This window comes from Poecilia reticulata, linkage group LG4, assembly GCF_000633615.1.
Source record: "Poecilia reticulata strain Guanapo linkage group LG4, Guppy_female_1.0+MT, whole genome shotgun sequence".
NCBI classification, from domain to species: Eukaryota; Metazoa; Chordata; class Actinopteri; order Cyprinodontiformes; family Poeciliidae; genus Poecilia; species Poecilia reticulata.
Window position 1 is genome coordinate 25,751,405 of NC_024334.1, and position 62,394 is coordinate 25,813,798.

The following is a 62,394-nucleotide window of genomic DNA, read 5'->3' on the forward strand; positions in this document are numbered from 1 at the left end:
CGACCCACACACAGTCACACACAAACCAGACTCTCAAACACTCGGGGAGAACCGTCTCTGCTCCTTCGCTGGGTTCTCTCGTCCTTGTTGCTCTCTGTCCTTATCTTCTAACGCAAATTCCCACTGACACTCAGCAGAAGAACCCTCGCTCCGTTGGCTCGTTCATCCAACAGGGTCATAATAAAACGGAGCACCAGATTTTGCCTCCTTCTTCCTCCTCCTTAGCCTTTCCCTAGTGAAACCCAAGTCACAGTTTCTCCTCCTCTTTTTCTCCTCCTCGTCTGCCTTACAGTGTCTGTCCCCCTTTTTTTTCCTCAGCTTGTGATCAGTCCAGGTCCACACGTACTGACATGAGAGAGAGAATTCAGTCCATGCAAGCTCCTCTCTTATACTTCTCCTCCTCCTCTTCCCACTCTTCTTGTGGCTTGTCCTTGTGCCCTTTCACCCAGCAGTCCAATGGCAAAACACACAAACATAAACACTCAGCTGAAGCAAATAGTCCCCTTCTCTTATTTTTCCTCCTCTTCACCCTGTCTCTCTGACACACTAAAGCCTTGACTGCTGCAGCAGAAATAAGGAGAGGAAGAAGGAGGAGGTGGTGGTTTTGGGTAGGGAGGAGAGAGTGAGAGCTTTGTTTTTAATCTAAATGTGGAAAAAAAAAAACGCAAGAGGAAAGCAGGAAAGAACAGCAGGTCAGTGGAGGATCCAGCGGGCTTTTCAGCAGCAAGCCCTAGACTGTAATATATTGTGCCTGTTGGCTTCAACACAAACAGGACAGGCTGCTAAAGCTTCTCTTAAGGTGGAACCGAGTAGATAGAGACACACAGTCACACACACAGAGAGAGAGAGAGGACGGAGAGAGAGAGGAGGCGAGAGATGGATTCATTTTCAATTGTGGTCAGATACACAAAGCAATCAGTCAAGCACAAAGACTCGGGCTCAAACAGATATGGATCGAGATACAAACACACAAATGCTCAGACGTGCATATGCAAATTCATGACAGCTAAGGAAACACACGCATACACACACACACACACACACACACACGTATACATAACAGTCAGGCAGAGTGATAAGTTTATTAGTCAGTTCACACCTTGCAAGAACATTTGTGCGAGATGATCGGACAGTAGTCCAGTCATGCTTAATTGCACAGTAATCCAGCCAAAACCCATTCACGTTGCACCAAAGACTGCTGGTGAAATGATCTCTCAAATCTGATCTCCATCGGATTACACAGATCTTTCAAACTTTTTCACATTCGGTCATCACATCAGAACCACAAACTTCAGTGTACTGGGATTTTATGAAGCAAACCAACAAAGGCGGCCACACAACTGACCAGTTTTAGAAAAAAAAAAAATGGCTTTTAGTGTTTTGTTCATGAATAAGAAAATGTAAAAGCCGAGGTCTGTACTTGTGTCCACCCCCCAAATTACCTATTTATTAAACACTAAAATATTAAGCTTACAAGCCAGACAAGGAGAGCATAACAAACAAAAGAAGAAGCCAATGTGAACACCGGAGGAGCAGCAGATATTCAGAGGTCAGATAATCTGCTGACACAACAACCAGTGATCCACCTGTACAATCAATCATGCTTGAGACACAGCAATCATCCAATCATCATTTAGAGTCAAATAATTTTTTTCTGGCTTGTGGTCAAAACTACATATGTGGCAGAAAAATAGCTCCTCGAAAAACCAACCCTACAAGGAAACAGAGGCAGCATCGTGATGGGGATTATTTTCTTCAGGATTAACATGCAGGTAATCAGAGTTATTTAATTTATTTCTTCTGGCTTCCACCCTGTATTAATAGAAACAGAGAAGATGAAGGCACCAGTATTCATACCAGCAGAAGTGGGAAAAGGTAATATTGTTCACCAACCAAAGACTTGTCCAGGCCTCAAACTGACAGCAACAACTCAAACAAACTGAATTGCCAGTTTTATCCGTTTTTATGACAGCTGGCATTTAATCCTTGAAAAATTATCCAACACAACCAGATCCAACATGGTGTAAGACAATGCCTTTATAATTTTGTTAATTTTTATCACTCTTATGCTAAACCTGGTGCTACTGCCACCCAGAAACAACTCAATTTTATTGTTTCAGCATGAATACCATCATTTCCTCCTATAATTTTTATGATAGTAAGCTCACCTCATAATTAAGTATGCATCATGTGCACAGCTTGGTTCAACATGCAGTATCCAAATCGAAACATACTTCAATAAAATCCATGTTCCAAATATCAATGGTTTCAGATCTAATTTGTAAATACGTCCAGTAGATATGTTTTTTTCTTGTCAAGTGGGGAAAAAAAAAAAAAAAAAAAAGTTTTTCGGTTAAACAAAACCTTTCAAACTGGAATGAATTCACTGGAAAAAAAATGGAAAAAAAACCTTTTCAAGCCGTTTTTTTTATTTTTAAAACTAGAAGCTGTCAAACTAATTTTAACATCTATCAGGGGAATGTGCCACCAACAGACACTTTAACAAAGGAATGCTATAAAAAATGTGGACGGAGATATGACTTTTAGGTCCAGCATTGTGAGGGGATATTTGTCATCACTGTAAGTGCTGCAATGGAGGAATGCCTGTTTACTGCCAGGGATGTAATCAGAATCAGTAGGTCGAGTATCTCAAGGATTACTGCTGTAACACTCCAGAAATATCTCCGCCACAGCAGGATAAAAATGTCTGCCTGCCTGCTTCTGAGTGCTGGATCTGAAGCAAATGTTATTTACAGGAGCTCCCAGAATGGACCTGTACCTACTAAGACCTGATATTTAAAGACTTTCCTCGTACACAATACCGGGCTGTCCCAGACATCTTTTGGCACTGCTTATAATCAGTTTATCCAGGGCAGCTCTGCCTTTGAACTTGATCAGACAGCCATTAATCCGACACCGTAGACTCGGGCGCAGTCGGTCCTGGCATCCGTGGAGGATTTCCAGTAAGACAGAAACTGCATTTGATAACTAGAGGGTGAGGCAAAGGACAGGTCCAAAGCCTCAATTAGGGACACATACAGACATCCTATTATACCCAACACAGCAGTTCCTTTTGGGAGAGCCTAATGCCTTTTTTATCCAAATCCCCCCTGAAAGTCACTGTCAAGTTTGCTCTGTTGTTTCTGATATTAGGCTTATGTGTGTAAAAGTGTTTGTGTTCTGCACATATTTTAAGTAAGATGGTAATTATTGAAATACATTGCTTTGATATTCAAAATCAAACTTTAAAAGCAGCTTGTTGGTGGGGTGTTACTATTACTTTATCTTAAAAAAGAAATGCTTTTTTGATGATCTAAAAAGAAATGCTTTTTTGTTTTACTGAAATTGGATCCCATGCCATTTCTTTATGCAGGTTTGAAATAATTAGAAATCTAACTTTCAGAAAGAAAACTCTTTTAAAACAAGTATTTGGAAATGGAAACAAACCTAACAAAGAAGACTATGATGTGTAGAAAATATTGGGAAGGTATTCAGAGAAATGTTTTAAACGGCTGACATCAATAATTTCTCTTGACCATGTTCTGTGTGGCAAAAGGTATTTTCTCACCTTCTTAACAAACCAGAATTTAGATGAACTCTAGTTTCATTTAACTTCTTTTGGACAATTGTAACAAATTGCTTCCAGTCTCAATGTAGCGAAAAACTCTGTTCATGGATATACAACACATGCCAAGGATTATAATGGAAGTACTTTGCTGCTCTCTAGTGGTCAAAGTGTGAATGACACTTGTCTTTGCTTTTTCAGAAATAAACTGTTTCTAAACTGTATCCAAAATATTGTGGTGATATACGTGAAGGGTTTATTGAGAAACATCAGCATCAATAAAAGAATCCACTCCTGACTGGACAATATGTTCAATTTTGCCCAAATGTCATTCATTTACAATCACACTTACATTGATTATAAACCTACTGTATGAGCTTCATTTATATTAAAATATTCTACCTTATCCAGCATCTGCTCACCAGTCAAAACAAAATAAACTCATGCATTAAGGGGTCAATCAGCAGTGAAGCAAATGAATAGTGAATTTGGGATCCAACATGTACAAAGCAAACTGTAACCCTTGAATAAGCAAGTCTGCTTTGCATATGCCATCATCAACCATCAACACACCTAAAATCCATTTGAAGCTGTTATTATGGGACTCTAAAGGCATAACAGCTTATTACAGATTCAGCAGGAAGCTCACCGGTTGAAACTAGCAACACAGATCGTGCTCTCAAGAATCCACTTCCCAAAGCTGCTCAGGTTTGAAAAAGAAACCCTCTGACTCTAAACGTCACTTTGTTGTGACAAATCATGGTTGTGTATCTTAACATTTGTTTTCTGCTGCATGATGGGAGAAGATTACCAGTCGATAAAAATGTTCTGTTCTTACTACCATTTTACAACGAAACTTTATGCCTGGCTATTTAATTAGAATGCCAAGAAACAAAAACACCCACACATTCGACTCTGTAAGCAACCAAGAGCAAACGCCTCCACCCTCATTCATCACAGGCTAGGGGATACACTGCTGACCAAGGAGTCCCTTCTGATCGCTATAGGCATCTCCTCTTGTGTTTACTAGTCAGAAGATGCAGCAGTAGTTGCTCCCCTCCAAAACCAATTTGGAGCATTTGAACAAAGTTACCGAGTCGCTAATTGTCAGAAACAGTGAAACATAATTTTGCTTTAATGATAATTGTACCTTGACATCAACATACCAAGATATTTCAAATCAAAATAAACTTCTATCCCCGTCTAGAATATTGTAAGCTTTACACCATGTCACATTTTGAAGTAAGCAAGAAGTAGTTTTGAAGTAGGTGTTTGGTTTTATGATAAACTGGACTAATGAAAAGTGCTGATAAGACCGGCTGACAACATTTAGTCAGACAAGCATCGAAGAACCAATTCAAAGCAATTGTGTGGTTGCATTTTGTGTAAGTTAACTTCTCGTTTTAACCAAATCTAAATTTTGAATCATTAGAATCAGATTTATGACATATGTTGTATATTTTCTGTGCAAGAACAACAACAAAAAATATTGTGTTCCAAAATGCAGTAACAAGTTTTCACTGCAAATTAAACACAGAATGAAAAAGCAGCCAAGGTGAAAATCTTACACAGCAAACAACAACCCTCTCTCCAAAATCTACATGCATAGATACCCTTCCATCCCAATTACTCACACACAAAACAAGCATTCTCTTTTATAGTTCCTGCATTGCTGGAGGTCAGACATTGAAAAGACTCAAAAGATTGAACTTCAAAAAGAAAGACACAATCCGGCCAGCGTTCAAACCAAGAGACGTCGTGCTGGGAGGCAACAGTGAAAACATTAGAAACCACTTGGCAGATTGCCACTAAACGTAGTGAGGAAATTTCTACCTCCCCGATGATGAATGACAGCCATCCTTTCTTTATACTTTCTCCTTTGTCTTCCCTTTGAGTGTGTCTAACATATTTAAAATAAAGACAGCCGTTCAATGACGCTCCAAAAAAAACAGACACCACAACCGTTCCCCATGTAGCTCTTTGCACTAATCAGTATTATCCAATTGTCTAGAATGGATTATGCAGGTAATTATTCCCCCGACTCTTTACACCGGGTTTCAGAGAGGCAGATGGGCAGGCATACAAACTCAGACCGATCCATCAGCACAGTTGTGATAAGACGCAGGTTCAAAGCCAGGATTTAGATTTCCTGAAAATCACCAACAATGCTGCAACACTCTTTAACATGATTCCATGGCAACGTAGATTGGATCATTGAGCTGTGGTTGATAATATGAACACGCAAGCAGGAACAAGGTGGAAGGTAACACTGCCAGACCTACTGAACTAAAACAAAAAAAGAAAAAAACCATAAATTTATAATTCCCTATCATCTACAATAAAGCTACAATTAACTTTAATAAAAATATGTTACAAACCCGTGACAGCATAGCATGAGAAAGATCTGTGAAAACAATCGCGCTCTGCGATGGTCCTACTGACTTCTACATACACCGCTCTTAAACAACCAATCAGAGCCAGAAGAAAGGCCTTAGCGCTGTCAAGCTCACTCATCTACACTCTGGGTAAGCAATGCACAAATTCAAGATGTCTGCCGCAGCTGTGCTAATGGCAAAGAAACAAAATACTGTTACAGGAAAAACTTATTATCCATTATCGTCAGTGGACGTGGTAACTAGCCAGAGCCTTCACACTGGGCTCCCCTAGCAGAGAGCAAAGGGAAAGGTATGAGCAGCGTGTACGCCAGTGTGATTGACAGGGCTGAGACCTTCCACCTGGCTCTGATTGGTTGATTCTGACTGGGAGCGATGGCAGTAAGGTAGAAGGCAGAGGAGCTTGATTTTTCAAGATTATATGTCTGGTATGGCAACATGGTGGCAGTTTGAACAAATATCTAGAATCATTTTTATAAAACCTGCATAGTTCAGCGTTTCAAATAATTCAGTATATAATGGAAATACAGCAAAAGTAAAGCTGGCCCAGAAGTAGAAGTACATTACGCTAAAGTTTGTCATTAACTAACCATTAGACTCACCTGTGGCATGTTGAAGCGTTGAGGTTCATATGGGACCAGTAAGACTGCATCTGAAAAGAGTAAGAGCCGTCAAGATTACTTACTGTATCACAACTACAGAGAACTATTATACAAGACTGTGGTTGAAACACAAATATTTGGTCAAAATAAAGAATTAGAAGAAAGAAACATAACCAACAGCAGATGTTTTTATTTGCTGTTACACCATGAAAGGTTGCCAAAACAGAAAAACTTTCTTCCTAATCTGTTAGTTAGCTAACAACACGCGTGCTGCGCTTTCTAACAATATCCACAACAGGCAATAAAAGTGAGAGAAAATCAAACCGAACACTTACACGTCTCAATTTAGACTGCACGGAAACACGTCAACAACTCTTCGGTTCCACCTTAAACGCTCCCGTCTAACTGAGAGGCTCGCTGCGCGTCCTGATTGGAGGAAGCCGTTCCTGCTGCTGGCCAATCGCCTTGAGGAAACCCCACGTTGGGTCCTGACGTCACTTGAAACGAAGGCCAATCGGGAACCGAGCTGATTTGTTAAATGGGTGTGTGCGGGGAGCGGCGGAGGAGAGCTGAGGAGTCTGTGGGGGATTGTGGGGATTGAAGTTCCAATTATTCAGTCCGCGCACGCACGCACGCGCGCGCTCGTACACCGTCAGTCACGCTACATAAATGCTCAGTAAATTCTGCCGTTAATTTCAGTCCTGCTATTTCTACTACACACACACACACGCACACACACGCATACACACACACACACACACACAGAGAAAGAGAGAGAGAGAGTGACACACACAGTGGGTAAACAGTTTTCTTCTGAGAAAAGGGAGGATTTCCCCCCCAACCCCCCCAACTAATTTTCTTTATTTCACTTCAAACAGGGACAAATCAAAAGAAGTAAATGGGTAGCTTGTACATGCCAAAATGAAAATAGCACACCTGGAACAGCAAATGGCAGAACCTACATGGAGGTCAGCTTACACACAATCTTTTTGTTTCAATATAAGATATGTCATTAATCTGATAATATCTTAAACCAAACTGATCTAATTCAGAATACATAAGCAGCAGCAGACATGCTTCCTCTGTCATATAACCTACATATATATAAACTCACGCTTCTCCTCTGAGCCCTTTGCTTGTTGTATGCTCCTCATTTAAGGGCTGATGCTGTCAAATGTGGCATGTCTCAAAAAGAAAAAGTCTTCACAGCCTGAATCCACTTACAGACCACGTTTTATACCTCTGCTGCCGCAGAGTAAAAATAAAAAAAGCTGCTGACTCCCATTTTACTCACCGTGTCTGTCTTTACTCGTGTGGAAGGCTGACATAAAACTTTAAGAAGAGGGTACATGCGTTTTCCCTCTCAAAGAAGTGCTGTCATATTTCTAAATGTATGGCGATGGAATGCAGTATGCATGAATAGTTAAAAAAAAAAAGACTTACTGAAGTAAACATGCCTGCTGTCAAACAGCCAGATCACCTATTGTTAGTTGTAGATATGCTTTTCTGATACACAGCAACAAAAAGGGCTTATGGGGCTGCAACAATTGCATGGTAGACAGAAAATAAAGAAACCAGCCCCATTTTCTCTACCGAATCAAGTTAAGTTCTTTGGAAATCGGCTGGATGACTACATTTGACATTTATTATTGTTGTTCTGGCTTACTGGGACTGAGGTGCATACTGTATCAACTTCTTTGTAGCTGCATGACATCAAAGTCTCTGTGCTGCGTTATTTGAAATGTTCATTTTGATATGTTTTTGGCTGTCAATGAAAAATTTCCCTTTGTTAGATCATCAGACTGAGGCACCATGTTAATAAGCCAGATAATTATAACTTCTGGAAATCAAAGATGAAGTAAAATTTTATTTATTTATTTTTTCCACTGTTGTGATTGGAACACATTTGTTGCTTTAGTTTTTTTGTGATTGTATTAAACAGAAGTCTGATTAAAGGATTGAGTTTATTCTGCAATTTTTAGCCTTTAGTCTCGCCGTCTCATTTTACCTGTACTCCCAAAAATATTTGTAATGTTGAGGAGGGACCTTAGACATTATGTCAAGGTTGCTGAAAGTGTAAAATGGCCAGAGTGCTACAGCATTAGGCAAAAGCAAGTTTTTGTTGTAGCATCACCTTTTCCTTTTCCTGTGGTTACCTGAGCCTGTTGGGTTGATGGATGGACGGAAAGGCGGACGGACAGATTTTGATCTTCCTCTTTACTTAAAGTTTTTGTTGTTGTTGTTGTTGTTTCTAGCTTGAAGCTTAATTTATTGGCGTTGCTTTTCTGACCCTTTATCTTAAGTTTGGGGTTCCAGTGCTTCATCCAGTGCAGAGAAGAAGCGTTTTGCCAGAAGTGAGTGGATTTCATGATGAAGACGCTGAGGAGTAGCTTGAAAGCAGCAATCTCAGCATGTACAGACTTAAAGTTCACCACAGATACTCTTATATGATCTCCTCCTCTCTGTTTGTTTTTTGGTTTTTTTTTCTACGATATGACTTTAAAGAACTGGACAGATATCTATCTCCAAGTGATCTCTCTCTTTCTCTCCCTGACATACTGTCTCTCTCTCTCTCTCTCTCTCTCTCTCTCTCTCTCTCTGTCTCTCTCTCTCTCTCTCTGTCGAAGAGCACACACAATCCCACACACGCACGCACACACACAAACTGAGGTGTCAGTCAGTGAGATGATCTACAGATCCATACTGACAAATCCACCTAGTAGCGGGATGCCACGCTGGGAGAAACACGACGCCTGTGATGTTGGAGTCTGGATAAACTCCAGCCTGGTTGGCGCTAGATAAACGAATGCCTATTCACGCTCCAACACACGGCGAAGACAGCATCAAACACACACACACACACAAACACACACACACCCACACATGGAATGTATAAAGCTGCCATGGGTGTACCTGTGGTGTGTTGAAGGTTCCTAAGTGCCTGCAAACACATGTGGTCTCCTGAACTTGTAGCATAAACATTTGGCTATTCTTTGTGTGGAGGCTCGAGCACCTTATGTTCATGACTGGGCGTGATTGTTTATATTTTTGCGAGATCACTTTGACTTCCTGGCTGGTTGTGTGCAGCAACGCTTGGTGCCATAATTAGCTCCATCTAGCGTACTTCCTGCTGCTGGCTGCAGGAAAGAACATGTGTGAGCATGTGGTCAGTGACATACTATTAGCTCAACATTCAGGCACATTAGATCTTAAGTAAAACCACAACAGATAAGCATTTAAGAGCTGCTTTATGGTTTTGCAGGTTTACAACTGGGTAACTCCCTCATATAAATTCAGCAGTCCAAACAGACCTTTCAGATGTGTTCGAGTTACCGCCCATTGTTTTGATTAATTTGGGCACCTCAAAAGGCTTCAAGTTCTCTCCTGCGTGCCTGAAGAAACCACATTCACAGTCGAGTAAAGAAAAATACAGGTAAAAAGCTGCGACACCTGAAGATCCAATTGTTGGGAAGCAAGAATCCAACAGAGCACAATTATTCCTTCATCCGTCAGCCGTCACAAAAAGACGAGAAAGTCTACGACACGCAGGTTATTTTTTTCTGTTCCTTAAGTTTACTTGACATTGGAATTTCTTCGTAAGACACAAACGTTTCTGCATATGAAGTCACAGCCTCCATTCGTTCAAGCACGGCTCAGGTGAAAAGGTAAACAGATTAATTCACAGATTGCACCGTGTGAGGTCGTGCGGTGAAAAAGAGGATTTGTGTTATCCTTTCATGTTTGTCTGTGCAGAGTGAAGTTTTGAGTGGACCAGTGGAAGGAAGTAGAGAGAGGTCAGTCACAGCATCTGACATTAATAAGTAAATTATCAAATAAACACAAAATAACCAAGCTCATTTTCTACAGGAAAGGAGCTAATGAACTGTACTTTTATTGTTTTGAATCCCCAGGAAGAAAAAGTAAGTTTTTTTTTTGTTTGTTTTTTGTCTTTTTTTTAACCAGAGATCAAGACAGTCATGTTACGACTGATTTAGGCTAAGAATAAGAGGCCAGTCAGCAAACAGAGATATGCATGCATTACATTAACTACTGCTGGATAGAGATGGTGAGAAAACACAACAACGCATTATATAATTCATGACTTTTAAAACAAATATTACCTGGAGGGACAGCTGTTATCAACGCTTGCAGGGATAAAAAGTATTCACGCTCCTTAAAGCAGGGAGGGGGTTACTATGTGGTTCTGATTACAGTAATAAAACTGTCAGATCCCTGTTATATGATTTCAGCTACTTTGTGGTGGGAACACCAACAGGAAAATAGTCTTGAGCTCTTTATGAGCACCTCAGACCCCAGCTGCCCTGAGGGAACTCCCTGTGCTGTCAGATTTTAAAGCCACATACAGTATTAACCTCTTACTGTACCTGTTAAGCATTACGATTGTTATTAGTTGCTTTAGCATGCCGATTTTCTGTCCAAATCAGTTTTGGGATTTAATACAGCTTCACAAAGTAGCTTTCACGATAATCATAACAACAACAAAAGAAACTAACATGAATTCCCTTGAATAACTCTGATTCTCATTTTAATTAAGTGAAAACGTTTTTTTTTTTGTGTGTGAATTGTGTCGAAAGGTCTCCCCAGTGAGTGGAGTCATCAAGTAGAACAAGCAGTGGTATGTGCTTTTTAAACAAAGCATAACTTTGAGGCATGAGACGCACGAGTCTCACTGGCGTTTTGCATATTTCTATTCTTGATTACTTCCACTGACACCATAAAAAAACAGAATCAGAGTGAATCATTCATCCAATAGTTGTAGAGCAACACAACAGCCTATGATTTTCATTTTCCATGTTGCTTGATACGCTTGTTGATCTTTCTTTAAATTGCCTATCTCACAATTCTTGTGCAACTCTCAGCTCTGTTTGAAATTCAGCATGCTTCATCAGAGCAGGAAAAAAAAAAGTTTGTTGCTTTACCAGTAACTACATAAATATGAGCGCATTCTAGCCTGCTCTTCTTCTCTTTTCCCATATATCCCTCCGGTCCATGCCAGCTCTCTCCCATCCTAAACACTTTGACAGTAGAATGCATTATGTAAGTGTAAAATCCTCTGGCATGGGTCCCTCCTGCCCCCCGGCCCGCCAGATGCAGGGAGTGCACAAACACACAAGGAGGTGAGCTGGTCTGAGACAGAGCAGATGCATGTGAGTGTGTAAGGAGTGTTTGTGTGTTGGCCAAGGTGCAGATGCTGGATGTCAGATCTGAAAAATTCATGATGCCATGTTTGGAGAATCCTTGGGGGTATCTTGTTGTTCAGCTGGGGTTACAGAGTCTGCGTGCCTTGAATAAACACCCACACACACACACGCACGCACACACACACACACACACACACAATGCACACAGGGCCCATTTGTCCTGTGAGTGTGTATCTGCTAAAAAAAAACACAAGATCAAGGTAGTTAGAAGTTGGAAAACTAGTTTTGAAATCTTACTAACGCACACGGACAAGCTAAAAAAAGTTTCACCAACTTCAGCTGGGATTGACTAAAATTAGCGTTCATTGTATTCAATAATTAGGCAAATGTTGTTAATGGCTGCTATGTAGAAATGTGTGACCAATCATTTTTCAAAATCATTACTTCAATCAGGTTGCTGTGGTAACAGTGGGACACTCAGAGACACTCTATCCTCCCCATCCACATCAACTTTCCATAGATCGTCTTACCAGATTACCAGATAAGGAAAGCTACATTTTCATTCTTGAGTTGTAAGAAAATATTGTATTAAAACCTACAAATAAATTTATCACAAACTTTGCACAGCATAGGACAATACTGACATGAGGAAAAAATAGACTATACATCTCAGCAGATAGTCACACAGTGAGGTGTTTCTACTTATAGATTTTTTTCATGAAAGTTCAAAATTTTGCAGTCAATTTAAAGCTGATGTCACACTGTTTCTTATTTTGCCACGCATAGTGGCAGCATCCCATAAAAGGCTTTCTACTTACAGCAAGTCCAAACATGGAAAAAAAAGAGCATATGGTGAAATATTTAGTGTTGTTACAAATTTTAACTGTGTAGTCTCTGATGTTGCCCCTTCATAACTCAAAATAGCTTAACAGAGGGTTTTAGTAGTTAGTATTTTACCTGCTGCACTGTGTGACAGTGATCTTGATCTGGAGAATCAAGGGAGGAAAAAATCTTGCCACAGTATCCAAACAGCTTGTTGCAGGAATAAATATAAAGACTCTGAAACAGTGAAGTTGTTGCAACTTAATCTATGCAATTATGTGGCTATTAATAAATATCCACAATGAAGTTTTACAAAGCATACTGGAGTCAATACACCATTTTTATGGCCCTTTTGTATAGTAAAAAAAATAAAATAAAAGACAGCATTGCTCAAATAAGATATCTGAAGTGGTTAAGATATAAAGACACCACACAACCAGCCTTTAAAAAGAAAACCTTTGTGTATCCTGCATTTTAGGAGCTTCTTTCAAGGATCCGAACTTTTGCTTTTAATGTGTCGGTTCTGACCTACAAGTCATGAGTCTAAAACATATCAGCCTCTGGCAACAGAGGCGCATAGTTCTCTGTTGAGTATGTAACTAAACAGCAACAAGCAAAGCAAAAATTATTACACAAAAACACCACTTATCTAATCTCAAAATAAATAAATAAATAAATAAAAACTTGGAGTAGTTTTTTCGTGACATTTTGTTGTTTTCCATCAAGTGCATGTGAGATAAAGAAACAGAACCAGCGAGCCAGGGAACAAACAAAGTGATCCTAAATCTCATTACAGCCGTTACTCTGCCGCTGCTCCCCTGACACAGTGTTTGTTGAGTGAGGCGTTCTAGACATTAGCGTGCCAAGATCATTTGAGCAAGCAGCACACTCCAAGCCCAAGTGGAGCGGGTTTGGACTCTGCACTAGGTAATGGAAACTGGCAGCGACCGGCGTGACAAACCCACAGCCTCACAGAGAGCTGAATATGAGCCAAAGCTCTCATTACTGCCCCATTTTCTACTTTATTTCCACTTTTTTTGGTCAGCCACCACTGCTTTGTGCGCTTAGGAAGAGGTGCTCCACACAAGATAGCTCAATTATACGTCAGACGAATCACTACAAAGCTTGTTTTTTTTCTGGACATCGCTGTCTGTGCAAACAAGTCATTTCCTAGTCACGATTCATGAAGGAACAAAAAATCCTATCTATCTATCTATTTAAAAATCTAGTTGTGTTAAACTCTAATTTTTCTCACTTCCTGCAGCAACTAACTGTACCATAGCTCTTATAAAATAGTCTGCATCCAGAATTAAAAAACAGAATTTTAAATAGGTGAAGGCCTTCTTCTTTCTTTGTATGCATCTTTATGAATGTTCTTCACTTGTGATTTGCAAAAAGATTCTCCTCAACATAAATCAACACATTGAAATGATTGAATTGCATTTCTCTGCACACACAAGCAATATGTCTTTCTATTTTCTCAGGGACTTTGCAATGAATTCTGTTCATTCTCCATTTATTTCTATAGCCTAAACCTGACACTTTACTCTAAACCTAACCATTACCAGTTCATGCCTAACCCTAAACTTAACCTAAACTCAATTCAAGTCTTAGTCCTAAACCCAAAAACAGCACTGCTCCTTATGGGGACAGGCTTTGGGCCCCATAAAGAGCAGTCGGTCCCCACAATTTAGTATTTGTTAGGAAAATGGTCCTCGCACTGTACCAAATACAAAGCCACACACACACACACACACGCGCACACACACACACGCACACACACACACACACATGCACGAGCATAAATTCTTTCCTTGTTTCACTGCAGGCAAATGTGCAGACATAATAAAACATCTACACACAAACAGACACATGCACACCCTCAAACAGAGCTTGGCACACAGCCTGGGCCTTGTCATGCCAATTAAGTTCAGCCTCTAAAAGCGTCCCACAAGGGATTTCCACCCCAATCCACAAAGTTAACCCTATCCTTGACTGAGACCCAAACGCCCACTCTCACATGCCCTCACACACAGTTTGACCTGCTACAGTCGCCTCAGTCATGGCAGCCTGCTTAGACAAGAGCTGCAGTAAACCTCTCAGTGCCCACCTTGCCATCTTCTTACGTAAATCCGCTCTTCCCTTAGTAGCCCTGCCTGTGATGACTTGCAGCAAACCTAGGAAGAGGCATCATCAGAAGGTTGGCAGATATGACCTGATGTGATCGAAGATGGAAGAAGAGTGTTATTTGAGGTGAGGGGAAGGGAAAGGATGCCGCAAGGGAACAAGGGAGGGACAAATTAAGGAGATCAAGTGTTTAAGAGAGCAGAGAGGAAACAATGGGTTTTACATTGAGCCGTCAGGTCTTAATAAACCAAATTTACATTTTCCAGCTGGAGGCTGAGAGTGAGAGTTTGTTGGAAATGTGCAATTAGTTCAGTTTTGAAGTGTAGGTTTTCCGAGATTTGTGGGAATCTTGAAAAAGATGTACATTGATGCCTGTCGTCTTTGCTGAAGAGACGGAAATCAAAAAGTATTTTCCACGCACAATTTTTGGCTTCATGTTTTTTTTCTTCACATTTTTAAATATAAAACAAATACAACTTGAATCAACATAAACACCTCTCCCAACTGTTGCTGATTTTGTTGACCAAACCAACTGGAATTGTTTTAATTCAGACACAATGGATGGTTTTCCAGCATGAACAGTTGTTTAGAATCTGATCTAAGTCCTTACCTTGACTAGGCCACTCCAAAAACCTTCACCTTTTGCTTTTCAGCCATTCAAATGTGAATACGCAGAAGAGAGTTTGAGCTCCAGCTCATCTACTGACAACTGGACCTTCTTCTTAAGAGGTTCTTGCCTTTGTGGTTGTAAGTTGATCAAGTTCTGAAGAAGCAAAGAAGTTCCAGACCGTCTCAACAGGGCCGCCATGTTTGATTGTCTATATAATATTCTCGTTAATGCTGTGTTAAGTTTATCAAGTTGGGGTTTTTATTTGTTTGTCTTGTTGAAACTGTGAAACAGTATTTGTGTGCTTTTCAGTCAACAGTGGTTTTAGACTTGCAGCACATTTTCCAGTTAATTTCTTATTTATAAATCATGAACTCCGACCTTCACTGAGGCATGAGAGGCCTGCAGTGCTTTAGGTGTTCTTTGTTTTTATGTGACCTCCTTTGTGAGCCTTGGATGCACTCTTGGAGTAATTTTGGTTGACTGTTCATTCCCAGGAAAGCTCACCACTGTTCTGCGGTTTCTCTATGTGTGCATACTTTCTCTCACTGTGGGTCGCTGGTGTCCCAAAGCCCAAGAAACGGCTTTTCAGACAATGTCACTCTGTTTTTAAATTTTGTTGTGTGTTGACATTTGAGATTAATCAAAAAATAAGTCCTGATTAATACCAGAAATACAAAACCTCTCCCGGTATCGCATTCATGCATTACTGTAAGTGAACGCTCCGGAGAAGCGCTATGAAATATTTGCCGTCTTTTTATGACACATCTTCCTCTGTGACAGCAGCGTTTGCTGGGAGAGAAAATGTCAAAGTGACATTGAGCGAGCATCCAGCCAGTCTGTCCTGTGACTGAGTGAACGTCCCCCCTGGGACTGGAGCTGGCTGGCCCACTGTTCCCTAGCTGTCAACAGACATTGAGTCAGAACGCTAGACACTCACCGTGGACACGCCGACTCCATCACTCCATCAGTTCAAAACCACAAAGAAAAGCCTGGAATACTGCGCAGAGATCATTAAAGTTGAATGTTGAAGCGGAGAGTGCTACTGATTACTTGTGTTCATAAATGGTTTTGCAAAAATAAATATTTTTCTGCTGAACTTCAGTAATTTCACAGTGAACGCTGAAAATGAAAAGCATAAGTATGTTACTTGGGTCCAAGCGAGACTGATTTTAGCGATGTGACATTTAACCCAATGAGAGATGTTTGGATGTGTTTCTATCAAGAGACAGATTCAGTGTCTTAATGGAAGCACCACTGTTTAAGTGCATTTTGGCTTCTTTTAAAGGTTTATTGGGCTTAAACTTTGATGGCTTTGTTCATTAACCTCTAAAAGGAAAATTTGTCTAAACCTTATCTTCAGACATGCAATGGAGCCTCTTCCTGGCTACATCAAGCTCACTTCCTGACCACTCCAGATATCATGAAGGCAGAGATAATGGACAGCTATTTTCGAAGCCTTTTTGCTTAAAACTGGCAGCTTGAGAAACTGTCACAAGCAGTTTAGTTGATGGGAAGGGTCAGAGACGGTGAAAAAAATAAAATACTTCAAACACAGAGCTTGTCAGATAATCTATAGGCAGGCGATGTACATCCATTGTGCTGCAGACGGTTGTGAAGGTTTTATGTTGGTTATGATATCAGTGGATGCAAATCGACAGTTTGGCTGACACATGAGACTTATTCCTTCGCCACAAAGGCTGTGCAGCTCTCCTGCTGAAACTCCTGCTTATTTTATTATTGTATGTTGTTGACGAGCCAAATAACTGAATCTCATATTTCTGTGTTAATGTAGCTGCTTCAGGGCACTCGAATCGAAATCAAGATATTTTTGTGAACTGTATAAACTACTTTTTTTTTTAACTCTTAAAAAAGTTTGGCATTAAATCAGACCAAACTTTTCATGTGTTAGGTCAGTTGGGATTTCCAAAATTGTAAACTGCAGAGTTTTGATTAAAATGAAAAGCATTGTGTTTCCAGAGCGAAATGCTCTTTGAAAGGAATTGTGCTGTCAAGTTGCACCTCAATCCAATAGATATTATATTTTTGAAGACAAACATTTGCTTTTGTCTTGATTTTGCCATAAACACTTTAATGATACGTGTAGAAACACATGAACATGTTTTTATTTACGTTACTCTGTGTGCTAAAGTCAGTCTGCCATTGCTATGCCAAACCGTGTTGAGCATTGAGCTCCAGACCAAACAAAGGATTTAAGGATTAATTTAGTATTAGCAGCAATAAATAAACCATATAAACAACAAACTCGGATTATCTCTCACTAAACTTGGCATGTTCTTAGTAAAAGTGTGTTTTGCAGCCTAATCCCAGGCCTCTTGTTCTCCACAGAGCTCCTGTTGAAACTCGACAGACAGCACTGCACAAATATAGCTGAGTAACCAGGCCCAACGCAAACAGAACAGAGCTGAATTTAATCAAATCAGCGCAGCTTGCTCCCTTGTTCCTGCATTCACCCTCAGGAAACTCCCCTCTTAAACTCCTTCCTCCTCCTCTTCGTCGTCGGGGTCTCAATTTCTCATCCGCTGACACCTCAAACACAGGAAGGCCTTTCTATGAAATGTTCCTTATTTGTTCAAACTTCCCATTTGTTACCCAACACCTGTTCACTTTCTTTGTTTTTTATTTCTGTTGATCAGTGGCCAACTGGGGGCTTTAGGATCATTCCCTGTGTGACGCTAAACAGCTGGAACAATGTTTAATTGAAGGAGAGAAAAAAATCGATTCCCCCCTTTTCTCATCTCACCATCTGTTTTCATCTACATAATGGAGCCAGAAGTCATGTGATATGCCATCATAAAGGCTATTAAGTTTTACTTTTGCCAACTGTGAGAAAGCCAGTGAAAAAAGAAACTGTGAATTTTCATTGTTGTACTCTAAAAGCAGCAGGTTATGTCCGTCACCGCAAAGTTGGGTTTTTTATTATTTGGACAGAAGTGTTGGTAGTTTTAGGGAAGCATTAGGTCAGAAATTGGGATTCAGTTTGCCGATTTGGACAAGGACACTAGACCAGACATGTCAAGTTCAAGGCCCGCAGCTGGATATAGTTTTATCCAAAGTTTAATCTGGGCCAGACGACCCATCATGCACTTACACATCCCTGGCAACCTGCAACAAGGGCCCGTCTGACTATAGCATGGGTTGGATGAGGGCAGGCATGCAAGGAGCTTATTTTATGAAAACAAAATACCGTGAACACTGATGACGTGTTGCCACATCTTGGAGTAACTGAAGTCTAAAAACTCCCTGTTGCCACAGCAACTTTCTGCTCAGCAGTGATAAGTGGGTGCTCACAAGCTGGTGAAATTACGGCATCATAGTGAGCCTCTTAATCACTGTCTGCACTCCTGATCAAAATCTCTGAAATGTGGAAAAAGTCACAAGAATTCACATTTCACCGTACAAGGTCAGAACCAGGTTCTGTATTGACCTTCACAATAGGGGGGGGAACAAATAAAGGTGAAACATAGGTGAAATGATTTAAGTCTGCAATGGGACTATTTGTCCACAACTCTCAGGATCTTTCAGGAGTTATTTGTTTCACTAAACATCTCTCCCACCTAAATACCTTCTTGCATTTGACATCAAGCACTATGAACTTTTGAAAGGACTATTTTGTTGATCAGTACGGTGACATGAGCCAAGTAGGTTGACGGCATCGCGAGTTTTCAAAGCAACATTAGAATGTAGCTCGTTTATGGATCTTCGGCTTGGAAAACAGTAAATCAGTTCTTTGCTCGAGCCGACTAAAACCTGGCCTCAGTGCCAACCATGAAATCATAGGAAATGAAGGAATAATCTCAAGAGCTTTTCATCAAATTCTGCCAAAACCGGCTGATTCCACTTAGTTTAAATCAGGTGTGCGGAAGGACGGAAACGTTTAAACCTTGGCTAGAGCTACGCCTGATGGTAACCACGGATCTAAACATGTAGATACCGGAACATAACATGGCATAAAGTCAGAATACGAACTGGTTGACGTTTACACTGTACATTTCTAAATGGTCTATGGCACCATTTAGTTGGATTGCTGGACAAAAGGGAGCATTAAGCTCAATGCAGGAAAGATTTGGTGTCAGCGTGGGACAGATTACTGACTTCTGTCTCCGGGGAGAGACTAATAATTTATGTTTAGCTTGTGGCTTGGTGAGTTTGTTCAAGTGCCCCAATTTTGCAGCAGTCAGTCATCAAACCATCTGACGGACCATTGAGGCAGCCAGCCGGGTCCAGACGGGGTTAAGTAGCAGGCTGGTAAGCAGAGAGAACCACTGTGGCAGTGCAAACAGACCGCAGTCCCACCACATCACAATCAAACAGCGCGCTGCCATTTACAGAGCTGCATATGGCTGTCTGCAAGGAGGGAGAACAGATGAGGAGAAGAAGAAAAGCAGAAGAAATTAATAAATAATAAATAAATAAAGGAGGGAGAGCAAGCAAGGCAGGTAGGGTTACAGAGAGACGTAAAGTGCGGGCGAAAAGGCAGAAACAGTAAAAAGAGACATTTATAAAGAGCCAAATTTAGGCAATTCATTAACGTTTTAGTTCTTCCATCTGAGCACACATCTGTGCAAAACCTGCATATTTGCAACAGACAGCTGACAGAAGTTTTACTGGGGGAGGGGAAAATGTCTTCTTTAACAGCCACATGCATCCGCAGCCAAGGAGCTCCAGTTTATCAGCAGCATTAAGGTCTGGTAAAGAATAAAAGTTCTTCCACATTTAAAAATAGTGCTGTGTGGCGCAGCAGCTACATTTTTAGCAACGCTGTCTCCTGTGCATTTGTGACTATATAAAGGCTGTGGTACAGACGAGGAAATTTAAATCAAAATGATGTCAAATTTAATAATGCAACTTACAAAAAAGAAACGCTCAGTCGCAAGTTTTACTTTCAGTGTTTAGACAGAAGATTTTCAAAAAACAACAACATCAGCATTCTTTTTTAAACCAACAACATAGCTGGACCCAAAGATCTGTCTGAGGTGTTCAGAAAAAGCATACTGTCAAGCATAAGTCTGGTAAGAGACCGAACAAGTTTGACTTCCACTTAAGGTGCGTTGGAATGAGAGAAAAAGGCGACAGAGAGACAGAAATTTGAAAGAGACAACAAACAAAAACAATGATTACTGGAAAAATTAATCCTTAACTTTTTAGGATGAGTTTTGGTAAGAAGCATTAAGGTTTCTCTAACCTTTTTTTAAAGCTCCAGAGTGTGTAAATAAACACTCTGTCTTGATGAAATGTTTGTTACCTTGTGGGTGTGTCTTTTGTGGCAGCCATCTTGGGTCCCTGCTAAGGAGGAGGCCCCGCCTCAAACCCAGGTCTTTTATAGGAGGTGTGGCAATACACACTGGAGTTTGATTGGTTGAAACTTAAACTAATTAAAAGAATAAAATAACTTGTAAATTGTGCATTCGCATACTTAAGATGTTTTTCTGACACTTTGTTACTGATAAATAATTGTTAGTTTTTACATTACGTTTGTGAACGTTAACCTTGTTTCTTGTCTCTGGGAGGCTGAGGTGATTGGCCGATTTAAACTGAGAAGGTGGGGTTTGATCTGTAGAGGTGGCAGGAAGACTGATGGGAGGGCTGCCATTTTGAAATCTGCAGAGTTGCCTGAGAATCAATAAACCAGCTTTGTTTGCTGTACAGCCAAGACTGACTGATGACTTCTCTTTCCACACCACATCTCTCTGTGTAACAAAGTTGAACTGACTAATCAAAGAAATCTAATTATTGATGCTAATTATAAAGTCTTTTTTTCCCCCAATGGACCACCTTTTTACAAACATCTTTTATTGTCATTTAAAAAAAACGAAACGTGGATTGACAAAAACAGATTGATGTTGGATTGAAAAGAAAAACACAAAATTTAATTATGTCAAAAAGGAAAGAATTTCTTCCACAGGATGAGCAGCAATTGCTTACAACCTTGATCTCAGTTCAGCATCCAGGCAGAAGGCTCATATAAATTTATGCAAACAAATAAAAAACAGAAAACCATCAGAATTTGAATTTGGCAGTAAGTGTTGGCAGGAATATATTTGTGAGGCAACAGGAACCAGCTGGGGGGATCTAACATTAGCATCACTGTGTTTAAAAGGAGAACCACACAGAGGCCATTATCTTGTCACTTGCACTCCTTGTAATGCTTGCTTTTAGAGACTATCTTGGATAGATGTAGGTAAAACAGAAAAACACAGAGGAAAGAAGAAATATGCAAAAACCAGCAAAAGACAGAAAGCAAACAAAGGAATTTAAGTGTTGGTTTTTTTTTCCAGGTATATGAATAAAAAACTAACAGAAGCCAAGAAGGTGTCATGGGGAGAAAAGGAAACCAGACCAGCGTTGCAGAGAGTTAGCCTGAGGTGTTTTCATACTTGATCTAGCGCTGATGGATGGAGGTTGTAAGCGGATGAATTAGTGATGAGGATCAGGATGAAAGTGCTTTCCAGAAACAACAGAGGCGAGCAGACAGAGCAGGGCCACGCGGGACAGGTGAGACGGGTCTGCGAGGCTGGAGTGATGGACGAGACGGGACGGGCTGGTCGTGAACCCACGAACCGTCAACGCTCAATCACATCAGCGGCACCTCGGTGAAATCATCCTCAACCCAGAGATAATCCTGCTGTAGAGCATTGCGTGTTTTCAGGGTTTCTCTTCTCTAATTGGGAAGTGTTTGGGTTTTTTTTTTTGGCTCCGTTTCACTGGATTGTTGTTGTCATTCATTTTATTTATTACATTTTTTCTATTCAACTTTGCTGTACACAAATATTACAGAAAGATCAAAGAGAATTTTATTTATTTGATTATTTGTTTTGTAAGTTTTTCTTTTTCATTTAGTTTTAAATGTACCCCACGGTGACATTTACTTACTGCAACAAAGAGCGAAACTTCAAAGGAAAAAAAAAAAGAAGCATAAAATGATTTGTTACTCTGTGAGTCTGTTAATTAGGACTTGAAAAAAAATGAATAAAGAAAGAGGTTGTACATCATGAGAAATGCTTCCTTGTTTATGCGGCACTGTCTCTGTGTTGGTAAAGGTAGACATGACATGACATGTGCACTTCATGCAGAAAGATCCCAGACCAGGATTCTAATTTCTCCACAAAGTATCCCCAATAGCTTCTATTTTTTTAAGTTTATGATCTCTAATGGATTGATGTTTTAGGTGTACGGTAATATTTGTGGTGTAAAATCCTTACCTTTGTCGCCTTAGTGTGTTCAGGCTAATAGAGTCTCTGGGGGCCTGAAGACCTTTTAAAGGTCCTGCAAGATATTCAGCCTTGTAGATTTAACCCTAGAAATTGAAATGTGTTTTGATATGAGAACAACTTATTTATTTTTTGCAAACTTTAATTTGTGTATGTTTAAGCTGAGAGAGTCAGTTCAGAATGGCAGATAAAAGCATCTTTATATATATTGGATAATGTATATTTAGAAAAAAAAATGAATTCAACTGTGATAGTCTGGACTATTTATATGTTAATAGACTGCAAATAAACATTACAGTCCACTATCGTAATCGGATTTGAATTCGCTAAATCGGTTCGGTTAGAAAGCGAAGATAAAGCTGCTGGCAAACTAAAGAGGATCTTTAGATTCAGCTGACACTCTGCTGTTTAGACAACCAGAAGGGAATATTACTGCATATAACGATGCATTATGAATGAATTTAGATGCAGTAGCTGTTATAGTGCCCCAGCTACTGACCATGTCTATTCTTGTAAAATGTTAGAAAAAGGCGTGGAAGAAAAATTGCTCAAATATAGAGAAAAATAACGAGGAGAGGAGACAGACAGAACAGAGGAAAACCTTGTTTCCCCCCTATAGCTGCTAAGAGGAGGAGGAAGAGGAGAATGAGGAGAGAGATGGGGAAGAGGAGAAAAAGGATGTGGAGGAGGAGGAAGATTATGGAAGGCTGCAGATGAAGAGAGATGCAAAAGAGAGGGGAGGCTCATGCTAAATGAATGTAGCTTTTAGCATTAGGGAGTTGATTCCTCTGCTGTGTCAGTATTTTGTGTGTGTGTGTGTGTGTGTGGGTGGGTGCGTGCGTGCGTGCGTGTGTGTGTGTGTGTGTGTAATAACTGACTGAACACACAACATGAAAAAACACAAGACAGTCAGCATATGTTGAAGTGTTTTTGTTTGCATGTTTTTTTTAGGTTTGTGTGTAAAAACCATCATTAGATGTATTTATGCTGAACTTGTGATCTAAAATCTCCTGGACTACAGTGTGCTGGAAAAAAGATGAGGTGTGTTTTTTTTTTTTTTTGTTGCTTCTTTTTAGTTTTTTAGGGGTACTGTCACCGGGATTGGAAGTGACAGGCAGGAAATATCAGAGGCAGCTGGGTTACAGCCCACTAATCGCACAGGGGAGGGCTCAACACTGAACAACATTACTTGTGGGGGCAGAGACACTGCAGAGAAAGACAGAGAGGAGGGAGGAGTACACGCAGAAGAAATCAAAGAAGAACAAGGGCATGGCAGTATTTTTTTCTGTCATCTAAATATTACACAGCGATGCTAAATGTCCAAAGGTATGCAAGTAATGTCCTCCAGTACTTATCTTAAACATTTTAATGTTTTTTTTTTTTTTTTTACCCCCAATTCATCTATAGCTATCTTTTTGTGCTCAAACAGACCCAGGGGCAATTTAGAGAGACCTACTTACCAATCATGTTTCTAGAAAGTGGGAGGAAAGCAGAGTACCAGGAGAGAACCCACACATGAATGAGGAGAAAAGCTTATTCCCTAAGGACAAACGGGATTGAAACCCAGAACCTTTTTGCTCCAATTCAACAGTGTTATCAACTGCTCCATTGTGCAGCCTGCTATGTTTTAGCATAGCCTTGAAATATATCGTTTTATTGCAGAAAGCATAATTTAAAAAAAAAAAAAAAAACAAACAAAAAACTAAAAATGTTGGTTAATTTCTCAGAAAAAAAAAGACATTGAAAAATATTTTGTAAAGGTTCTACACTTCTTGACTTCCACAAAAAATAATACAAAATAAACATTAAACTTTTTTTTCTTATATCTAAAGACTTGATCATAGTTTTTAGGAACATTTTATTAGGAATTCATGACATTTTTTTTTTTTTTACATCTTCACTATGAAATTCATATGAAAGCAAAAAGTGTGGTCAATGAATGACCCTATTTTTTGTGGTACCAAATATTTAAGCACTTTCAGTTAAGATTTTAATTCACAATTGAAACTCAAACCTAAAAACAAAACTGGCAGCCATCTTCATGGACTAAATTTATATCATCCTTAATTTGCGATTGGAGACCGGATTAAAGTAAACTACCCACAAGCTACACTTTGAACACCAATGATGTAGAGAGATTGTTCAAAGAAAAATTATGAAAAAAATCCTTGTCTCAGCCAAATGAGGCTTTGTAAAGAGTTACCACCAAGGGGTGGCAACAGTGTAGAGGGTGTAACCTAAAAACACTGATTGATTCTTAGCCACAGTTTCAGATCTAAACCTAAAGTCATGCATGGCGTCAGTCTCTCCATGGTGTACCGGAGGGTCTAATGAGTGTGAGAATGGAAAGAGCCTTGACAACTTAGCTGGGAGTTTTTTTTTTTTTTTATCAAACCATTGTCAGAGACAGACAAGAACCAGTTGGGCTGAAGAGACGTTCAGCAGAGTATAGGGGAGACAAAGATAAATGATGAGTAATGGAGATTCGGCATGAGCGGTTATGAGTCAAACACGAAGACGGGGATGGGAGATGAAAGACCTAAAAAGTAGGAAAGAAAAGAAAAGAAATTGGGTGAGCAGATGAAGAGAATGGAAAATGAGAAAGGAGACGGAGGTTAGAAGTGTTTTTTATTTTTTTAAAGATGGAAATATCAGAAGGCGGAGAAGGATGATATGTGGAAGGTCAGTAAGAAGAGAAATGTATCTCATATGGATCTGCTAAAGTCTGTCCCTGCGGCACACAGAGCGATCGCACACCAAACATCAGCTATATCGCCTTGCAAAAGTATTCAGGCCCCTTCAACATTTCACCAGGATTTTTATACAATAGACCGACACAAAGCAGCAGAAGTGGAATGAAGACGTCTTCAAAGTCCGTTATGAACAAAAATCTAAAAAGTGGGGTGTTAATTTCCATTCATCAAAATCTGAGTCAGTGATGTGGAACAGCGTACAGCATTGCACATCTTGAATATACTTTCGAAGTTTGCTTCCATTCTTCACACTGAATGAATCTCCTTCAAGGATTTTCCTGATTTGGGCGACATGGGCAACCTCCCAGGGCGACATCTTCTGGGGGATGGTTTGCCCCGTTCCTGTTGAAGAAAAGCACTCCAACTTCTTGCTGCTGAAACTACCATGCATCTCCCTGAATAGTGTGTAGTTTTCCCTCCAGAAATAGCATTTTGAATGTAGACTAAAAAGTTTATTTTGGTCTTTGTCAAACTTTAAACAAAACTTCTTTGGGCTTTCTCCACATCACTCTTCCACAAAAAGCTATAAATAACAGAAATATAAACTTTTCTTTATATATACTTGAAACAAAATATAAAATCGCTCATGTATACGTAAACTCGGACGCTCTCATTTTTTGGCTCTCTGTCTGTTTCAGTGTCAGAGCGCTGGATGGACGGCTTCCCAAGGTGCATCAGCATGTCAACATGGACGGCTCAACTGAGGCCAGCAGAGATGGACGGACACGTCTCTGAAAGACAGCAGAGACAGATCATTGGGAACGCAGCGGAGGAAAAATGAAGATTAAGAAAGGAAGGAAATGAATGTGAAGTGAGAGTGAAAATAGAGGAGCAAATGAGACAGGGAGAAGAGGAAAGAGAGAGGAAGGAGAGTGATGGAGATGGATGAAGGTAGGGTAGGATGGATGGATGGATGGATGGATGGATGGATGAGGAGATGCGCGAGATGGAGATTGACAGCCTCCTTTCCGGGGGAACGGGTGAATAAACTGGCGCAGCAGGGTGGGAGTTGCGGGGGGGGGGGGGGGGTGAAGCTGTCAGATGGAGAGAAAAGGAGAAAAGATGGAGAAATGGAGTGAGAGACGGAGGAGGGGAGGTAATGAGAGATAGACTACGTCTCGGTAATCAAGCCATAAAGGAGAGCCGGAGCGAGGGAGCGAGAGGGAAAAGACGAGTGGGCTCTGAATGAGTCAATCATGATTAATCAAGACGCTTCTTGCTCTCCGTCTGTCTCTCTCTGTCTCTCTCTCTGTCTTTTTGCTCAGACTCATCATCGTTACAAACACACAGACATGTTTCCCCGTGCAGACATGCCATCACCACTGCACACCCTGGCAGTTTACCAGCGTCTTCAATGAGGTGCTTTTCATACCTGTTGGCTCCTATTCTTCTACATCAACCTTCTCAAATGAAATGATGGGCTCACCATGGAGCGCGAGGTCCAAATAAAAACGAAGAGCCGGAGGGAGTCGAGCGGAGAGGGGAAGGAAAGCAACACAAACTTCTTTACAAATGCTATAAAAACTGCAGCAGTGGTGCAGGCTGCTGAATTTGGAAGGCTGGGTCCCGTTGATATGAGGAAAACTACCTCCAATAAAGCTGGAGCCCTGAAAGATGATTGTGTTCGCCTCATTAATTCAGTTCACTGCTTTGAATGCTCTCAAAATGTCTCGTCCTGCAAAAAGGGAAGCAAAAACGTGTCTAATCTGCTGCTCCAATATTGTGTTTGGCAAATTCACACGTCAACATCAGCAACAAATAAACCAAAGTTTTCATTAAGACAGGAAGGAGGGAATCAGATAAATTACCTTCCAATTCACACGGAGCAGTAACTGAACCGTTGCGTCTAATTGGCGATGTTTATATAATGTGCCAGAAAAAAAAAAAGAGCTGGAAGAAGTTAAAACTGATCTGAATGCAATAAAGCGCCAATGAAACTGTCAATGGGTGAAGTAACGGTACGTCTACTGAGATATCAGCTGATGTTTTGCTTCAAGGTTGGAATTTTTTTATGTAAGGGATTTAAAAAACTGAAATAAGCGAGAAAAAAAAAATCAAATAATGAAGCATTTATCTACAGGGTTATATTTCTCCCGTCTCTACAACTTCCACATCATCCAGGTAGTGGCTGAAATGTGACCAAATAAACTCTGACACAGAGAGGCTAAAACATTATTAGTTCTTCTGGTATGTTGTACATAAACACAGCTGTGTTTTCAGGTAGCTGATAGATTAGAGTCTCAACTCAGCCTAGATATGCTTTGTGAAAATCAATACTTTATTGCCCACACAGGTGTATAGTGATTGGTTTTTACTCAACAAAACACACATCATTATTATTTTAGGAAAAATAAAAATAACGCCAGAAATGTCTTGGATAATGGATACGACACTCAAATGATAAAAATACCATACCATGTATGAATTATATATCTGAAATTTTTAAAGTTATTTAGATGAAAATATCAAGTAGAGAAAAAAAATCACCATAGTATTTTTAGCTCATCTGCTCTTACAGAAGAGTTTTCCCGCTGTCTCTTTTTATAAACGATTACAAAAACATCTCAGGTTCCCTCTAAAAGTCCCGCCTGCTTATGAACCTGATTTTGTGGAGATAACAGCTCAGCTTGGCTTTACTGCAGCAGAAGACAATGTTTTCTCCTTTGCCACTCTCGGCTGCGCTTCTCTTATTTAGTGAGAGAGAGAGAGAGAAAAAAAAAAAATTATATCTGCCTGTCTGCTGAAGCTACAGACGCTGTAAAAACAATCGATGCCTACATGTAACACATATTGAGCAAAATAGGTGCGACTCTGGTGCGGACTGCAGATTACAGGCAGTTACTGTCTGAAGAACAGAGGAAATGCAAAAAGGCCTGCTTATGTGCTATGTAAGATAAAGACCAATTGTGACAGATGTTTAATTCATGATTTTAACACATAGGAATTATAATATATACATTTTATATTGTAATAATATAAAATTAATGGTTTCGGTTATAAATGCCCAGGTATACCAACACCTACAGAAGCTCCAACTCCAAAGAGTCTAAACTACACAGACATGATGTGTGCAATTATTTGTCGCCATCAACCAGACCGATAGGTGCGTTTTGTTTGATATTTTTATTGTTTCATTTATTTCACTGACAAACTTACTTTGGGTTTGTTTTGTCTGAGAGAACTGAAAATGGACTTGAAGGTCTTACCTCACAAGATGGTAATAATTTGCCACAACTTAAACAATTGGTGCACCTGTTTGAAATCAGTAGGCACAGAACAAAGATTGACAGGGATATAAGTAAGTTCGTCACCAAGGGCAGCATATACGAAGGATGACAACTCGGCTGTAAACTTTGAGGTATTGGTGATCCGTAATGAGAACTACAGTCAGGAAGAGGTTCTTCAGGGAGAAAACATGTATAAACCACAACATGCGGAAGGTTGAGCTGATTGAAGCTCAATCTCAATCTTCAATCTGGCAATCCAGATTGAATTATGTCACTTAGTCTTTTTGTTTAGCAATAAATAAATTAATATGAGTATTTTGCAGGTGTTTAGGAGGGAAATTAATTCTCTGTGGTATCTTTATTTTTTGAAATGTAATTTGTTATTTTATTTGTTTTTATTTGCCTCCTGATATTATCAGTCTGGTTTCTCCTGGAGCATATATGTGGTACTTAAAACTCCAAACAGTACTAGGCAATGAATCATTATTTCCCTTCATTGTTTGTAATAATAATGTAGTTATAAGAGTTAGTTAGCAGCTATGTCAAACATTACAGTGGCTACTGCACTAATAAGACATGCTAACTGAGTAAACATTTATATTTTTCAGTAGATTTGGAAGTGCAGGTTCTGCTTCTTCATTTTTAGTGTGGCCCTGATAAATCTCAGCTTCTGGAGACTCGGGAGCCGTATTTTGTTGCCCTGAGAAAAATATGGGTTAGGGGTAAAAATGAGGGCATAATTTTGGCTCTTATGGCTGTTTTTCATTTTAAAAAAAGGATAGAATAAGGGAAAAATAATTATTAGCTTTAATTCATTGTAGGTTTTGTGGCCTTTATGCAAGTCTCTAATTTGCTTTGTGAAGCGAAGACAGTTGAGAGAAACCTTCCCTCCTCTTCCTCTGCTGCTGCTCGTGAGGGGTGGTGTGTGTGAATCCTCAGACAGAAAGAGGAAAAATAGGGCACTTTCATATTTATTTAAGTGTCAGATCCAGAGCTGTCTGTGGGGAGAGAGAAACAGAGAGGAAGGGAGGAAGAGAGGAGGAAGGGCTGCAACCACAGGAACTCAGAGGGCTCACAAGCCTTCCTCTGTTTTCTCAATCTCTCTCTCACACACGCACACCCCCACACACACACATATGGCTGCATGGACTCACAGAGAAAAGGCAAACAGTGAGAGGAGGAAACGTGTGTGTTTACGTGTGTGAATGAAACAAACCCAGTCTCAAGGCCGAACGCAGGAGCGGTCTAAATGGTGATCATGCAGGTGCTGATTGGGTCATGATCCATTGTCTCAGACATGTCACATCAGTCCTGGGTACATGCAGCACAGAATAGATAAACCCTCATCAGTGCAGTTTAAAGAACAGGAAGCCCCCTTTTTGCTGTGACACACATACACACGTGCTTCAGTAATTACCTGCTGCCTTCAGGTCATAGCAAACGTAAAGCAACACTTCCTCCTGGTGGTCGGGCTGTGTACTGCAGTCACCCTCGTTAGGCTCAAATTGTGACTCCCCATCATGTCTGTTCATAGATGAAGTACACGGTGTCGACAGCGCAGATCTAGTATCAGGTGGACTCAAGAGATCCAAGACGGGTTATTTGGTCTCATCAAGCTCAACAGTCTAGAAATGCCGACCAGATGCTTTCCAAATGTGCAGATTCTGATCATCAAGAGGTAAACAATGGTTTATCTCTGGCAATAATAAACCCGTTAAAAATTCTGACAAAAAAAGGGTTTAAAAATATTAGAAAATAAATAAAAATTATGCCACTCTCGATGTTTTGCCAGTGCGGTCCAGTCACTCCACTGAAAATATTCTTGGGGCGCCGCTGGATCCAAGGTTATTAGGACTAGGGATGTACAATACTGGATTTTTGGTCGATATCCGAAATGCCGGTATACTAACACTCAGTTTGGCCAATAACCGATACCAATATCGATATCTTTTCCTAGACCCATTTACTGAAACGATGACTTTCTCTACTGTGGAATTAAATTACTGCATTATCTTTGTCAAAGTAGCCTGCTACCAAATGCAAATGCTAAAAATGAGGTTGAAAATGATGAACCACTTTCAACTTGCATTATGTTTAATGTTACATTTAGTCATGACATTTGCTCTAAGACAATAACACTCAAACAGTAGTGCAAATTTGACATTGTACCGTTAACGATGATGCCTGTGTCGTACAAAAATAGCAGCTTTTTGTGAGTTATTTTGACAGAATGGCCGATGTCAGATATTAAATTTTACAGCTCATATCAGCCGATATCGATACCATGCCGATAATATCGTGCATTCCAAATTAGGACATCTTTTTTCCTTAAGAAAAGACATCATTTGATATCAATGAGCTCCAACAATGCACGTTTAAGCAAATAAGTCCATCCAGAGGAGGACTCCAGCCTAAAAAAAAAAAAACTACTGACACTTTATGATTGGATTGACTTTATTTGTAAGGCACCAGAAGTCCTTCCTTACTGCAGAACATCTCATTATTTATAGTAAATTTTTGTTGCACTTTTTTTTTTCCTTTTTTTTTGGCTTAAATGAAGCTATGGTTTCAGACACACAACATGTTTTTTTTCTGTCAAAGTACACACTTTTTTGTTTTACATTATACACAAAATAAGTATTTAAAAAAAAGACCCTTTACAAAGCTCAAAATGCTTACAATGTTTCACTCTATGAGGGCAAGAAAGTTGGGGAGGAAAAAACGGGGAGACCGAGGATGAAAAAAAGAAGATGGGGGTTGGGGGGGTCAAAGGGTAAAAAAGGTGAATGTACTGCAGTTTTTTTCCCCCTCAGGTGTCACATCGGTTTTTGTAACAACACCACAAGAATCATTCAGGACAGACAAGAGAAGATGCAGCCATATACACATAAAGCTTTCCATGTATAACTGTATAGAGAGGCAAGCACCTCTGACTACATGAACATATACATAGAGTTTCATTTAATTATAACAGGCTTTGAAGTTCTCCTTCTAGGTTATATTGAGTACAGTTTGAAATAAATGGGGAGGAAAAAATAAATCAAGTGCATTGATCACAAAATTTCTCAAAAAAAAAAAAAAAAAAGTCTCTCCACTAGAACAAAATCAATCTGTTCCCTGCAGACATGCATTGACGTGTTTCGCTTTCTGTCTACACATCTGGGCATCACTATGACAAGTGAAGGATGTAGCAAGATACAAGCAACATGTGAGAACTTGCTGCAAGCTTATTTCCACAAGCATGTGAAGAAGTTTCGATTGGTTCATCACCGACTACTAGATCTGTACACCTGTTTATACACAATGTGCTATGTATATACATAGATATACAACTGCAGGCTTAATTAAAGAAAAGGTTTACCTTTGGAGACATTCAGACTTTGTTGGACTTGTTTGAAAATCCCATGCGATTTTCGATTAAGTCAATTTTGACCCTTTCTACTGCATCAGCTGTCCAAATGAGTCTCCGTTTTTGTGGAAAAGTCGTTCAGTAATCTTACCAGAAACCATACTGTGGCTTCTGTAAAGACAGTGATTGGTCGAGCCGTTCAGCTACTAGAACAAAGGGAAGTGTGTGGGTTTCTGCAAAGTTCAACTACATTTTCAGTTGTTACAACCGAGATCCTTATTCCTGGGGTCCAGCTACCACAGAGCCAAACCTTTCTGAAAATTCAGAAGTGTTTGAAGTGTTTGAGTTTAACTCTTAAAACCTCCTGGGAAAGCCAATATTTATAACTGCGGCCTGGGTTTAAGTGCAAAAACCCTACACAGCAACAATTTATGCACACACTATTGTTTTCCGATTAGACTTTTCTCAAGCGAGTGTGAATTCACCTGACATATATACTTGGGTTGTAACACCAACACTGCATTCAAACGGCCCTATATAAAAGAGGTTTTTAAAAAAAGGACGAGCATACGGCAAATATCAAAAGTCTACGCTTCTCCAAAAATCTGTTTTGTTGGGCTGTAAAACAATATGATGGCATAAATCATTTAAAAATATTTTAATGCAACATATATCATGTCCAATTCAACTGAAAACAATACTTTTTTTTCCAGAATAAAACTCAAACTAAAAAATAAACTGCTTGTCCAGGTGTGCACACCCTTAAACCAATGCACAGTAAATCACAGGCGACTTGTTTACACCAAAAAAGGTTTCATTGGAATATTCTGCTAGTTTGAATCCTCAAGATAAAGCCGTTATTTTCAGCACAGATACAGAGAATAAAAAAGTGCAATTTAATAAAGGTATCACTCAGGAGAAGAATGCGAATAAAAGAAAAACCCCAAAGAATGACAAATGCACCTAGGTCTGATGAAGACTTTAGAAAATATGCTGCTTACATTTCTCCAAAGTTAGTTGTGTGTTTTGAAACTGGCCAGGGACTGGGGTCAGCAACACCAGTTAAGCTACTGCAACCTCTAGTGAATATCTGTTGTGCTTTAGGTAACTAAGAAGATGGGGTTGCAAGACAGAACAGAGAAAAACATCCAAGTCTGGATAAAATCTACTGGGATTTTGTTCTACAAGACCTAAAGAGTCTTGTAGAACAAAATTTCTGGGCGACAACTCCATTTTGGCAAAATACCCCAAAACTGTACATCACCAAAAGACCACTGTGCCAACAGTGAACCATGGTGCCTCATGGTTCACCTTTCTTCTGACTAGATTCGTCAAGGCATATGAAATTTTGAACAGTTAAAAATACCACTCAGTTTTGAGCCAAAGCCTTCCAACGTCTGCCTGAAGGCTGAAGATAAAAGTATCACTGAGAAAGAGCTTATATCTAAATTACCAAGACAAGGACTTCACCACAAGAAAACATGTGTTTTTGAACAACCTAGACAGCATGTAAAACCAAGTATGACAAAAAAAAAACAATCTTAAGGATAACCTGAAGAGTGTTGTGGAAAAGAACTTCTCTTATAAAGGAAGAGTTTTGCAAGGTGGAGGCAACTCTTGCCAAGTTAAAACCTGGCCTGTTGAAAGACTCCTACCAAAGACACATTGCTAGTCTGGATCCAACCGATGCGTCAGCAAAGGGCACACACTTACTCAACCATGCTTTTGCATCTTAGAGAACGAACTTGTGATTTAAAACATTTTGGTTTGCTTTTCCGTTGAACCGTACAAGATGTTTCTCACAACGGCAGTAAAACGTTTTGAAATAATTTATTATGGCCTTTATTTTATTTTTTTAGTCTAGCTATTTCTTTATCGTTTCTTGTGCTAAGGGTGTTAAGGTGATTAGTAAATTACAACAGAATATCTCCCCACTATGTGACACTTAGTACTGAACAATGTTAAGTTGCCGCTCCCATGCATTAAGTGGCGGGCAGTAAACATACCATAGCTTTTTGTTTTAAGTTCATGAACATCCTTTCGCCTTGAGGTTTTACCTGAGAAAACAGATTATTTACGACTCTGTTTTCATAAAAAGATCATTTAGAGAGCAACACAAACTGAAGAACCGCATGTAGAGGTAAACATCCACAGTCCAGTTCATGTACATTACGTTGGTATGCTCAGAGCTAATAAATAAACTATTTCCCATCAGATTGGCCTGTACGCTGCCGTTGTCTTGTCCTTGGTTCTTGTAGAAGCAAAAACCTTAGGAGGATTGTTCAAAGGCGTGCGCTGCCCTCTGCTGTCAAACACACACCACACTCCCTCCCCTTAGTGTCTGCTCCAATATAAGTGCACATTAAATATGAAAAAAAAGCTGAGAAAGGAGCAGAGAAATGAGGTGGTTTCAGTTGTTTCGCTTGCAGTTTAAGTTACCACAGCTCTGATTGATGATGCCTCTTGGTTAACGTACTGGATGGGTAACCTAATGTATAGAGCCTGACAAAGGTATCAATACCCCTTAAAATGTTTTCATAGCCAAAACAAATCAGTCAATCTTTATGTGCAAGGAAAAGGATGTATAGTGTTTTTTTTTTTTTTTTTTTTTAACATATCCTAAATTGTGAGTTGTGCATTTGTGTTCAATCACCTTGAATTAATACTTTATAGAAACAGATTTTACTGCCATTACGTCTGCAAGTCTTTTGGGATTCATCTCTACCAGCTTTGCACGTGCGGACATAATTACCATGCCCGTTTTTCTTCGCAAAACAGCTCAACATTAATCATATCACCGAAGAAACACAAAATCTCACCAAGTATTTTTGTCTAGTTTCTAGTAGAAATATCTTTGTACGCTTGAAATAAAACAAACTTCTACATCTTGCTAAACAGTTTTGTCTTAAGTAAATACTAGTTTTTTGGGTTTTTTCCCCTCTTCTAACGAGACATTTTCCCATAAGTGAAAAAAAGACTGTTTTTGTAGTTTAACCTTGCTTTAATCCCATGTAAACTATTAAGGGTAATTGCCTTAATTCAGTTCTGGTGTTAATGTCGCCAAGGTGGTCTATGTTTCTAATTAATCCCAGCTGATAGTTATTAGACAAATATAGTAAGGACCACATTGGAGACAATTTGACACCATTTAGGCAAAGAATAATCTACTCTATGTAATGTAATATATTCATAACACATTTTAGCCAATTTCGCATATGCCTAGGGAAAAAAAATAATCTTATTTTACATAAATTGGATAAATTCAGACTGTAAGAAGTTAAACTTCCCTACATCTTTCTCCCCGACTCGTCTGCTGTGTTCACTGGTCTTCATGGCGCTGCATGTTCACTAATGCTCTGTTTTAAGAGATTAAATGACCTACAGGTGCACTCTGTTCACTGATCAGGTGACTTCTGGAGGTAAAAATAGTTACATTACATTATGTGTAGAGGCATTAGAGACAAGGGGTCTGAATACAAATGCACAACATATTTTTCAGATAAAAAAAAGAAAATAAAAAGCCATGCGTCATTTTATTTCCACTTCACGATTATGGACTAATTCTGAGGCATTGATGTCTGGGGCTGTAACATGAGAAAATGTAAAAAAGTTTTCAATTTTTATAATGTCAGGAAACAACTAAAATAATTGAAATAAGGTCCAGTATATTAATAACGACCTTATTTTAAGTGACTGGATTTTGGAAGAAACCTGTGTTGACGTTCGTCATGGATCTTTTTGCTTGCTTGTTTCAACACCAGCTGAGAGATTTATGCAGTCTGATGGATCAGTCCTGCCAAACTAGAGGAGGAGCAGAGTGGGAGGAAAAGAACCTGGACTAAAGAAGAATGCAGAAACTAAAATATAAAGATGGTAAATCAAAAAAAAAAAAAAAAGCTATCCCTAAAGTGAACAGGGAAAAAGTCCATCTTAAACCAAAACAGAAGACATTAAAAAAATTGCTATTATTTTAATTTAGTTACTGTAATATGAGTGCCAAAGCTTTTCCCAGAAGGGGATAGGTTAGGGGTCTAAAGCTGAAGCTGCGTTGAAGAAAGAAACCCCATGTTGAGTAAGGTCAAAAAGGGGTCAACCACGGGCGAGGCTGCAGGGACAGATCTGGGAATTCATGTCTCTATGATAAAAGAGCCGCATGGAGACGAGACCTAATCAGACTTGTCTCCGTCCTCCTCACGGTGGCTGTCCACGCCGTCGCGAGAAGCCTTCTCCTCCTTGGCCAGCTGGGCCTGGGAGGCCAGCAGAGAAGACAGCGAGAAGAGACCAGAGGAAGTGGTGACGGCTGGCAGCGTTGGCTGGCTCAGGCCCAGAGGCAGCGGGGTCATGGGCAAGGCCAGGCCCTGAAGCTGGGACAGCTGGTGAGCCTGGAGCTGCTGCTACAAGGAACACAAGTAGGTGGGTGAGAGCCAACACAAACAAACAGAAACGAGCAGGTTATGAAAAACAAATGATGCAGAAGCTCAAGAAAAGCCCCGCTACGTGTCTCAAGGTAAAAGTGCTGATATTTTAGGATTCACAAGATCAGCCACATAACCCTGTGGATAACTGAGGCAGCTTTTAATAAAATCAAACGGAATCGAAGCTAAAAACACAGAACAAGTGCAGCAGAACACAAAGGAACAGCACAATTAACATAGTTTTATTTATAGAAATACTTCCAAGCCTGTGTATTTCCATTAGTCTGCAGAGACGGGCACCGCGAGAAGCATTCAGTGTGCTCATTCTCATGAGTCGCCTTTAAACTTCAGGAGACCGCTCTGCACTTTCAGCTATTAATGGTGGGAACTACATTCAATAGGACAAAATGAGAAATTTCAATCACAGACAAAGGCCTGAGCACACAAGGACTCACTGTATCTTAACCAGAGGAATTAAAGACTATAAAATAAGGTAGCTTCCTTTTAGTGGCATACGACTATTTCATTAATTTTGGGTGATTGGTCAATACCTACATGTGAAACTGACGTTATCTACATCTCATCTACCTCCACAAAGGTCTGAAAATGAGCCACTGTCCCTTTTTTTCCCCCCTTTTGCAATCAGTGACGGCCAGAAAACTGCAGTTTGTGCAAAATCTTTTGGTTTTGTGTTTATAGCAAACGTAGCTCTCAGATAATTAATATTCTATCAATCTACTGGGGGGAAAAAAAAAGTTCATGATTTCCATCACAACATTTGATTGAAAAAGTTGCTTGTGGGTGATATCTGTGGTTTTGGGATTGAAACGACTTAATTGTAGTTTCTTAATGACCTGACCGCCATTACTCCCTCTGTACCTTATAAAACTGTTTATGCTGCATTAAACAATAACTGCCAAAAGATTCATTACAGGCATAAAGAGTCTGAATCATAATTGGCTAACATTTAATGCAGGACAGTGAGCTTTCCGCCTCATGCATATTGTGCTACTGTGATAATATAGAAATTGCTACACAGAGTGCAACCCTATTAAGCGCAAGTCTTATGCCGACATACAGAACATAGTCCACAAATTTCAACATTCTTGCCAGACAGATCCCATGTCAGTGCTTTGTTCTTATCCAACACCTACATCTGAAGCATGAAGCACTAAAAAAAAAAAAAAAAAAAAAAAGATATCCACCAAGAAAGTTCAATCTTTACCTGCAGGCAGTGGTAATTTTGACAGCATGTTTTTATTTGGTGCTAGACATCGTCTTCTTCAAATGGAAATTTTATTTCCCTCTAAGAACTTCAATACAGCTAAGTCAACAATCTTATTTTTCTGGAGAATTTAGATGTAAAATAGTTTTCAATCAACCAAGTAGTCTGTTTCTGATAGGAACGCAGACATTTTTCAAAATGTTTCAATTTTGAAAAAAATCTATATTTTAAGAAAAACATTTTTTGTTATAAACTTTTCAATAAAATTCTTACATGTTTTGATCATTTATCTTTAGCGATGAGCTTTAGTAATAGGGTTGGAAGGCCTCCTTGCCATTACCCTCATATTTAGCTCCCTAGATTCTCTCAGTGAAGTCAAGGCTCTGTCTGGGCCACTACATAAGTTTAATATCAATTTCTTTTTTTAAATCAGAAGATGACTTTAAACTGAAATCTGACAGGGCTATGGATAACTTGGAATTAAATGTATTCTTATTCTTAGTGAGTTTTTATTTGGTTCTTGTGGAGGTTCCTCCATCTTTTCCCCAGTGTAAGTATTTATTCAAATATTTTCATATAATACATTTAGAATTTCACTTTTTCTTTGGTGGTGGTTATTGCATTAGGTTGTTTACTAATTTGCGTGCACACATTTAGTAAACGCCTTATGTTTATTTAAGATCATTAACATTTTGTTTTGCTGAGTTTAAGGACTGGCTGGCAGAAAGTGGTTGGTCGAAAGGAAAACCAGGAAGTGGAACAGTCCATCAGGCTGCTGGAAGCGGGGGACTTGATGTGAAAGAATCTGCCTCTCTCCACTAATAGCACAATTGCTAAAACCTTTTTGGTATCAGGTTATTTTGGTTTTTATAGTTGTGTTAAAGTCAAAATGTTTTAGTTTAAATTAGTCATTTATGTTTATACATTTTTAGTCTTTGTCTCCTTCCCTACCCCTCCTCGTTTGTGTAGGCTAGCCCAGTGTTTCCCAACCCTGGTCCTCAAGGCACACTGACCTGCATGTTTTAGATGTTCCCCTGCTTCAGCACACATGATTTTAATTGTTGGCTGATTAACAGGGTTTTGCTGAATTGCAATCATCTGAATGGGGTGTGTTGAAGCAGGGGAAGATCTAAAACATGCAGGTCAGTGTGCCTTGAGGACCAGGGTTGGGAAACACTGGGCTAGCCTGTTTGTATAAATTCCCCTATGTGTGTTCATTGTGTGAGGTCAATTTTTGGTTTGTCATCTTGAGTTATGTTTGCCTTAGTTGATTTCTTTTGGGCCCATTTTGTTATATTTTTTAGATTTGTTGTTGAAACCTTTTGTTAAGATTTTCTTTGGAAAAAATAAATGGAAACAATTTTTTTTATATAAGCCTTTGTTCTTGTCCTTTACTGGTCGGACCGTCACAGTTCTCCCCAGGAAAAAAAAAGAAGAAAAGAAACACTTTTTTTTTTTTTTACAAAAAATAACCTTACGACAGCCCACCAACCAATGAGTCTCAGTTCCCTACTGAGAATGCAGTCATTATCCATAAAGTATAAAAGGCTTAGCAGCGCTAGCATTTATCATCAGGCTGCTGTGATAAGAGGAGCATAAACGCTTTTTAAGTGTGTAAAATAAAAAAAATAGAAGTATAACAATAAGATAATAAAGGACATCAAACAATAGAACTGATCATCCAGATTATTGTTTGCATTTGTCTAGTCAATATCACACTCCTGGGTGGGGCTGAGCGACTGGAGTATCTTACCCTGATGATGGAGTTCATCTCTGGAGGGGTGACCTGCTTGGCCCTCTCTATGGCTGCCAGGACCTGCTGCTGGTGCTGCAGACGGAGTTTGTGTTGATGCAGTGTGGAGGAGGAGCAGAGGGAGGAGCAGAGAAAGTGAGGCGACAATAACAGATAGAGAGAAACAAGGGGAGGCCAGTTTGGGGGGAGAGAAAGGTTAAGAGGTTAGATCAATATCAACAGTCCCAACAGACTCCCCGACAATCCTCCCCGGTGATGCACCTCCCCCTCTGGACGTTTAGCTATTCATTCAGTCATATATACACACACACAAACACACACATCCACAAAAAGCCTAGTGTGACACTGGTGAATGAATGGCAGACTGGTGTGCTATAATAGGTGGAGGTCAACCCCCTGGTGGGCAGATAAGAGCATGGCTTATCTGAATCACACAGCCATTTATTACACTGACACACACACACACACACACACGCGCACACACACGCACACAAAAGAAAGAGTTGGAAGAAAGGTGGGGGAAGAAGGGGTAGACAACGGAAGAATTGAGGGAAGCTAAGAATTGGAAGAGGAGGTCAAAAATAAAGTGGGGGGAGGAGAGAACTGGGAGGAAGGTTACAGATTAAAAATGGCAGAGGAGAGCCGAGGTGAGGAAGCTGGGGCGGGGTGACAGGCAGAGTGAGTTGGAAGTGAACACGGGAAGCCGAAGATGATGAATGACGGGAGGAGAGGAGTGGGATGCCGAGTGAAGGGTCACGGAGGTGGGGAGGTAATGAGGCGGGAATGAGGGTGATCTCATTCCAGGATGTAAGGAATATTACAGCGGGTCGGGGGTTGGTGATGACTTTGTATCCGTGTGTCGGTGTGTATGTATGTGTGAGATGCGCCGCTTACCTCCTGAGACAGGTAGGGGAGGACTTGTGCGCAGATCCCGTTCAGTCTCTTCACTATTTCAGCCTGTTGGTTAGAAGGACAAGGGTCCAATTATTCTGTCAATCACTTATTCTGTCTGCTAATTATATATCATTTGTCATTTATTTACAGGAGCATGAAAATCTATAAAAAAAAAATTTATGACATGCATGTTCACCAAAAGATCATAATGTATCACATAATGTTCCAATGCTGGAGTCTGTCGACACACAGAGCAATCAGACTGGAATCTCATTAAGGAGACAGACACTTAAAAGGTTCAAATAATCTCACTAAGCAATACGTGGGATTGAGGAGGGCTTCGAAAATCTAAATTAATATAAAACTTTAAACAAATTAATAAATATATGGTGGGTTCTAGAAGCTTATAAAAAGTTAAATCCAGTAAATTTATGGTTTCCCCTTCATTGCTAAGTGCAGGGTAAATGTGTGCGAGTCCTCTGTGCGTCCATTCATGCAGGTGCTTCCAATTACAGTGTCTAATTATGACTATTATTAAAGACTGTGTGGGTGCATGCAAGCTGAGGCTGAAGGACAGCTTACCAACTATCCTATTAGAAATGCTGCTCTCTTCTGTTACCAGAGTTTACATAAACAGGATTTTGACATCATGATAGAGGCGCGCACGTAAATAACCCTGAAACATGATTTGCCCTTTAGACAGTTTTTGGTTCAGTTTCTGTCAGTTGTTCATGCTGATTTTCCGTCATCGTCATGACTGAAGGCAGGTTTTTGGTTCCATACAGGAAGTAGCTCTAGTTTGGTTAGAAGTAAAATTTACTTTCATGGCAAAGTTGCAACCAAAACTAAAGACAGATCAGCTGAAGAAAAGCGGGATAAACTAGAAAAAAAACCCCAAAATAATGCAGAACATTAGGTTATTAAAAGTAAAAATAACTAAGCAGACTGCTTGCAAGTACCAATGGCATTGTTACAAACCTCTACGTAACAATGCCATTAGATTTTGAGTTTCAATTTTTAATCAATAAAGACCTCTTACTTTCTAAAGACATTTAGTATTTGTCACAGCAGCTTCTGCTGGATTAAGATTCGTCTTGAATTACAATTACATTCTTTCCTGTCTGTGATATTACTTATGATCAGCTGGAAGTCTCGGGCTCAAATTTCAATGCTTTCTACAATTTATGCGTACCTCCAAGTAGTCAGTTAATTAGCTGAATTAATTCAGCTTTCATGCCATGCAGGTCACTCCAAGTCTTCATCAGTAAAGACAAAGCATTTACATAGCATTAAGTTAAATAAGATTATCATAGGCTCACTGAGTATTTTACAGTTTAGGTTACCTAAGTAAGCTGCAGTATCAGATTTAGAGCTGACAATTGAATGGCATTTACATAATTATATATGCTTTACACCTCAGAAGCGCAATGCAAATACTCAAAAGTGTAATGCAATAATAACGAGATAAATGTAACACAAATGATTGGTTTATTACTGAAAGAACAAAGTGGAACAAAGAACAAAGTGGAGAGTGGCAGCAATTCTACTTTAGCTCAGCCAAATCCTTTAACATCTAGCCAAGACAAAAACATTCTAGCACTGTTAGAAGTTGTATCAGTCATTAAGTCGACATTAGATAACTTCAAACGGAGGAATGACAAATACACATTTACTAAACTAAAGAGTACAAATGTTAAAGTGTAAACTGATACCTGGTGTAGATTATTAATCATTTTAATAAAAATGGAAATTTCTAACAAACCCACAAAAATGCTAGTATTAATAATGTCCTTAAACAAACATGCTGCACAAGAAAGTGTAGGATTGCAGAAGAAGATTAAGTGAAATGTTCTTTACTTCCTGATTAAACTACCTTACGTCAAAACAATAAGCAAACCCTAAAAAGAAAAAAGAACATAAATCTAAAAATAATATTAACTTATGACAACTTCTACTTTTGGGTGCAGTAGAAGTTCACATAAAAATGTGAAACTTTTCTGAAATATTGATCAACTAACTTATTACTTGGTCGCAGATCAAATTTGGATTTGCTTCGATCCCTCTGTGTGTTTTGTTGACAAGTAAAAACACAAAATACAGGCAGTGCAATGACTTGATCTTCTGATTAAATGTAAACTGCTTTTTGAGAAAACACACTCGCATGCTCATTAGTATGGGAAACATCTGATATGACCTTCCCAAACATGGGAAAATATCTCCAGCATCTCATATCTATTAATACAGCAGACATTTCACCCTCTCCCCTGCCATTCACTTCATTAATTATATCGCATGTACTCAACATTCCTCGCCCAGAAATCGTGGATATGCAGGCAATTAAGACACGCAAAGACGAAACAACAGTCACAGATGCGGGCGCGCAGATTCTTTTACCTTGTGCACATTCCCCTTCTTCCTTACATGCAGGTCTGTTATCACATTTAGTTGGTAATCACCCAATCCGTCTGAGATATGCAAAGCAGCAGTAATTGTGTTAGAGCTTAATTCATAGAGCGACGAGGAGAGAGAGAGGGCCTCCTAACAATCATTAGGCATGCAGAGCGCGGCTCCCCATCAAGCGCTCGATTCCTACCCTGCTCGTCATTACACGTACAATCTCCCTGACATCTCTAAAATGTCTCTGCGGGACTCGCTCTGTGCCATCTATGGAGCTTCCTCTTTTCAGTGCCCTTTGTGCTATCTTTTTTTTTTTTCCTGCCAAGCTTCTGTTTTGTGGGGCGGGGGACGCTTTTATCAAAATTGCCATCATCTCTATTCCCAGTGGGCCTCTCCTTCAGATATTTCTTTATAACTGCTACTTTTTGTTGAATTACGTCTTTCTTGCTTTCCCTAAGCATTATTAGAGCACTTAATTACTAAAAAAAACAATGCGTCTTACACTAAAAAACTGGGTAATATACAATCAAAGCATGAAAGATTTGCTGCTCATAGTGTGACAGTGGTTGGATGTGCTTCTTTTGATCGCTGTGCTTTTAGTCATCCTGAATGATTTCATCTTTTGTGATATTGAACTTGAAGAAGAGTGAAAAATACGTTCCGAGTTGATTTAAAAAGTGTTTAAAGGAAGTGTGGAAGACATCCTGGACAACTGTAACACTACACAGACTTCCTCTGCGTTCTGGTTTCGTCTTCGGACGACCTTCAGTATTTGAACCATGTGGGACTATTTCCTGCCAGATGGAAGTGTATACATGACACATTATCATTTTTTTTTTAGAAAAAGACATTTCTAAATGATTCATCCCTTCTCAGCTATTGTAAATACCACAGCTAAATTAACAACAGATGCATGTCGAATAGTTTACGTAAAGATTTTCAAATTTACTGCATTTCATGAGGCATTACTATACTTTTCTGATCTGAATATTGTAAAGACACTTTCCTTTGTCAATCATACAATGCACTTCCACAAGGATCCAACTAAATTTTTTAATTTCCATTTTCTAACCGACCTTTCAAAGACCAAGATGGGGTGCAGTTGTAAAAACATGTATAATATAGTACATTCAACTAAGATATCTGCAAATTTTTATCGTTTAAGTTCAGTTTGTAAAGTATTTTAAAACTTATTTCTCCTTTCCCCAGTTCAGTCCAAACTTTGGAGCAATCAAATACAACAAATGAAATATTTGTCTCAGATGTTTGATGCACGGAATAAAGTAGTAAATCAAATGAGTGTAAGAAAATATATACATAGCTTTATTTATTTCTACCAAAGTCTCAGTTTCATTTCTAGCTCAGTCTAGCTTTTTCTCTCCAAGAGAAAATGAAAATGTTCAGAGATGAGAGCGAAAAAAAAAAGCAAAAAGAGTGGAGAGGCATATTCTGAATTGAGAAGTGATCGAGAGGGCGCAACTGTGGGCAACTCACAATGTGTGAGAAAGAAAGAAAAAGAGGGAAATAGAGATGGCGGTGGAGAGAGGGAAACGAGGAGGAGAAGGAGAGGGGAGACTGGCTCTGCACAATAGGCCCAGACATGAATGCTCCTCGACACTCGTTTCCACACATCCCCTTCAATTTCAACGCTCTAATGGAACTAGCCATTCGCTGCACCCACTCACACTGGGCACAAAGGAACTACGCACACACACACAGGGGCACAGAACCACAATAGCACGCAGTTATTCCTGAACACGTGCCAGAAATACACACATAAATTGAAGCACCGATGAAAGAGGGCACACTTTCTCTCTCTCTCACACACACACACACACGCACGCACGCACACACTATGACTTGTACTTGCAGTCTCAACCCACACACTGACTTTTACCTTTTTTTTTTTTTTGGATAGCTAATACAAAAGTACAAGAACAAATATACAATGCCACATGCACAAAAAAAACTGATGGGAACATGCACAAACACACAAGAAATGCTCCACCCAAGTTGTGTTTGTGAATTTTAACCAAGCACACACACACACACACGCGCACACCCAGCTTTGAGTGCGTGCGCGTTTGTGCATGTGACCAGCATGCATCACAGTGGCCGTCTTGGGCTTCCAGCATCTGAGAGTGTGTGGGTGCATAAATGTGAAGCTCTTTAAATCATGGAAGCTGCTACTTTCTCTGCGTATGCGAGTCCATTTGTCAAAGCGTGCTGGCTTCTGCCAATAAGCTTGTCAGTGTGCACCATCAGTCAAAGGGATTGAGTGTGTTTGTGTGTGTGCAGCTGGAGACGAGGTCACCGATAAGGCCTGGCCCTTCGGAGGCCAATCGCTCTCTCCCACCTACAGGCTGAGCATAAATTACCAGGTACTCCTCCAGTTTGATCCAAATAAACCGATACGTAAACATAATCTTCTCCTCCCTTCCAGCCTAAATCAAGCACCGACTACAGTTCTAAAGGCGTCCACCAAACTAATATTTCTGCAGAAAATGATTGCGATAGTGGAGAAATGCCATGACTCCCAGCTTACAGATTTCTATTGATGCTTGTTGCTCCAATTAGTTTGCTTCAGGTGGTTTAAAAGACTTAAAACAACATTCAAATAGTGACTCCAGCATTTATTTTGCAGCAAATTAAATGGATTTGGAAAAATGGAGGCATCCTGGTACACAAAATGTACATAACGCATCTCATGCAGGTAACATATTTCATAAAATAATGGCAGCATCTTGGATGCAAAAACCGATTAAGATTTAAAATAATCATACCTGTTTGTGCATCTCGATATTCAGCCCGTAGGACATCTCGTAGTACTACAGAGAAAGCAAAAAAAAAACAAAAACGGCTTTAAAAGTAAACAGGCACTTTAAAGAAGATCAGGTAATCTTTGCACATGAAATCAAACTTCAGTGACCCTCCTTGTTGCAGATCAAGTTTGTAGTTATTGTAAATTTGGATTCCAAATGTACTATGCATTTGATAAGAGTCTACCATCTAACATTTCTGAAAGCTATGCATTTACGTTCCGATAGGTCAATAATTATGATCCTGTTATTTACAATAACTGCTCAGACAAGTTAGAATGGTTGGAGGAACGTCTGAAGAATTAAACGGAGACCAATACAGTTTGTGAAATTGCACATGAATGTGCAATTTCACAAACTGTTAAAATCCTTGCAGGAAAGTTATTCAAAACAATTGCATAATCATTTGAAATTGTAGCAGCTAGGAGTAACTTCAGTGAGACCATTATAGTAGCAATTTAGCAGCCTGTGACATTATTGTGAAGCAAGTTTGTCCCACTCCTCACTGTCCTCCATGTAGAGCCGTATCAAACCACTTCACGGCATCTCAAGAGGATAAAGAGCTGCACTTTAATTCAGCCAAGAGCTGAATCATTTCTTAATTCTTAGCCAGTCGTCTGTGAATTTCCTGATATATTCTTACTTTTCTTTCAGGTTGCAGGTTCTGGTTCTATTCAAATTTTTTGTTACCCTCAAATGCACTCTGACACACGATTGTGATGGATTTTACGATGCTGAAATGGGTTGCAACTACTCCAGCAAAGTAGCGTCATCCGGGACTCTTCCAGCACTTTGCTTCACAGTTGGTGGAAGGTAATTTTCCTGGAATGATGTATCAAAATGTTGTCTGTTCTGATGTTCAAATAATTAAATTTTAGTGTAACTTATCCCACATGTCCTACTCTTTGTGCCGATTCTAACGAGATTCAATCGGGCCTTCGTGTTTTCCTTAAAGAGGAAAGATCTTCTTCTTGCACATCTCAAAAACAGTAGAGAGTCTTTCCACGTCATCTGTAGCAAGAGCCTGACTGGAGACTTCTCTTTGAAAGCAGACTGCAAGATGCTGAGTTAACTTGCCTAAATGGCCAGACGGACGTGTTGTTAGACTGTCCTCCACTTGGAGACAGCTTTCCGCACAGAGGAATGACTAACTTTAAATTGTATTGTAACCTTTTTAAATCCCTTGCCGGACTCAAACCATCACAAGATTCTTTCGGGAGGCAGACAGCTCTTTTGATCTCACCATGATGTTCACACTTTCTTTTGTGTTTCAAATCTCATTCATAAAAAAAGGTTTCCCGATTTTTTCATGTAACTGTTCGTGGCATTGCTTATTTGAGGATGCATTGGACAAGACCTTGGCATCAGTCAACGCCCGTTCCTAAATGACTGGTTGGTAGATGGGACAAAAAGTAGACAGAGGCATCATTAGTTTTAAGTGAATATATAATTTTAGGGTTAATATCCGACCAAGTGCTGTTTCATCACAAAGTGAGCTGAACTCAAGATGACATGTTTGAAATCTTAATGTTCCATATCAAAGAATTGGATGCTACAAACATATTTAAACAAGAGAAATAAAGGAACAGAGAAAGAAAAGGAGACAGCAGAAAAAGAGCCTCCTTTGTGCGAACGTGTGTATGTGCGTTCCCTGTTAATGAGAGGGCCACCTTCCAGGCGTCAACCCTGTTAATCACCCACTCTGTCTGCAGGGGTCTGCTTCTGTCACTGGAAAACAAACAACACACTTCCCTCACTCACGCAGACACACACACACACACACGCACACATTGATGTACCACAATTGCTCTTTCACACATGCACCGATGTTTTCAGTGCAATCTCATGCTGACAGGGTCTTGTGCACGAGTGCAAGAGCACACACACATTAATCCTTCTAAACAGAAACACACACACACACACACACTGTATTCTGCGTAGCTGCCCACGCGGAAGCTCCCTAAAGTAATTACAGCACTGGGGAAATGGAGGTGCTGCCACTGGCCGGGGGAGTGGGGCAACCTGATATGCTATTAGAGCAGAAGAGGGGAGGTGGTTGTGGGGATACAAGAACGGGCCTGCCACTGATGGATTGGAGGTGTGTTTGCGCGCGCGTGTGTGGGTGTGGGGTTCTGAAATATGGCATTTACGGTTTAATTTTACAGAAACATTTTGAGCAACAAATAAGAATGATGGCTACAACTTGGGATACATACAACCACCCATACACAGTCCTGCAAAGGTTGTTCATTTGTGCCATAAATAAATTTTTCGTTCAGCCTGCAAAGCTGCCGATGGGCGTTAGAACCTGTGGAAACACTGCATACCACTGGATGGCTTTTTGTGCCATAGAATATAATCATGGTGAGATAACTAGAGCGCAGCTTTTTATTGTTCATAATCACCCCATTGTTTTCTCTGCCATTAATCATTCATTCTAAAAGTTGATAGGTTACCATACTGCAGCTAGAAGTCCACCACCAAGCTAAACTTGTGTTCAAATATGTCACTGTGTGTTCCCCACCAAAATATATTTATTACGAGCTTGTTTTTATTCCAAGGGACTTGGATCCACTTTTGTCAAGCTGTTACATGGTGCTATTATAATTGAAACCAATAAAAAACCCTATCAAACTTCAAAAATTCAGAGTCATCTTCTTTGATCTGCTTACACATAAACACAAATAAATTGCTAACATGTTTGTGCAGAATCCCCTCTGATTCATCACTAGAGGCAGCTGCAAGTTGCATGTTATCCCACAGAGCACCACAAACATACAAGTGCAAATTGGTGAAAAAACTATTTTCCTCCAATTACTTTGTATAGACATCATCAGCCCTGGGGGCCAGGAAGCATTCAGCGGAACATTTTCCTGACCATTAAAATAGAAACTTGGGTAATTGGGGTAAATGCCTTTCTTCAAGCCCTCTAAATGCTTGAAATATTTAACTATGATAAATTACCTAAAGTTATGAATCATACAAAGTGCAATAGAAAATGCAATTTAAAAACAATAAAAAAAATATTCCATACCGTTTTTTGAATTTGAGAATTATTGTCAGTTTTCAAAGCTATATGTTCTGTACAAAAGGCTGATGATGAGTGTGTGTAATAAACTATGTGCCTGAAAGAGACGCACAGCAATTGCGTCTGCATTTTGCGTCTCTGTTGGCCTGCTGATGATGGAGAGAGCAGTGCGGCAGCACAGATTAGATGAGATTAAAGGTAGTCAGAGGATCAATTAGAGGCAAAACATCAGACGGCAACACAGCTATGGCTAGCAACAATGAGATTAGCCCCAAGGTGGAGCAGAGAGCAAGCAAGCACATCTTTGTGTGTAAACGTGTGCGAGGGGAGACGAAGGCAGGAGGAGATGGACTCGGTGGGAATGAAAGGAGCTGGAAACAACTTACCCACAAATACAAACATTTTAATCTGAACCTTAAAACAGTTGATTATCTGACAACAATGCCATCTGACAGAGTCTGCTTTTTTTTAACCATAAGGGCTGACATTGGTAAATCTAAAAAAAATATTTAAAAAAATGGGTGTGAAAAGTAAATTCTTTTAAAAAATTTACAAATAAGTGACTGCAAAAATATTGGTCAAAGTTTCGTTCTTAAATGATCAAAAGCCATCAGACGTTGCCAAAGCAGGAAGACTAAGTGAACCAGACTGAGGGCCACCAATTGACAAAACTCAACGATCAAAGTCTACTTGGACTCCTACCGGAGTATGTTTGTACCGCAATTTCACCGAGAAATGTTGACTCTTATGACTCCGACTGAATTGGGGAAGAAGGCTTTCATTCACACTGCTCCTTCTTTATGGTACTTGATTGACTGAACTTATCTAGTTTAGTGCTTTTAAATCTAACCTAAAAGTTTTTGAGGCCGATTCCACGTCCTGTACCTGTTTTCTATAGCTAGACATTTATTTTTAAAAGTTTATTTTTCTGCATTATATTTGTTGCTGCTTCTTAGCTAGGATTCCCTTGAAATAGAGAGGGGGGGGGGGGGTATCCTGGAGGGCTAAATGTTTTTTTGTTTTTATTACCTTGATAAAATAAAGGTTAAATAAAAAAAATACTGGTGCAGAATACTTATGCTTAGGTTAACTTACCATAATATAATGGCGCTGCATCTCTGACTTCTCACTTGCTAACTTGTCACATTCAAGCTTCAAACTGGGAAAAGAGAGGGAGAGAGAGGGGAACAAAGTCAGCTTGTTATTCAGCTCGACAGTCGTTCTTCTGAAGTGCTGACACCAGGTGACTTTTCAAACCCCCTTCATCATCATTACCTATTTCACTTTCTTTCACCACTCTCATTACTTCCATCATCACTAAAACCCCCTCCTTCATTTTCATCATTACCAGTGCATTTTCATCATCTCCTTCACCCAAATAATCTGGATCATCTTTGCCACTCTCATCATCACCGTCCCCTTCAGAAGTCAGTGGCAGCCTTTCACTATGGATGACAGGTGCTGATTGGCAGGAAGGGGTTGAACTAGTTCTGATTCTCCGAGATAAACCGGTCCTGAACTCCAGGATCTAGCTCAGATAAAATACGTTTCCTTCTGCAGAGACGAGGCAATGAAGTACAACCCCTGAGAGTGGTGTTATAGCATTCCCTGTAACCCAGACCCAGTGACAGCCATTAACTGCAATCATGTCAACGGTGTTGTCATATGAGGCGGCGTGACAAAGGGGAACACGTCAACAAGTCAGCCTCATTGTCACATAAAAATGACAAAAACAGTCCCTACATGGTGCCTGACTGAAGCCTCCAGTTAAAACCTGCCAGTCTCAGAGGGCGTCATTTATTCCAAGTTATTGGTAAGGCTTAACCAAATACGCAGAGACACAGTGGAAAGGTTTAGATTCAAGATAAGTCTGCAGCGAGCTTGATGGTGTGTATATTTATGCTGGGATGTTCTTCTCAGCTGTCTACACGAATGACAGCTCGATTACAGAGAGCGCTGGCTGAGTCTGCATCATAAATGGTCTTAACTGGCAGACTGAACATCGTGTTGCACTCAGCCAACGATGTGCGCTCATTCATAAACTGTGCCGCTCCTATAATAATCACACCAGCCTCTGTTATTCCAGATTTAGTCAACTGCTCGGTCTTTTCTCAAAATTGTTGTTTGTCATTAGGGATAGAAAATATTTAGAAGCAAACATGTTTGTCTTGCTTAAAACCAGACTGGAAGCTCTAGTTCAACATTCTGCCTGAGCTTGCATTCAATTCTAAGAATTATTTTCTTTACATTTTCCTTCTGAAAAAACAAACTAAAAAAACAAAAAAAAAAACAACAAAAAAAACACACACACCCTATAATTATGTAGTTGTATACGTCAGGACACCACATTAAACAAGTTATGAGGTACATGTCAGATGTAAGAAGACAGGGAAGGATGATCAATAAAAGTCAGAACACAGTAAAACTGCACTGAATTACTACAGTATCATGAACAGTTTTTATTTTATTACATATGTAGTTTGGCAGTTTAGTTAATTTTATTATTTAGTCCTAATGATGCATAATAGCACTGTCCAATTTTTAAAATGTATTTTGTTAGATTTTCTTTCTCTTCTTTTGAATTACAAGGTTTGGGGAGTTTCCCGCTTTCTTTTGGGCTAAAAGACAAGTATCTAATAAATATGACAGTAATTTCCCACATGAAGGTTAGCAATCGTATGTGCAGCAGAACCTAGAGGCCGTTGAGAACCGGTACCCATTGACGGCAGAAGAATTCAAATCTGCTTTGGTAAGTGCGTTTACGAATTCACTGCTTTAAGAGTTTATTCATTTGAAATGAAGCAAGAGATAAAGTCATCACTAAGAATCTTAGAATGATGGAAATTTTTACGACCCAAAAATCTCAAGGCCACACATCTCTGATCAACTAAAATGCTGGGTGAGAAAAAAAAAAAACTTCAGAGTACTAAAACACTTCAAGTGTAGTTGAGGCGTTTACTGGTGAATGTGAATAAAAAGTTGGTTCACATCATAAATTAATGCTCAAGTCATTGCAGACAATGTTAAGTCTAATAACACTGAAACGGGGGTTGGATCCACTTCTGTATTTAGTGTGAGTGATAATGATGTTCTTTTGCCTTTTGAAGTGTGCGAACAAGCAGTGTCCACTTTCCCAAAATGCTCCCTTTGACACCTACATAAAAATCTTTCTGCTATCCCCACTTATGCGCGCAGGCCGTATAACAAGTTGTCATGACAACTGGCGTCCTCTCTGCCAGCCTGCCATGGATTGGCTCTGTGCCTCCTCTGATTGCTGCTCAGCAGCCCCAGGGTCTGCACCGGCGTTGTCAAACGACACTTTGATGGAGTTTTATTGCCGCTTCTTCCGTCTCTAAATCGCTCCTGCTGTCATCTTTATTTTGATTTATGTATTCCCTGATCTATTTATGCACGTGAAATTGGGGAGGGGAGAGGCGGCAGGGGGGGCAGGAAGAGTCAGGAGGGGGCGGGGAAGAGAGGAAAGAGAAAGACAACGGCAGCTACAATGCTTCGTACTATACCCAGGGGAACGCCTGCGGTACATTTGCCTTTTAGTCTTCAGCAACAGACAAGCAAAGCGCAGCAGCAGAGAGCTACAAAGCTTCGTTTGTTGCTCCCAAGACCCCCCACCCCATCCCTGCTCCTGAGTCAATAGGCACTGTATGCATGTTCTGTATGCTGAGACAAAAGAGGCATTCTTTTAACTGCACCCTCACTCTCTGAAGAGGGTTAAACGGTGCTGCTCGCTGTTATGGGAATAACAAAAGCAAAGGCAAGGAAGAAGATACGAAGGGCGTTAATGCAGCTTCAGAATCCTCTGCATAACAGGAGCGATCAGACCACAGCAGGGATTTTACACACAATACGCTGGGCTTTCATGTGCCTTTGAGTGTCTGTACCTGGGAGAGCCAAGTCTGTGGAAGGTTCTGGGAGGAGATGTACACAGGAACAAACCAACCTGCTCCGGAAGGAAGATGGGCTTCAAAGTCTCCTTTCCTTACAGAAAGTTGATTTTTTTTTTTTTTTTTTACTGAGATGCAGACCCTGTGGCACAATCCTCTAAAGAACAGCTATCAAACAGATGGATGAAGGTCAGGACTTTGGAGGCATCTCATACCTCTGGAAATGCAGAAGTATTTAAGCAGTACAGAAAGATCAGTAGCAAGGAGAAAACGGGCCTGATTGAGGTGTGAGTCAGAGAATAATGTTTAAGCAATCGGTGCTGCAGTTGGGTTGAACCTACACTGTTATTAAACTTCGTGGCATAAAATTACATCTTAAACTACCACACAGGCAAGTTGAATTATATATACTAAGGTGACCAAACGTCCTCTTTCCCCTGAACATGTTCACTTTTCGTGTTCTGTCTGACGCATCCGGAGGGCTTTCTTTGATTAATGAAAATGTCCCGCTTTTTACCATTTTTCATGGAATATGACAGCATTTACATGCGATATCCCCTCCTAGTCCCTGTCTTGAGCTGCTGCCAAGTGGGTGTTTTTAGTCATTCATTGACAGAACGGAAAGTGCAAGTTTTACTTGAGAATCTGTTTGAAAGCAAAGACACAATTTGTATTTTTATGTAATTTTGAATAAATTCAAGCTTTAAGGGGTTAAGCGTTTGCTAGAAGAAATTAAATCTCTAAGCAGAGTAATAGCTTTTTTATTACTCTGAATCTGATCTGAAGACATTTGAAGATGGAGAAAATCATGAGAAAATGAACATGTTTATTACAGTTACTTCTGCATCTTTCTGCCTACAACGCTCACAAATAAAAAAATAAAAATCTAATAAATCTAACCTCTGGCCAAGATGAAGTCATTACAGCAACAGATCAACTGTAAAATCTTTCAGTTTCATGTAGGAAAAATACATTTGTAAGGCCAACATCTCCGTGTTTGTGACCTTGTGAGTGCATGTCAATGTGTTCACCTGTGATATTGTGCTTGAAGAAACTGGAACTCATCCTTGATCCTGTCACAGGAGTCAGAGGTTGTAAATTTCAGCTGCTGCGATGAGGCCTATCAAGAAGACAGACAAGAAGAAAAATGTGAGGTCTAAATGCAGGAAGCTGCTGCACTTCCACTGTCCTGTGATGATCCTATTATGGATTATGAGTCTAATCCACACACAGCCATGAACAGTGAAAGACTGATTTTAATGCACACCTATGTTGACATTTCTAATGATAAAGTTGCTATTTGTTCATGGTTTGGTGACAATGTCACTTTTCTGGTGCTAAGACATAAAGCCAGCTCGAACAACATGTAAGGATTTGCAGCATCTTATTGATTGACACTTTAAGAGTTAATTAAGCCTATAATTTAAGTCCTTTTGAAACTTTCTGATAAAAGTCCAATATTCAGTTTAGGAGACAAGTAAACCTAAAGCAAATCAGAGAACCTGGAGAGTGATATGATCATTACTAAATTCATTCAGTTCTCACTTAGACATTTTAAAACGGTATACAATCTGACTTGCAATCCAACAGCCTAAACATACTGCAGCTTATACTTGTTTAATATATACAATTAAACACATTCTAAATCTCACACAGTGAGCTACATCACCAGTCAATCACTTAGCCTGGATGCATTTTTTAACCCTTATTGTAATTCTGTTTGCACTACAATTACCTGGAAGCAGTACACATAGAGCACAACCAGTAAAGAAAAACAAAATCTCATTATTTGTCAGTGAACTACATTATGGGACAAAAAAAAAAGTAAAATCATAATTTCAGGGAGCTCGCCGTTAGGGATTGACCTGTTGCTTCATGTCTGATGACATGTTGCTCAACTTTTTTATTTTCCTAAACAGGCAGCTCAATCTAAAAGGGACATCTACGTTATAATTACTTTAAGTTCTGTGATAACATTTACCTGGCTGGGGTTTTATTTTGGGGAGGTGGGCTAAAAGTTTTGAATAAGTTCAGAATAATTTCCATAGGTTTATTAGATAACCAGAACAGACAAAGCTTTCTTGTTGTGAAAATTAAAAATATACTTGAGACTTTAATCAAATAATGAAGTCACTAAAAACACAGTGACAACCGTGATCTGACCTTAATGAGCTAACCCCACACATCAAAAACGTCCATTCCACGCAAAGCAAACTGTTGCCTGGAGACAAAAGTTTCTGTGGTACAGCAGGAAAACCTGTTCCATTATCTCTGAAGCCAATAATGCGTGGACTAAATTCAACAAACAGCTCGGCTATACGGGTCTCTGCCACGCAAGGCCTGCGTCAACAAAAGGCACTTGGCAACGGAAAGCTGCACCACACACACTGGGCTGAATTAGTGCTCGTTTCAGGTGCATGTGTCCAGCATGGCCATTTTCCCAGAGGGATGTACTGATGCGCAAGATATGACTCACCCCCTATGAAGGGTGAACATTTAAAATACCAAAGTCTGAATCTTTGAGTCTTTGCCCTAAGGTAGCTGGGCAAAGTAGGTGGATGAAAGCTGATGAGAGAAAAATAAAACAGCAGACAAATACTAAAGGATCAATAGCCATTACATTTGCAAACTGACAAGCACAGTTACATTGTCAAACATAAGATTTGTTTAGCAACCTAATATGTGATGCTTTGGTGTAGTTTGGATGTGTGAATATTAATAGAGACAATTATGTAGAACTTTGTGCATGTCCACTTACTACATTCTTGGTAAGGAATTTGATGCCTATCTAATCTTTTTGGACACAACCTGACTTCCCAGGTGTGGTAACATTTTTCCTAAAAATATCACCAGCACTTGTTGCAGTTTTGGTTGTCAAAATAACAAGAAAAAAAACAAACATATTTTGACAAAGATGTACCAAACGACTGACAGTAGGGATTGAAAACCAGCCAAGTCTGGCTTCCCAATGCTGAATTTAAAAAAGTCTGCAGACTACAGCTTCTCCATCAAACTCTGAAACCAAATTTGATATCATCTGTAAAAGGTTACTTTGGGTTAAGCTTATGAAGGACGGTCCTTTCCACTTCAGAGGCAACCTGATGCGTATCACTTTTCATCTACCCTGTCAACACCTTTCCTTTACACTTTCAGTTTGATACTTCTGATCGACTACATCCCTTCCCCTTAAGGGCAACAAGAGCAAAGGATATTTCCCCCCATCTGGGAATAGTGGTTTCCAGTAAGTATAACCACATCAAAGAAAGTTGTTGGCAATGGACAACATCTGGCAGCCTGGGGCGACTAGATAAATGTTCAAACTTGACATTCCACCTTAAAAAAATACCCACATCAAAAGTCTACATCAAAATAGTAAAATTTTTACATATAGATTAAAAATAATAACCACAAAGATATCAAAATTTAGTAGGGAGCTAATTTACATGCAAGACTAAGGAAGTACTGTTGATGGACCATCTTCCAACAGGTTTGTGCGCTCCATTTTTGTCCCTACAAGTGGCAGAAGACGACAGGCCGAGTCAGCCTCCTTGTTCTATGAATGCTGCTGACCAAACAGGACAACCAGTTAGTTTTACCAGACACAAGCAGTGTTAACTAAAAACCCAGCATGAAGGTTAATTGCCTCATTGTTTCCCTCCCAGATGAAGCCACTTAACAAGCTATTGCTGCAATCAACTCTGTATTTTTTAACACAGAAAGTAGTCCTGGATCAGTAGTTGTGTGGTTTTCTCCCCATCTCTTTCCTGTCTTCTCAAAACCCAGTTGGTCATGGTACATAACTGCACACCATCAGCAGGATATGGCTGGATGTACATAAATCTGTGCTTGAGATTAGATTTGCTGTGAATTAACTGGACAACAAAAAGACTTCAGTCTGGTGCCCGAGTCTCAACTGGCCCCATTCTTTTAAGAGCAATTTTGTTTACAGACTTCAATATCCATTATTTGCTGTATCGTTTATGCATTTTGGATTTTTAAAGTATCTCCCAGTTAAAATATTAAATGTTTGTTAGAAATGTCTATCTTTCAGGGGGTATACTTCCATTTTTTCCATTACCAGTATATTAATTAAAAATAGTCCCAAAACAAGATAATTTATTGGAATAACTTTTGTCACAATTTATTGTCCAGCAAAATGTGTCATCATGATAGGATTAATGACAAGTAGATTGGTGATTGGAAAGAAATGTAGTCTCATGAACTACATATTGTTTATCACCCTGGATGATAAACAATGTGTGAGCCGGATGCACCGCCACAACACATTTATTTATTTAGCTGCTAAAATCTGTGGTTCCTAAATAGCACATTAAGAAGAAACTTGGTGAACAATGACTAAGAGCAATGGGTTTTACCTACATATGTCCAGCTAACATTTTTTGTAAACATGTGACAAAGTGGTTCAGTTTGTGTTCACCACTTGTCCCTTATTCTTTCTGATTCACTTACTTTCTATATTTGGTTATGATTAATTTAAACATTGCAATTATGCTTCATTTACTATCCCGGGTTTGTTTGTGTTAGCATTATGTTGCAGTGTCCATCTATGTTTGTTTAAGTTAAAGTTACTACTTCTGGACCATAGGTTGAATTTGTTTCAAGGTATATTTATTTATGGTATTTGTTTTCCTTTGTACTCACCATCATTTGTCCTTGTAGATCTGCAGCAGGGCAGGAGCATGGGAGGGGCAGGCCCAGTACTTCCTGCTTAAATGGCTGGGTGATGTCAGTGATTACCTTGCTGGGTTCTACCAATTAGAGGGATTTCTTTTGGTGATTGCTTTATTTGTTGTTTTTTAAAGTAACTTCTTGAGTTATCTTGTCATATGTAGTTTGTTTTGCAGACAACTTCATTATGTAGGAGTTTGTAAATTAGATTTGTAATTTTAGTGTTTCTCTGCTTAGATTTTGTTTGTTTGACCCGTTTCATTGTGGCTGTTTAAAATCAAGCACAGGTGTGGTGCCAATTGGATATAAAAACAGTGAGCTTTTGGATGCTCAAGAGAGAAGTCAGTGAAAAGAATGAATAAAAGTCATCAGGAGAAACTAAACCGGTGGCTGGTACCGATTTTGTTCACCTTCTGACCCTTGTGCCTAAACTACTTTACAATACCAAGCTGACTTTGCTTTTTTGCTGCACAATGTTTATTTTCTTCTCTTCTTCAGTGGCGAAAAACAAGAAAACAAGGTGCTCCACAGGGGCCTGAGAGGGCACAACAGATGGATGCCCATAATGTTAATGAAATACTGCCGTAATATTGAGACACATGCCATCTGCTATGACAGAAAAAAAGGCTGCATGCTGCGTTACTGAATATGCATCTGTGTTAAAAAAAAGAAAACAAAGAAAAAAGATATTTATGTGTGCAAAAGCTGTCTTTAGTGTTCCAAGGAAGAAAAAAAACAAAACGTTGAAGTCATTGATGAGGTGTTTTTCAGGGACACATTTATGTGAGTTAACATCTGTTTGCATGTGTTTAAGTTGTATGAATGAATGCAAGAGCAACAAATATTCAGTGCTATGAATCATACAGAAGGATATGAGATTCCCCCACCCCCACCACACACACGCACTCCCTCACATGTAAAATCTGCAGGGCTCACACGCACACAAGAAAAGGCACACGCCTGGCACCTAAATGTAGGACGATCTCTAATTTGATTCCACCCTGCTCCTTTGAGACGTAATTAAAGCATTAAAAAGCTTTGTGGGCTGCTGAGGCAATTGAGACAGTCTTCGGCGAATAAATGGGATTCATCGTTTCAGGAAATTGCTGCCCCACCCCCATCCCCCACCCACCAACCCCTAAGCCCCACTCACCCCCACACACAGACATGCACACAGAGCCTTCCTGGCCTCATCATCTGGTTCAATCCATGTGAAATCTTCTGTGAACCATTATGTCTATTTTAAATAAGAATCAGACTAAGGCTGTTTCTGCTCTTAGATCAGTCGGGGGGGAAAAAACGACAGGAAGGGATGAAGATTACTGGGGGGCAGAGGGGGGCTTAGTTTTACACACACATACAGATCACACTACAATGATGAGACACATGAACAATAAATGAATACAGCAGGGCATTTAGACACACAAGCTGAGCACATACACAAATAAAAAGCGTAGACAGCCACACGGAATAACAGCAGGATCCACTGGAAAACATCTTCCTCAGTATAAATCCTGCCTGAGGGGTAGCTGCAGTGTGGGGATTGTATTTCCTGGAGCACTGCCTGACTGTTTACATCTCAGTCGGTGTGTGTTTGTATGTGGCACATGCGTGAATGTTTGTGCGCTTGGAGGGAGGGATGGAGCCTTGGCATTGTAATCGCTCACTAATGACTGGATGTTATCTCACTCCCACTCTTAAACGAATGCAGAATATCCGTAATGGCAAACAGTTCCTCTATGTTTCACTGCCAGGTTGTCTTTCTGTTCCATAGCAACAGTCTGGAGGATGCCGTGTAAGCTTTCCGCCTCTTCTGTCTGTCACAGTTTCAATAGAAAGGAGAGTAAGTAAGAAAGAAAGTAACCAATTTTTTTTTTCTGCTGGAACATTCCTTAGTGGTTTAGATTAAGACAGAGGACACAATTTATTTCCTCACTTAAAAACTGAATTTTTAAATCTTGCAGACAAAAGCAAGGCCTTTGCAATAACGCTTAAACTATACTTTTAGTAGATTTAGTTGCATTCTACAAAAAAACAAAAAAAACAAATCTACAAATACTGATCGTTGAATAGGTGCGAGTCCATTGTGGAGTTAGCAGAAGGGGAATTAGCAAATCCCACTAGATTTAAGAGTTTTGAAAAGAATGGATCATAAACAATAAAAGCTACTTGTTTCTTACACTGACTGTATACAGATGTGGCAAACATATTTTTCTAAAGTGAAAGGTGGCAAAACGACGGTCTTAAAATGATTTTTAGAGACATTACATCTTAAAAAGATTACCAAGAAAATACTTTACCAGAGCTAAATACAGGCTTATAAATGGATGGCAACGGGTAAAATTTTGAGGTTCCGAAAACAATAAAAGCAGTCGCGAGTCTCTCTCACACCGAGTCGAAAGCAAAACAAACGGTGGAAGTGTTAAATACCCAGAAAGCACTCCTTGGTTAATGTTGTGTTGTTTTGCAGCTAAAACTGGTTAGCTGTTTCAGAGATCTCTCCAAAGCTTTACAATACAGTATACAAACAAAGCAATAAGTAACTAATTTCTCATCAATACAGACTTTAAATGCAAATGTGGCTGTATGACACTTGTACATGTATGAATTTAACTCACAGAATATGCTTAAAATGCTTCAGAAAAAGTCCACTGTTACAAGATTCACCAAGCCAGACGTTGAAATGATTAAGTCTTTTGCTATTACAGCAGCGCCAAACAAGATTGGATCCTCCATCCAAGAATAGTTCTTACCAAACAATTCCATCTAAATATCCTGGATTAGTGTTTGGACTAAAGCATATGAGCCCAGCGATCTGAGAGAGGGACAGAACTAACTGGCCCGTGTCCAAGCTCATCCGGGCCAACTCCGTCTGAACCAACGGCGAGAGCCCAGCCACGCTAGCTGCTCAGGGTTTGTAAGAGAGGCTGAGGATAGGATTGTGTCTTCAGCAGCTCTGGACAGGGGCTTTAGAGCACGGCGAGAGAGCCTAATCCTGTTTCGGCCAGGAATTTGATTTTGATTATTATCTCTCACAAACCAAGCGGAGGCTTACCCCCATTTCTGCAGAGTTATCCCAACAACACACATGCACACACACAAACACACAGAAACCGCCCTCCCCCCTTGCAGTCTAGCAGATTTGACCTCGTTAAGACGCTTTAAAGGGGATTATTCTACTTTTATCACTTCAAGTGAAGTGCCCTTGCAAACACAGGATTGGCATGGCTTGCCTTCCCTCCCCTCCCGGCACAACTATCTTGACCCATACACAAGGCCAGCCAAGAGCTCAGCACAAACACACACAAACATGGCATTTAAAACAGTATGTTCTGCAAACACAGATGCACCTATGCACAAAAAACATAAGAAAAGCACACATAAGGTGAGGGAGGCATGCTCCTAAACACACATACACACCACAGGAACGAAGTGCAGAGATTTTGAAGCCAAGGGAAATAGGCAATTTGTCAAGAGTGGGGAAAGTGGTGAGGCTGACAGTACTGTGGTTTTGGGGACCATAGCTGAGATTAAAGGCAGGCTCACAGAGGGAGGGCTTTAAGATTACACCCACAACGCTTGTGCAGATGATTGATGCCCATTTGTAAAAACCAAGGTTATTACGGAGAACAACCAGCAAAAGAGCAAAGACAGGCCAGAAAAGATTAGTCCCAAAGTTAGCAACAAGCAAATAAACAACCAAAGCTGTGCCTGCATATGTTTGACAGCAGGGAGCCGTTGTTTCATCCTGCGATGCATCGGCACTATTGTTCTTGCTCTTACAATAAGTAAAGCTTCGAATTTTAGGCTCCAGTTTTAAGCATGACTGACTTAACATTTTTCAAATAGTGGTACCAATTGATCACCCAAGTCTGCTTAAACATAATTGAGTATACCAATCCGATGTATAAACGGAGTACTGTTCAAGTGTGGAAATTTTTTTTTTTGAAAACAGCATAATGAAATTGGTAGGTGGTGTTTTAGTTGGGTTAATATAATATTCTTTTATACTTGACCTCATTCCTTGCAGGCACGAAACGAAGTAGCTACCTCTCAGCTTGCAAGGTCTCGCGGTCTAGCAGGTCTTTTTGGCTTTGGAACGACGCGGCCAATCAAGCCACCTCCCGTTGAGCTGCTTTGTTACAGCCCATCACACCGTTCTCCACAGGAGAGGGGTTAACCCGTCCTCCCAGTAGCCTCTTTTCTTCCTACCTCCCACATTCCCCTTCAAGGAATCTTTTCCTGAATACTGATTCAGTTCCTCTGAGTTCCCTCCCACACAAAACACACAATCTGGTGGACTTCTAATTGCACAACATGCATGCAAACACATATCAATTCAACCAGTCAGCTTTTTTATTTCCCCCCAGTTTTAAACTAAGCATGGAAAGACACACTAGCTAAATGCGGATAGAAAATGAAGATACCCAAAGATGCCAGGATGTCAGAAACCAGTCTTACTTTAAATAAATAAATGAAAAAAAGCAAAATGATTAAAGTACACTCTGACACAGAGATCTAGATAGCCTTCATGAGAGACAATAAGTACTCAGTCTCCTTAATACACCTGAAGACTTAAAAGATAATAAACATGCCAAACTGTGGAAATATGTTATTTTTTTACATTCATGTTTTCTGTAAGAAAAATAAATTAATTGGCCTAAGATGTCAAATGGGTAAATTCAAATCTACCCATATCAAAAAAAAACAAAAAAACAATCCTACTTAATTCTGGACCAGACATTGTGAATACCAATGCGCACATTTTGTACAGTAAAAAACAACCTTTTCTACCTCTCTAATCTCAAAAATATTTTAGTTAGGAATAAATCTTGAATTAAAGGACTTCAGAAAAGCTGTGAGAATTAAGGGCCTTTAGGTGACGATACAAATCAAGTGAATTCACCAATTTTCAATGGTGCACTTGAGGATGCAAGATAGGGGCGCAGTCCCCCCAACAGAGGCACATATTTAATAACTACAAGGTCTGGCAAACTAAAATTGACAGCAAAAAATTAATTTAATGTATTTAGTGTTTGTGAAGTTGCTAATGAAGTTAAATGTCTGATATAAACTGTCCTCCAATTAGCTGAGAAAAATGTGTTTATCAAGAACTGTGATGTAACACAGCATGTACAGACCAGACCTATTCTGCTACAGCTTAAAATCTTTGTTGTTTGCACCCCTTAGGGCATTGAACATAGATGCTGCTAAGTAGTGATGGGAAATCGTTTTATGGACCTGTGTGAGCAGCCGTAAATGCAAGACTTGCAGCTGTGCCTCACAACTTCTGATGTAAGGTGATCAGTGGTGGAGAAAGTACTCAAAAAATGTACTTAAGTAAAAGTACAAATACATAGACAAAAATGTACTCAAGTAAAAGTCAAAGTACCACATTAACATTTTACTTAAGTAAAAGTAAAAAAGTACTGG

At 39.7% G+C, this 62,394-nt stretch overlaps 2 protein-coding genes across 6 annotated transcripts in view; both read right to left on the reverse strand.

The window, feature by feature from the left end:
- tle2b (TLE family member 2, transcriptional corepressor b) overlaps positions 1–20,577 on the reverse strand; it is a 101,802-nt gene extending 81,225 nt beyond the window's left edge. The window contains exons 1-3 of one of the 5 annotated variants that reach the window (XM_008406950.2): positions 6,896–6,938; positions 6,561–6,610; positions 1–793 (exon numbers count right to left, since the gene is read on the reverse strand). The exon at positions 1–793 is cut by the window's left edge and continues 112 nt beyond it. Coding sequence is in view for 2 of the 5 variants with exons in the window: in XM_017304388.1 (XP_017159877.1) it covers positions 6,561–6,569 (9 nt within the window). In the remaining 3 variants the exon portion in view is untranslated. Of the gene's footprint in view, positions 794–6,560; positions 6,611–6,895; positions 6,946–20,544 lie in introns of those variants that run through there. The other 4 variants (XM_008406947.2, XM_008406948.2, XM_017304388.1 and 1 more) reach the window with 4 other exon arrangements.
- Positions 20,578–30,930: 10,353 nt separating this feature from the next.
- On the reverse strand, positions 30,931–54,161 carry tle5 (TLE family member 5, transcriptional modulator). Its single transcript, XM_008407845.2, has 7 exons — positions 54,138–54,161; positions 53,304–53,392; positions 49,466–49,529; positions 45,307–45,351; positions 40,127–40,189; positions 39,233–39,307; positions 30,931–36,233 (listed from the first exon to the last, which is right to left on the reverse strand). The coding sequence occupies exons 1-7, from the start codon at positions 54,159–54,161 to the stop codon at positions 36,006–36,008; spliced, it is 588 nt and encodes a 195-aa protein (XP_008406067.1). The 3' UTR covers positions 30,931–36,005.
- Between the last annotated feature and the right edge of the window lie 8,233 nt (positions 54,162–62,394).

Excerpts from the sequence above, each read along its gene's own strand:
- tle5 (XM_008407845.2), bottom strand. The coding sequence starts at position 54,161 with ATGTCATCAGACATGAAGCAACAG. Across the intron at positions 49,530-53,303 it reads CTTCAAGCACAATATCACAG|TTTGAAGCTTGAATGTGACA; the intron begins GTGAACACATTG and ends CTCTTTTCCCAG. Across the intron at positions 36,234-39,232 it reads AGATGAACTCCATCATCAGG|CAGCAGCTCCAGGCTCACCA; the intron begins GTAAGATACTCC and ends TGTTCCTTGTAG.